General features: G+C 41.5%; 1 protein-coding gene across 1 annotated transcript; it reads left to right on the top strand.

Annotated features, from left to right (window-relative positions):
* The first annotated feature begins 19,834 nt into the window (after positions 1-19,834).
* Positions 19,835-70,534, top strand: CHST15 (carbohydrate sulfotransferase 15). The gene is made up of 8 exons (XM_075155251.1): positions 19,835-20,042; positions 49,467-50,535; positions 51,291-51,630; positions 55,494-55,640; positions 60,101-60,257; positions 65,882-66,038; positions 68,561-68,708; positions 69,904-70,534. Exons 2-8 carry the CDS (start codon positions 49,993-49,995, stop codon positions 70,092-70,094), a joined length of 1,683 nt encoding a protein of 560 aa, XP_075011352.1. The 5' UTR covers positions 19,835-20,042; positions 49,467-49,992; the 3' UTR covers positions 70,095-70,534.
* The last annotated feature ends 1,555 nt before the right edge of the window (positions 70,535-72,089 follow it).

Raw genomic sequence — 72,089 nt, 5'->3', positions numbered from 1 at the left:
GTGACGTCTGCTGATAACTTGGAGCGAAGGCCTTGCCCACACTTAAAGCTTGTCAGCATGGCTTTCTCACTAAAATTATACTAGGTTTTCCTGGTAAATGCTTTCGATGGCAAAGAGGTACGTAGAACATATAGTAGCACAGTGAACCATTTGGGTGAACAGAACTACTATCTCAGTGTTGGGGGTTTTGCAGAGGAAGGTGCAGTCATAAATGAAGTTCTGCAAAGGGCCCTAAAAGTAATGCATAATCCAAGGAGCCACGTCTTTCACTAGATCGGGTTGTCTCCATTGCCAGAATAAACTTCTCAGTGTGAAACGTCTGTATTTTGTGTCACCTCAGTCCACAATGAGTGTTAATCTTCACTGGTCAGTGATGGAGAAGGTGTCCACAGAGGATGGTGAGGGGCAAGTCTAAATAATGACGCCACTGATGAGACACAGAAATGCTTAGATTAGACAGATGATTCAGATCTCACACTGGTTTTTTTAATTTGTATATATGCAGTACTTGTCCTAGTCTATTGAACACGGGTATGAACTTTTTAATTCATAGGAAGACATCCCCTACACTTTGCTTTAACTTGAGAAAAATTAACTTATTTAACCTGACAATTTTAGTTCTCTCATTTCCCTGAACTACAGTCGACATGAGAAAATTATACACGTGAATTATGGAAGTGATTGTGGGATGGAGACCTGTGTTTGCTCTCTTGCTTCTGCAGAAAAAGACAACTATGGAAAATCAGTTAAAGGACAATAGCAATGAAATCTTCTGTCTTATTGGCATTTGGGAAGTTATTCTTTGGGATATCACAGCACTCATGAGTGAGACTGGGTTGCATATGAAAACAAAGAAATAATTGGGCATTTTTACTACCATACCTTGTCTTTTAAGATAAGACTTTTTTCTTTTAAGTTCAGATTTTCTGTGGGTTTCCATTATAAATAAAATCTCCCTCTCCCTCTGCCTCTCTTTCTCTGTCTGTTGTAGTTCTGACTACCAGAATTTGTAAATAACTCAGGAATTTTACATCTAGTGTTACAGTGAACCATAACTAGATTTTTTCCTGTTCCTGGACGACAATAGAGATTTGGGAAAAAAAACCCCACATCATTATATATCTTTTTTATGCAGGAAGATGCTGTAATGCCATCTCTGCTCATTAAAATGTCTACTGATTTATTTAACATATATACTAAAAGCATTGGCTATAAGACAGCAACTAAAAATTCCTTGGCAGACAGTGCTCCCCAGCATTTACCTTCCTTGGCACCAGAAAGCATGTTCAGAAACTTTCTATGTTCAAGATTTTATGATCACAAAATCATCTGCATATATTTATAAGAGTAATGAACCACTTGTATGTATCTGCTGCACAAAGGCATCTTTTTTAAAGCAGTGATGAGCTGGAGAATGGTCCAAGTCATACTTTCAGTGCAGACTCAGGAGCACAATTTAGAAGATTTTTATGCTTTATTGGAAGTTTCTCCTTAGCCTGCTTATGTGTAAGAGGAGGTGATTCTCCTACCCAGGAAAATAGTAGGTAGTTCTTCAGCAGTTCACCCTATGTGTGGCTTTCTGAATTTTAGATCCGAATGTAACTAAGCACTATCTTGGAATGAAAAGTCTAATCTGGGTCAACACCTCATCAAAATCAAGGAGCTAGTCCTATGGGATTTTTAAACTCAATTCCATCTGTAATTTTCTCTCCAAATCTGCAAGCTCACGGGTTATGAAACGGCAGAATCATAAAATGCCTGCAGGTTTTCAAGCTTCAGCATGTTTTTCTAAACCATGTAATTTCTGTTTATTCTCACATCGTTTTTCATGCAGGTTAATTGAACCCTCACTTGAAAAGTTTCCAAAGGCACTGGGAAAAGCCTAGTGCCTAACAGTTAGGGTTTGCTGTCAAATGAGACACAGGAGCTAGAGATTCAACGGAAACTTCAGAGCTGAGACACATCCTACAGATACCACCTCCGAATGGATTTTGCCTGGAGTTTTTCTCCCTTCCCCACTTGAATGCAGGCTGCAACCAACTGGAGAAGCTGAAATAAGGAATATAGCCAGATTATGCAATAGAGCTACTACATTTCTGTTCATTCTGTATAAAGTTATCCCTCCTTAGTTAAACAGATTCCCTTCTTCTTGTCTCTGTCATCATCTTTGTAGTTAGCCACGGTATTTTAACGATGATGGTCCAAGGTTTAAGAGAGGTAATGGCTTTTAGGGGGAGAGAGTTTATCTTTTATTGGATTACTGTAAAAGAACAGATAAGCACCCAGGCACACAAGTCCAAATGTTCAGAAAGGAATTGTTTATTTGAAAGCTTGCCCTTTCTCTCCAGCTTTGTCGGTTTGTCTAACAAAAGTATTTTTCCTTGCAAAACTTGCCATGGCCACCCCTGAAATGCTACACAGAAGTCAGAGAACAGCAGTCTGGATTCCCAGGAGGTGCTTATAGACAATTTTTGAAGAGCTGGAATACCAGCCCTTCAAAATACATGAATTATACGTAGGTCTCATAGACTTGGATGGGAGCAGGTCAGGTTTTTTGGCTGCAGACGCTCAAGGCCATTCCTTGGCAGTGTTACAGGAGCAATATTTATACAAGGATGAAGCACAACTCTGTCAAAGCGTTTGCACAAATTAAAAACTTTGTTTTTCCTTGCTATTATTTATAATAGCAGTCTGAAAAAAAAACAACCCAAAGTTGGTTTCCCTATGAAAGAATTTTAATTGGTTTTCATGGCAGGACTGAGTGACACTGTGGGTCCTTTCTCATGCACATGGGTCCTGGGTTTCTTCCTCAGACACAAGGAAAGTAGCTTGTTACAATTTTTATCAGAGGAAAGGCAACGCTAAATAGAGGTAAATTCTGAGACCTGGCATACTTTACTGTCTTGCCCTAACTAGTTAAACAGTATCCCTGCCATCTCCAGGTCAGTGCAGTCCCTCATACAATTTTTCAGACCCACGACTGAAGACACTCCTTGGATAGATATATGATAAGCTGCTCGGTATCACCCTTCTCGGTGGGTACATCAACTCCCTGAAGATCTTAAATATATATGCAGCTTTCTCATGGGCGGGATGGACTTGGAGCTGACTGTGAATTTGCCCCAATATCCCAATATAATTGCGTAGAGTGGTTCCAGTCCAGCCCTTTTCACAACTACAGGAGCCTGCTGCAATATCTATCCACTTAAGCTTTGCTTTTTGAATATTAAAATAGAAATGCTTTTAAATGCATAGGCTACACCTCATGTGAACTGTGAGAATGAGCAGGAAAAGGAAAGTATGTTTTCTTCTTATTGGGAATTCTGTACTGGTAGCAAGAATAAGGGGCTTTAATAGGAGGGATTTATGCTGAGTGATCTGTCTTTGCTGAGCTGGAGAATAAGCCATTTTTCACCCATCATATGAAAAAAAATTATTTTGGCTTTAGGCTGATCCTTGAATACATGGTAATGTAGATAAAGATTTCTTGAATTTAACTTCAGCCTTAAAAGAAAAAGGAAATGTCTGTATTTAAAATTTGTGGTCACATATAGAGCCTGGTAAGGTCTGTTGATGTTGAACACTTTGCTGGCAGCTGCTCAGTACATGGGAGATGATAGACTCTATACACCAAAGAACAGAAAAATAACAATCGACTACTAAGTTAACTCTTCTGATTGCTCTAGAAATGAACACGAGGGAGAGTCATTACATAGCTTTCTGAAATGAATGATCCCATAGACCTCTCACTCTGAGAAATAAATTTGTACACCTGCACAGGCTCATAATGGATGAAAATAGGATATTATTTTCAGATGTCTTGGTAGCTGGTTAGAACTATTTAGAAAATAGCAGTTTCATTTTGTAAACAAATGCTGGAATTTCTTCATTTCTTCTCATTCCAAACTGGAATAAAATGTTAACATTTGCTGATACAATAATCATCAAGAAACAGTATTGTAGTGCTATAGTTTAAAAAACCCGAATAAACAAAGAAACAGTGAAGCTCACGTTTTATTGAAACAAAATATTGACAGTTTCATTAGGAAACTAGAAAATGCAGTCAAAATTGATATGTCACCTCAAGCACTCTGCTGCTGCAAAACTGCACTTCTCCAGGTCCCGCTCCGTGTCCGTCACAGCAAGGGCTGTGATGGCCACAGTACGCACGGTCGTGGCTGTGCCCTGCAGCTTGCTTTTCTCATGCATTAACAGCGTTTTCAGAGAATTTTCCAGGAATACTGTTGAAGGTGCTGGTGTCTAAAGCCCTTGTGTCATGATATCCTGTGCAAGAACAGGCTGTCTGATACAGCAGGCACATGTTCCTTGGTTTTGCCTCAACGGCATCTGGGGGGTATGATACACGGTGAGCTTCATGCTGACATGTTCTGGGGGTGAAAAAGCACATTTTTGGGAACCTACAATGTCTATCTGTCTAATCCCAGCCTCACTCCCTCTGTTCAAAAGGCAACTCGGTCTGGATTTGATCTTGGCACTTAAATTCTGCCTCACCCTTGCAATGAAGCAGTGGTAGAAATGGTGGGAAACGTTAGGGCATACAGTCTGGTGTAGACAAGGGTGAAGCAGGTCCCAGAAAGCCCATTTTGCTCCAGAGCTCTTTAAAGTGAAAAGCTTCACACATTTATTCTTGCTGACAGAGTTAGAAATGTATGAGGCTGTCAAAAACAAACTCAGATGCAATGTTGTGTCTGTCACCATGTTGGTGGAGTTGAGATACGATTGAGAAAAAGAATTTGTTTCCTTGGTAGCAGAAAATTGCTTATTTTACAAGGTGCCATGGAGAGTGTTATCTACTTGGGATTTATAGGGTAGAGGCTTTAATATGCATTTCAGCAGGAAAGGAATATTTGTTTTATGACATACTTCCCAGGGTGGTGGTTGGCTTTTAGATGCACTGTGTCTGGAAAATTAATAATGCATCTATCAGAGAGCTGTGATACCACTTGCCCCAAGGACAGGTAGGATCCGCAAAGGAGTTGGAGCTCAAACTGTTAGAATCATAGAATCATAGAATCATTAAGGTTGGAAAAGACCTCTAAGATCATCGAGTCCAACCATCAACCCAACACCACCACGCCCACTAAACCACGTCCCTAAACACCTCATCTGCACGTCTTTTAAATCCCTCCAGGGATGGTGACTCCACCACTTCCCTGGGCAGCCTGTTCCAAGGCTTGACCACTCTTTCAGTCTTGTTCCCAAGACGTGGGGCAGCTGGGCTGTAGAGGCATCCCAGCTGCCGGGCGTCCTGGTGGGACAGTGTCAGGAACAAAGCATCGATGCATTAAATGCAGTTTATTATTTTGGACAGCACCTCTTTGTGTGGAAATGCCATTAGCAACAGCAATGGCGTCGAAGCTGTAAAAAGCTATTCCTGTAGGATAGTATTGGGATCTGGTCCTGTGAAATACTGCTGGCTGACATCTGATAGCAACGGTGAGATAGCATGAGCCTTTGAACTAAACTCAGCGAGGATAAAACCGCTGCTGTTGCTTTTATATTAAAGTCAAAGGATCAGAAAACTTAATATAATGTGCAGTTATTTGGCAAGCAGCAGCTCTGCCTGCTGAGTGGAACCGACAGAGCAGGCTGGGTGGGGAGGAAAGCACGTTGCGTGACAAACAGCTAACAGGAGGCTAATACCAAGTAGGTGCAGAGAGTTATTTGTTGCTTAATGAAGAGCCTCTCGAGGTTGAAAATTTACAGTCCTTTCACAGTTCAATTTTGTCGGAGTACGGAATAAAAATAATCGTTGAGTAGAGTGCAGCGACGTTGGGATGCACGGAGGAAGTAGCACAGACCTTGCAGACCTACTACACAAAATTATATTGACAAGGGAAGGCAGACTGGGAACACGAGCCAGCAAAGGTCAGCTAGGGCATAGTATGGGGGTGGTAATTAGGCCACTAATTAGATTCTTAAGGGTAGGCCAGGGAAGGAAGAATGCTTTACAGTAGAAAAAGGAAGAAAAAATTCCCAGCACAGTGTCAGACAGGCATCGCCGTTTCCCTTCAGACCAATCTAACTCATGATTGCTACGACGAGCCAAGTCCTAGTTGAGATGAGGAGAGGTCTGAGCAGCTGGCGGTGAGACACAAGGACCTTGTGCCAGAAATAGGCACATTTTCTTCACCGCAGAAAAACTGAAGTTCAGAGAAGAACCTGCTGCGAGTCCTTCTCCACCCTCCCCGGGGGAAAGCCCTTGGTCAAAGAGAGGGATCAAAGCTGGATTTTGGTGAATGAGGGGCAGGAATGGAGGTGTTCAAGACAGGAATCATCCCTTGCAAGCCAGAATGCGCTGCCGTCTCTCCGCAGCGTGTAGGTAGCGTGAGTAAGGTAAATTAAAAAGGCTGGAAATGTTCCCTGGAGAAAACCAGGTCCCCAGTGAGTTCAAGAAGCTGAATTTATGTCCTACAAACACTGATTTTCTGAGGTGGTTGGAGTCCCTGCAGAATCACACACCACACTGACCTGTGCTTGGCTTCATCCTGACACCCTCCTCTCGGTCAAATTTAAAAATCACACTCATTTAATCTTATTTTTAATTTCCTGGGCTGTGAGATCAATAGTCTAAGTCACACACAAATATAATCCAAATCTTCTTTCAGTTCTGTTTTAGTTGTTACCACAAAAAGGGCTCAAACTGAAAAGAACTTTTACAAAAGATGGATCAAAGCAAAATCTCTAATATGGAGAGAAGAGAGAATTCAAATAGTAAGGGAAAAGTGAAGGCATCTGGACATAAAATAAGTGTGTTGCTTTAGATGTGGTTCTTTCACCTCTATGTTTTATTGCGTTCATGTTCTTATTATTCGAAGTAACATCTCCGATATAAATTAAGCATAGTACCTGAAGTAGGAAAAAGCTGCTCAGAACCTTAAAAGTGAAGTTAGTATACTTTAGAAAATATTTAGTGGAGCAATATTTCCAAGGTACATATGAGAATGGCATTGACCGCGGTGCTGTAACTGATGGAAGTTATGAATTAAGAGGGCAGAGTCCCTCCCCTTGGGCTGACTGTCCCTGCATCCGACGGCGCCCGCGTCGTGTCCCCTCTAAGTGCAGCCTGAGGAGTGTTTGCTGTCCCTTCTCCTCCCAGCTCCACATCCCAACCAGCCTGTGAATGCCAGGATACCCGACCCTCTCTTCGTCTTCCAGAGCAGAAGTATGAGTGAGCACGGGCGTTATATCTCTCTGCAAGCACAGGGCAGCACCCGGGGAGGAGGGTGTGAAATGCGGCACCCGATGCCCATCTCCAGAAGCTTCCATGAGCCCACGCTTTATTTATATTTTTTTGCAAGCCCAGGCATCAAAACGGCCTTTGTGATCTGAAAGAGCTGGAACGGAGGGTCTCTTTGCTGAAAAGGTGAAGTGAAATTTCAGCAGCTTCTGCAGGGGTTGACTCAGGCAGGGCGAAGAGAGCTGGGGACAGCAGCAAACCCCGAGAGAGCGTGGGAGTGGCTCCGGGCAATAACACACCTCTGGAAAAGAGCAGCTGGGGACATTAGGTTTCCTCCTGTGATGAGAGCATTACAAAAATTACTGAAAATAAAGATTTACGGGTATGTGAGATGAGCAGGTATTCAAGTCAGTACTTGAACATTGGTCCAATCTATCCACAAATAAAATCAGTGAACTGTGCTGGGCCAACCAGACAGGAGGAAAACTGAACCTAATTAACATTACACTCTATTTTAATGGTATTTTATATCTCTGCGCACCTTGAAAATAAAGCTCGGAGTCCAGGTACATACCATCTTACTGTACAGCCCACATACATCATGGAAAATCTTACCCCAGAGTCGATTATCCTCAACATCCAAAGCTGATGGGGAACAATCTTTTTATGGAGGACCATCGGAAAGAGCACAATGCCTTCAACTCCACTGAAAAGAATTCCCTACAGAAAAATCACACTCCAAAAAAGAAAAAGACTTGGCAGTGGAACTTCTCTGGTTGTATCTTCCTGAGAATTCAGTTACTTTGGTCAGAGATTGCATCCAATTCGATTAAGACTGTAAATGTCACTAACACTTGTCCTCACACTGTTTTTTCGGGCGAGCACTGGGACAAAAAAGGGGAGACTTTGCGTAAGGGAGAGGACCTCTGGAGCAGCTAATAACCGAACGGCAGTCCTCGGCTACAGTGCACAGTGGCAGTGAGCATAAGAGGTTGCTGGCCCAGAAAGTTTATCAGAGGTCAGCTTTTCAGTTCTCCAGCAGCAGAAAGTACCAGGAGCCATTGCTCAGCTGGTGACCGGTTTAAAAGAAAAAAATAGATTGTCATTTTTCACGCAGCAACACTTGCCAGGCTCAGCTGCAGCCCGGCGGTGAGACTTCTTGTTGCCTAAGGAAGTCTCCAGCCGAGCTGCAGGGAACACAGCGTACGGGCGGAAAGGACGGCGCTTTGTTTTCCTGTGCTTTGGGACCGCTCTACCTTCGTGTAGCTGCTGGCCCTAGAGCCTGGGTAAATAGCTGAGCATAAGGCTAACCACTTTTTCTCTGAAAAAAAAAAAAAAAAAAGCCGGAATAAAACATTGATTACAGAATTGGAAACAGAGGGACGTGCCAGCAGCGAGAGGAGCACCCGATTTGGCCGGGGCAGTGCTCCAGGGGGCTGGGTGGGAGCCACCGGCCGGGCTGCCCGCAGAGGAGCGGAGCGGAGCGGGCAGCATCCTGCTGCGGCCCCCCGGGAGGAAGCCCTCGCCGGGACAACAGGAAAGGCTCGACAAACGCAAAGCGTTTAGGACTAAAAGCAAATATGGCAACTCGGGATGGAAATGCTGATGTTTTAATCAGTCGTCCAATTATGGACCATTTTTATTTCCTTGAAGGAAGGGAGAAACGGACAGAAATGGGGAATTTTATCTCGCAGCAGACCTCCCACCTTCCATAAATGTGCAGGGAGTGCAAAGGGAGTTCACAACGCCCTGGAACTGCCCAGTGCCTTCCGAAGTTCACCATTCAATAGTTTTATGTTATTTGCAGGTAGTAATTGACAGCGGCAGTCTAATTAAACAAAACCAGCAAGACAGTTTCTTGCTAAAAGGGCAGACAATAATCATCTTCAAGACATGGATCCCTCCAGCTTTCACTGAGGATAAATGCTCAGAGCACTTGCAAATTCTGATAAGCGACTTCAAGCCTGCATTGTTATCTTGCTTTTTTAATACTGTGAAGTTGTTGGGAGGAATAAAAAGGGCCAGCAATCTTTATTATTTTTCCTAAGGGATTCATTGCATTCTACTTTGCAATGCTTCATCATATTACCAATTTTCACTGTACATGCTTTTAATAAATACTTATTGTTATAAAGATAATAACACTTATCACATTGATGACTTTGCAGTAGTGTAAATGAAAATGAATATTAATAAAGCTAAGAGTAACCTTGATACAGTAAAACACCGGTAATGGGGAAATTTTCTCAGTGTTTTATATTACAGGAAAGCTTTCTTTTCTGTTTTTTCCCTGCCAGCATTGGAAGGGAAAGTATATGCGATAGAAATTTAGATATTTGTGAAAAAGGCTCAGTGATTATTTCTTATTATAGATCACTGCAGTCTGTTTTATTAAAAATATCTTCTCAGCCCCAATTCTTCCCTGAGGTATTTCTGCTGCCTACCAGCTCTGCAATGAATGAATGAAGACGCCATATGGGCACTTGTCTTCCAGCGTGTATATAGGTCTTTTGGGGTTCTGCATGCATCCCAGCATATGGGTCACACTGACATTTCTTTTTTGATCCAGAAGAAAAGAAAGCAATGGTGTTGCAGCAGCCTTTCTAGGCAGTTCTGCCTTTTCTCATCTGAACAGCTTTCCTTTTCCATCATTTTTCCCTATGGTTTGTACGCCAGCTGAGCTTGTAGCAGCCTTAGCTGCAGCCAGGACGTGCCAGACCAGCTTCACCGCTGATTTGACAGGGCTGCCTGTGCTAGCACAGGATTTTGTTCCTGCATCATAAAATGAAGCAAAGCCAGAGGTCATGTCCCAGGACAGTCCCACGCCCGGGGAGTTGAGAGCTTCCAGGAAGGAGCAGATGTCCTGTCCGCGGGTGACCTGCAAGTACAAAGTCGGCTGAGGCAGCTGAAGGCACATCAGACCTCCTGCACGTCTCCAGCCCATCTGTGCAAAGCAAGAGCATTTGGCCTGGCACGGCCCAGAAACACTGGACTGGCCGTGAACGAGCTCTACGTTTGATCTCCACTACTGTGGGAGACACATCAAACATTACCAGAGGTTTCGCTGCTTGGTATGAACCACTGGAAATCCTGGACAAGGGGACAAAATCCTGAAACTGCAGCCCACCAGAGAAGAAAAGTTTGTGGAAGCAAATGCATTGTAGAGCTCATTTAATAAAGGAGTCAACCACACAGAAGTTTGCTCCCTCTTATATTGCATCACTTTACATTTTCAAAAAATCATTTAGAAGTACCACCAATCCAATGAGGGGATTTTTACATTCCTGTATATTTTCCAAGCATTTTTCTTTGTTCATATGTAGGCTGAATTTGAGATTGGGAGCACAGGAAACTAAGCCCCAAAGCTTTTTGCATGATTTTATACAGCATGCACTGCGCTGACCTAAAAACTCCTATAGGAGCAATTGATACCAGTAGTCGTATGTTCTACAAAAGAGAGAATAATCTATTCCGAATAAAGAGCTCTCAAACCTATAGTACTTTGCTAGTCTAACATGAGAGGTATGCCAATTTGCTGCAAGTGCAGTCAGAGGGAATAAGGATATCGCAAGATTTCGAATACTAAGCACAGAGATTTTTAATTTAAAAACCAAGGGTTTACGTCAGGTTAAGCCTTGAGATTTTTAAATCTACAAAATCTGATAATTTTAAAGCTATCGTCTTTACTGTGCTGAACCCTGTCACATTGCTCATTTTGCTTTTATAGTTTGTAGACCTTTTTACACACTAAGGCATGAATTTAACAGAATAAACAGCAATGTAAACAACTACCGATGGCAACTGCAGTGCGGCCAAGCATTGGTTCTGATAGTGAGTTTAACTTTAAGGTTTCCTGGTTTAGCAGATGGCAGGTCTCAAGCCTGACATTGCATTAACGTAACTTTCTTGAGTGCAACCTTTCGGTGGAGGGAAGCATGTGGTCAAATACACAGAGAATCTGCATTAGCTGATGCTGGTATGTTATTCAAAACATTCACTGATAATAACGTCTCGACAAAAAGTATATACGTGCGGATATGTAACTCATCTCATCTCAGACATTTGGGTTTGGCTTTCCAGTTTGGGGAAGGTAGCTGGTTTTTACAATGGAGAGTATCAGCAAACACCTGGAGACAGAAATTACGAGACATTTGAAATGAAGAAGAATTTATTGTACATGATAGCCTAGAATAATGTATTTCTCTATTTCTGACGGGGTGATGTAAAGAGGGTAGATGTAAATAAGAAAATGTGGCTGTATCCCTGTGGGAACCTGTACTAACTCAGTCAATGACCCCTGCAAGAGCTTGACCTCGCCATCAACGTAGCCTTTTTTTTCCACACCGTTATGACAGTGTTACTAGCATTGGGTATAAATGAAATGTAGATGCATTTTCCATGTAGATTCCAGCATGCACATTCACCTCTCTCCATTGGCATTGCTAATCTGTCTTTCTCCACCACTGATTTACAACAGTCCTTAAAATGCAGACTAAGACCTCGCAGTAGTGTTTATGTCACTGCCATTTTTTCATTTTGTCTTGCTATTATGCTTTCAAGCAGTCAGAAGCTGGCAGCCACTGTCTTAAGCATAAAAGGGAATTGAATAAATTCATAATGGCCAAAGGGTATCATGGCAACCAGAGGTGTGAAGGAAGGTGGCCAGGTTTCCAAACAGTGTGATTAAATATGGCAATATAACCTTGGCGAGTTAATACAGCATCAATTGCCCACAACTAACACGATAATTTTACCATCCAGAAATACTCCAGGGAAATAAACGTTTCTCATCATTGCCAGGAAAGCCGAATCATTAACAAACAGAATGATGATAAAATGCAGAAAGTCTTGGTTCTTGAGCAAAGCACATTAGTTTCTGGGACATGAGGCTCATTTGTAATAGGGATCTAATTCATATAATCAACACAAAGACTAAACACCGAAGAGGAGATTTTCTGAAATAAAGATTGATTTCTGTGCCAGTCCTTCTATGTGAAACACACTCACAGATTGTATTTTTGTGTCCAGGAGCGGATATTTAGATGCCTAAATATCCACTTGTGTATACCAATGGGCAGTTTGCCTCTGCAACTAGACGAAAAGCAGTAGAGAGATGGGTTTTCCAAATCTGAATGCCCCGGTGGTGCTTCTTGGCTCTCACTTTGAGGAGAACTGGCTCGGTGTGCTTCTCTGTCCGCAGTATTTCTGGGTAGAATTCACAAGCCATTGAAGTGCTCCATGGCACCAGTCCGAACTCTTTGAATAGGGGTGAGACTATCGCTCTGTCTCATCTGCTGGATAGTAATGTTTGACATTAATATTTCACTTTTCACCAGAAGTTCTCAAAGCTCTTTTCAAGCCTAATTAAAGTTCACATCACACTTAAGAATGAGGCAGATATCCTAATGACAGGAAAAATGAGAACAAGAGAAGCGAAGGGACTTGCTCAATATCACACTGTTGCAGTGCTGAGACTGAAATGCAAAGATCTTGAGTCTCGGCAGTTTGCTCTAACCACTAATGAATAATAATGACTGACCATATTGATAATTAATAGCACTTTCACTGAGCTTAATACATGTAAAGTGCTGTTGAAATACTAATTCATTAACCCTCGCTGATCACTGAGGGTATGCATGGTCTTCATCTTGCAACCCACTCCACTTTGCATATGTGGAAAACCACTGAGTTAATCAGATACTGCTCCACAGTGGAAAGCTGAGCATGGAAATGGTTGCGGGATGAGGTATGAAAGAGGATGCTCACGGTGCCTGGCTTTCAGCATGTAACCGAAGTGCCTGATGTAGGGGTGCTTGAGCTGAGAACTTGGTCTCCCTTACTGCCAGCAGAGAGAAGCAGGCTCCATTAGAAGCCCATTCAAAGCATCTGAATTGGAAGCTATTTCCCTCTGCTGAGCCTCTGGAGTGCCTAACGTTAGAGGTCTCAAGCTAGACATGTGAATACTCTCCCTTAAGTGCTTATTATTATTCCCATTTTGCAGGTGGCTGAACTGGAAAAGACAGGACTGTGCTAAATTAAGTGAGCTGCCTGCAATGGTTAGGCTCCCTCTTTGCTTCCCCATAAAACCCCTGGAAATGTGGATGAGAAAAAGAATGCAAAGCCGAATAAATCTTCAGGGAATATGTTTAGGTTGTAAAAATACAGAGACAGTATCGAAATATCTCAAAGTGCTCTTAGAATATATGGTGAGTCATGAGCACCTTATATTAAATGGTCAACGCTTATTCAACAAAAGTAATTTCTCAGGCGAGACCACAGGAGTCACAGGAATTGGCTTTGCACCAAACTGCCTGATTCAGCAAGATATTACCAGTGTGCGGAAGCTCTGCTCTTATATTTCAGCTTTTAGGCACCGGGAGAGAGGAAGTAACCAGCACGAGGAGAAACGAAGAGATTTCTTGCAGATTCAAGTATGGCAGTGTTTTAACTATGTGAGTAGAAACTTATCAGAAAAAAATATGCAGTAAGAATAGATAATATATGTATGAAATTCATCCCTCCCATGCTATTTCTTCAGCTTGTATGATGGAGACTGAATTTTATCTCTCTCTTTTCTGCCATCTCCGGTGTTCTTCCTAAAGCCAAAATTCTGTTGCAGCTATGGTAGTCATTAAAAATTATAATATAAGAAAGTGTTTATCAGTTCTGTCATTTCAGGTGGACTGGAAGAATGATTGCAAATTGAAATGACTTTGTAACGAACCCTGAGTTAGCGAAAAAAAAAAAGCAGAAAAAAGGAATATTCATTTTTTCTGAAATTAGCAGAAAGACTAACACTTGGAGAAAACATTTATCATTATGTCAGCAAGGAGGTATGTGATTTATGTTTGTAATAATGGTTTTCATAACTTTGAAGGTAAAGACAGTTGATCTATCTTGGTATTGATACAACATCTAGCAAGTTAAATGACTTTATTTGTATATCTAAAATGAAGGCTAATCTAGCATAAGCGTGCTTGGAAATTCATCTCTGTGTGGCTGTACAGGGTCAGGGCCCGTTCTCTGGTCCCGCGGGAAAGAAGCATGGCAGGGGCCATCTCCGCACAAGTGAACCCTCTTCTTTTAAAAGCAGGCTGACCTCATGCATTGACCTCATCGGTGACTTCATACCTACGGGAACAGTTGCTGACCATGCTGTTCCCTGAACCAGGTACTGCCTGGGCTAAAATGGAGCATGCAAAAGCATGGCAGAGTGGGGACCTCATAACTGGGCTCCAGATTTTGTCCCTCCCTACCCTAATAGGGGCCAGGTAGCAACTTCTCATCAGGAGTGAGGGACGCCCGTGTGCCCCTTGGATCCCCACTCGTACAGGTACAGGGTTTGCTCTTCATACATGAATTTCTATTGCAACAAATGGCAAGTCCATACGGTAAGCACTCATCCCACAAACTCAATATTAACAAATCAGCCTTGGTACTTGAAATATTTATACATTGTGGCTAAAAGAAACAGTCATTTTTTTCATCCAGCAATATGAGGTGTTTATCCAGAATGTAAATAAATAAGGAAAGATTCATAGGTGCATGCACATCCATGCACACGTAATATATATATATTTGCTTCATGCCACGATCTGGTTTTTTTCAACTTTGAAGCCCCTGCTGAAGGCTGGGGTTTGCAAGGAACTTCAGGTTTAGGCATGAATGAGAAGCAACAGATGGGAAAGGGGAAAGACTAGAGCATGTGGGGAAAAGAGCTTGTAGAATACAGTTAATCTGTTTTTTCTTGAGGTAACTGGAATGGTCAAAATTAGTTAAGGAAATAAGGCACACGTATAACGCAAGCGCCCGTTGAAACACATCCCTGATCAAATTTTAAACGCTTCATTTTGAATTCAGGAGCTGGAGGAGGAGTAATAAATGACAAAGTGAAAACTCCGGCCAGTGGAGTGCACACAAAATGGCCCAGTGACCTACAATTCCCTACCAGTGGCTCAGAGACGGAATATATTAACATACATAATAGATCTGGAGAGTGGCAGTTTAAATATATGACACAGAGGGGAAGATTATTCTGTAACAGAAACTAAACGCCTCCAAGAGTAACACTCTTCCCTCCTTATTCACAAGAGCAATAGGAAACAGGGTTGTTCGTACGGGAAAGGAGAAGCCAGGAGCAGAGCTCCCGTTGGCTTCAGCGGAGCGACGTGTGCCTTGAATCGGGAACCACACGCAGTGGTGACAGAGAAGCCACCCGAGCATTTTAGCAGAGATCTGAGAGGTCTTAGAGCATCTTTCCCCATTTAGCTATCTCAAGCTCTTCTTTAATCAAAGCTCATGATGTGTCACAGATTTCTAATGACCTTTTTTTTTTTTTATTAAAGCAAACAATTTAAATAAGAGCCTGAACCAACCTAATGTCAAGCTCCTTGGCTCCTTGGCTGCTCCTTGGCTACCATTGCTGTGATAAGCCCTTGGTTGGTGTCACATATCTAAGAGTTATAGGAGGAGCAGTGTGAAACCCTCAGGCCATCAGCACGCGTGAGCTATTTCTGGTGCCAATTTGAATCCGTCTCCATTTGTCTTCTAAATCGTAACTCCTCGTTCGTGTTCCCTTAACGAATCACAGAGCTGTGCACGCCGCGGGTTTAAAAGCTTTGCCTGCCCTAGAAGTCACACACGTGTATTTCCAAAAGCAGCAGGCTTCAACCGGCTTCAAGCCTTCCCATTGTGTGCGGCGCCACAAAAGCATTATGGTAATTCCGAGCGCTGAACCATTTAAAATCTATTTTAATTGATTCCCGGCTACTTCATGATTCCAGCATATTGTTAAATCAGTGGTAGATAAAAGTAGCAGGAGGTAACATCTTTTGTATTGCTGCAGGGAGATTACACCTAAAATAAGGTATTAAATTCTGGGGACCTCATTGCCAGAGAGATGCAGACAAATTGGAAGAAATTCATAGAAGCGCAATAAAAATGATTAACAGTCTGGAGAGACTGAGTTATGAGTGAAGATTAAAGGAACTTAATATGTATCGCTTGGCTAAATGATGACAGTGGGAAGCGATACCCTTCAACAAGTACTTCGAGGGCATAAATATCACAAATAAAAAGGAATTCTTTAGGGTGCTGAAGGACATACAACGTGGGATAAGAGGATGGCGTCAGGCAAAAGGAAACTGGCTCTCGACATATATCATTAAAATCTACCAGACCATTTGTGGGAAACCAAATTCTGACATGTTTATCTAATCATGTTTCAGCATTAATTTTTGCCTATTCTAGGAAAAAAAGCATTGTCTTCAATTAAAGACTGAGCAAGAACTCCCAGGTGCACTCCAGGGATGTGCATGCCAAGAAGAATAATTCCCAATCCAAGTTGGGAAAACACCAAAAAAGCATTCCCAGTATTTGAAGGTTGATATACCCTTTACTGAGAGCCGAAGGATGTATAGGATATGAAATTAATGATTTGTATTTTAGGAATGTTCTGTTGCCAGGATACCATGGGGAAAATAAAAGTAATAATGCATTTCTTTAAAACATACACATTCCATTAATTCCAGTGAGAATTATACCAATATTTTAATGGGAGAACAGACCACTAAGAAGAATAAATCTTTCTGCAATTTTCTTATAGCACCAACTTACAGCTCTGAGCCCAGCCTCAGAGTTGGAAGAAGAGCCGAAATAGTCTCCACGGGTGTCGGGGTGCCGTGGCTGCACGTCCCAACCCCAGCCTGTGTTAGAAAGCAACCGTGCATTCAACAGGATTGAATGGCTGCGTGAAATTGGCTTTGCTGTGCCTCTGCTCGGCAGAGCGGCTCAGCGGCATAGCAGCGTTAACTCCTAAAACTGCTAAGTACAACATATGTATCACCTTGTGGTTTTTCAGACTTACTGCATGGAAACTCCCCGGCTGAATTTAGAGGTCCCCACCCAGTAAATCATTTGCTTCCAGCTCCATCTCCCCTTTGCTTTTCTGGGCAAAGGGGGAATCCTGAACCTGCTCCCTTGGGGAACCCGGGATGCCCGTTCGCGCCTCGCAGCTGACAGCAGATGGGGGACAGAGACATTTTGGGGAAGTTTTTTGTCTTTCCTGTCACAACCCACATCCGTTTCTGGTGATACTACAATCTGACGTAAGGGTATCAGTTTATGTCGGTACCCTGCAGCAACATCCCTTGAGAAAAGCTTTGGAAAGCAGTGCCGGGTGGAGGGAGGTCATGGGAAAACGGCTCCCCAAAAGCAGCAGGAGTGGGAAGCAAAAGTCTCCCGGGTGCTTGCGAGCAATGAACTTCGGGTTTTCGAGGTCGGGAGAGAGGAATCATAAAGCAGAAACATCTGCATCTCTAACCCCTCTTTGTGAGAATAACCTACAGATGCTGATGCTGTAATAGGCACGCGGAGGAAGAGCAGTCCATTTCCCCGGATTAGCATCCCATTACAGCGGTGCTCTGAGGACACAGTCTGATTTGTTTAACCCAGAGGTAAATCTGGCTCTAAATGCACAGTTCTGCTGCTGTCAAACCCAGCCACTGGACCTCTTCGCCAGATTTCTGCCCCAAACCGCCACCAGCAGCAATAAGGAAGGACTCTCCTGTGTAAAAAACATCACCTTTAAAATTCACACACTTGCCCTACTAGTTGCGTGCCTGCTTTTCAACACTACTAAAGGGCTCTCCCATCTTTTTTACCAGATAAACCTGCTCAGAGCTAAGAAATATGTACAAACTTGTTTTAAAAATGAGAGGATCCTTTTTATATTGCAGAGTAAGCATGGCAACCAGCAGAAATCATATTTAAGAGGTGGAGGTCAGGAGCTTTTGTTTTATGAAAACCAATCTAGTTCGAGACAGTTTTACTATAACTTCTGTATTGAAATCTCTTCGTTTCCTCCCTCTTTGAACATCTTGAATATGACAATTGAAGTCCAGTCTTAGCTTTTAGATTTTTTTAGACTATTAATTCTGACCGTTCTTCTTCTGACTATCATTGTTCATGGTAACACAGTTAGTTCCTGGACAGTGATTTATTATGCCACAAAATGTTGTATTTCCCTCCCCATCTCACCAGGTAATGTTGAAGATGATAGTTTGGAAGTGTCCATGAGATGGGTAGACACAACCTTTATGGAGTGCCTGGAAGTTTGAGCTACCGCACTCAGATACCATCATCAAGATATTTATTCCAGCTGATGGTTGGTGAGCAATAGTGTGCACAGAGACTTTCCCAGGGAATGAAGATCTTGTTTTCATGACAGCTTCTTTAAATTAAAAAAAAAAATACACGAAAGGGAAGGGAGTATAATTATGCAGAAATCTGGCAAAGCATAATTGCTATTCAGAGCATCCCAGGAGGCCTAAAAAGGCCTTGAAGGGCAGCATATTTAACCCAGACCAGAAACACTGACTATGCGTGAATATTCTATAAATCACAGGTTTCACCTAGTCAGGTGTTTTATTCTGTGAGGTTTTTTTAGCTAAGAATTAGGTGACAATCAGATGTGACCTGAACAGAGATACATACACTGTAGGAAACTTGTGCATGTGTGATTTTTAAGTCAGTCCCTCAGTTATTTATATATGGTCTTACAGGTATATAATCACCCGTTTGAAAACCTTAAACTGTTTGGCTTCCAATCATAGCTGTGTAATTTGGAAGCTTCTGTTTTGCATTTTACTATTAGGTTACATACGGTTTCACTTCAAAACAGATTCCCAGAAATTTGTGTCAGTTTTAGATGCTTCTGAAAGTTATAACCAAAGATGGACTTGATCACAAAAAGAAATACTAAAATACAGTATTCACTGTTCTTTTATATTTAGCTCATGCTTCATCACCTCAACTTCTTAGAAATAATGTTGCTGAATATTAAAAATGTGGTTTTAAGCCCAACAGTGGGTTCACTTAGTGTTAGGGGGGAAATAGGAAGAGCTTTCCTCCTCCAGTATGCTCACACAAACCTTGGCCAGCCGCAGACAGCCGTAGCCGCACGACAACTTCTGATACCAACAGCTTTGCAAGCGTTGCGTTAAACCTTCATGTGAAACTGTCTGCACTACATCACAGAAGGTATGTGCATATATCACATGGAGGACTTAATAAACAGACTATACCTTTACATATATATATATTTATATGTGGCAGGATCCTTTTGGTTGAGAATGAACCCTGCACTTACTGAATAGAAGATTTTGGCTTCTTAGCCGATGTTTGTGCTGTTGCCATTTCAAAATTGGACTGTGGCAGTATGTGCTGCATGAGGTCTGCAAGGTACGCAGCATGAAAGCCTGACCTGCTCAAGCGATGGAGACCTGGCAGCGTGCGAGCAACATGCCTCCTCGGGTTGACCTCCGACTGCCCCACTACGATTTGGGATGCTGGTTCCACCTAAACGCCGTTTGCTTGGGACAGCTAGAATCTCCTAGAGGATCGCTCAGGAGAGGCCCATCTCCTTCCAAAACCTTTCGAGCAAGCCCAGCCGGCAGCTGGTGCTGCTGCCGGGACCGGCGAGCCGCGGGGGCGATGCCCGGCGGGACCCCCGCTGCCGCCCCCCGCCGGGGACCGGGGGACTCCGCGCCCCTTCCTCCGCGGAGCCGCCGGCAGCCGGGCGGCTCTGCCCCCTCCCTCCCGGGGGCACCGCTGGGGACCACCCCCCCTGCCCGGGGCCGAGCCGAGCGGCAGCACGCCGCCTCCCGGGCTGCGCAGCGCGGCCGGGGAGCGGCGCGGGGCTGCTCCCTCCCTCCTTCCCCTTCCTCCTCCTCCTCCTCCTCCTCCTCCTCCTCCTCCGCCCCCCCCGCAGGGCAGAGCCGGCGGAGGCGGCGGGCGCGGATGGGAGGACGAGCGAGCGCGGCGCGGGGCAGAGCGGGCGGAGGTAGGTGCGGCGGGCGGGCGGCCGTCGCGGGGACGGAGGTGGTGGTGGGGGGTGTCCCCGGATCCCCAAGTTTGGAGGCGGTGGGACTTTGCGGGAAGTTGGGCGGCCAGCCGGCACCAGCGGGCTGCTCGGCTGGGCTCGGCACGGCTCGGCTCGGTACAGCACGGTACGGTGCTCCCGCCGCGGCAGCCGGCTCTGGAGGTGCGGAGACACCTCCGGCTGCCCCCCGCTTTACTCCAGGGTGAAGCCCGGCGGTACCTCCCCAGCAAACGGGGGGACGGGGAATGTTCCACCCCCCTCTCCGCGGGCGGGTCCCTGGGGTACGGGCTGGGGCACCTCGGGGCGTCCCCCGGGTGCAGCATCCCCCGGTGCTTCGCGGTAGGGTGAGCGGGGAACGGCGGCGGGGGGGGGGGGCACTTCTTTTAAAACGGGCCCCTGAGCAGGTTAGTGCTCCGGGGAGGACGGAATGATGACAAAGATAATGCGATTTGCTGTCAGCTCGCCGGGCTGCCTGTGTTGGGCAGATGCCTGCTGCCTGCCGGAGAACCGCTCATTGGCTAATTGCGCTGCTTTTACGGTGGTTTGGGAGAGAAGACACTTGGAAAGCAGCTTTCTCTGAAAGAGTCATTTAATTCCGGCAGCACATCCTACCTAGAATTAAGCCGTGGATGGATGTTGCCGTTCACTGATGCATATTTTTAGGTGAAGAGGGATACTTCTTAAATGCAAGCTGTCGGCTGTTAAAAATAGCTTCATAGCATGCTTTTGCTGAGAATGCAGTCAAGGTTCAGTGACGGGTTATTATGGTTAGAGTCTGTTAAGCAACAATTCACCAGCTGAACTTTGGTGGTGTCATATATGGTTTTGCTTTTTTTTTTTTCTGTGCTGCTTCATTGTAATACTACAGCCGTACTCTGCAGTGAATTGACTTTCTTAGACCCAGCTAGATTTGTAGGTTAATAGGATAGATGATAGTATTTCTAGGATGGTGCATCTAAACACCTGCCAAACTTTCAGATATAGAAATGTATTTGTATTTTTTTTTAATTATATGGTTCTATGGCCTAAAGTTCTCTTCATATTGATTTGCTTGCATATGACGTAAGAATGGTTTCACTTCTTGAATTGTTAGCCAGACAAAAACCCATTATCATCTCCTGTAGAACAAACACGTATCTTTTGTATTTTGTGACTAAAAAAAACAGAGTAGTCAGCTGAGCAGATTACAGATTAAAGCTCAAAGTTTGCTGGAACTGTTCCTGAAGAGTAAGTATTTTCAAGGTTTAACTGAAAATCATATAGAATAGAATAATAGAATAGTTTGGATTGGAAGGGACCTTTAAAGGTCATCTTGTCCAATCCCCCTGCAATGACATCTTCAACCAGATCAGATGGGGCTCAGAGCCCCATCCAACCTGACCTTTGTGAAAACAAACGCCTAATTGAACAGCCTGCACTTGATACTGACTGGGGACTACTTGATCTCTGGCAAAAAGGGAAATTTCCATCAATAAGAGGTCACAACATATGTATGAGCTATACATATATATTTATATCTATGCTATTTAAATACATTGATATATATGTTTTATATACAGACAGACAGACACACATGTATATATACACTCACTTATAAACAGTAAATACTAATGGAATAGTTGTCTTGAAGCTTTTTTTTGTCAGCGATTAAAACCTTGTCAACGTCTCTTGCCCTGAGAGCTTCTCTGCTGCTGGTGCCATTTCACTCTTGGGCATTGAGTCAAAGGATTCATCTGGCTCTTCACATGCCAAAAGAAAGAAAATCAATTTGAATGCAGAAAAGAGGAAACTACTTGTATGAAGAGTTAGTAGTGAAACCACCTTCTTTTTTTAAATGGCACTTAGATCCTGTGTCTATAAGTGCAGACACCATGCAGTTCTGAAATCAAAACAGAATAGTTTTATGGTTCAGATTTTGTAATAGGAGGACTAATCTCAAATTCAGAGTGTTTTATTTGGTGGACTGTAAGAGGAACATGATGAAACAGTGGGGATTTACATGACAAAACACTTAATTCCACTAATGCAATGGAAGACAGTAATGGATTTTATCTTCTTTGCTAAACTAAAAGTAGGTATCTGAAAACTGTATAAATGAGAAGGTTGAAGCAGACTCTCGTATTTGAATTATTTCATGTGGTTGAAGTGGAAGGATGAAGTTATGTAATTGTTGTGATTTAATCCCAGCCGGCAACTCAGCCCCACCCAGCCGCTCGCTCGGTCCCCCCCGGTGGTAAAAGTGAGAAAACTCATGGGTTGAGATAAAGGCAGTTTAATAGGAAAAGCAAAAGCCGCACATAAGCAAAGCAAACCAAGGAATTCATTCACTGCTTCCCATGGGCAGGCAGGTGTTCAGCCATCGCCAGGAAAGCAGGGCTCCATCACCCATAATGGGAAAAAACCCCGTCATTCCAAACGTCGCCCCCTTCCTTCTTCTTCCCCCAGCTTCACACTCTGAGCATGGCGCCACATGGTATGGAATATCCCTTTGGTCCGTTGGGGTCAGCTGTCCCAGCCGTGTCCCCTCCCAACTCCTTGTGCCCCCCCAGCCTCCTCACTGGTGGGGTGGGGTGAGGAGCAGAAAAAGCCCTGACTGTGTGTAAGCCCTGCTCAGCAGGAACGAAAACAGCCCTGTGCTATCAACACTGTTTCCAGCACAAATCCAAAACACAGCCCCATACAGGCTGCTGTGAAGAAAATTAACTCCACCCCAGCCAAAACCAGCAGAGCAATCCACTAGCAGCATTAGCAGGCATAATCATAGAGATGCAAATAAGATACTGCTTATATTTTAACACTATTTTAAGCAACCTGCGGCAGGAGCTGTATGAGAACCAGGAGTTTCAGTGGGCAAAGATTATGTTGGTAGCCCAGGTGACTTCAGTGTTATCGCACATGTTTTTAGAGGTGGACTGTGTCCCAATACTAAAGCATCTCTCAAAGCATTTGTTTATATTTAAGATCAAGTTGTTATATGGATGACAGCAAACTCTTCCAAACTTCGTGAGTATTGCTAACCGGGATACTACAATCCCTGCACCCCCCAATAAGGATTTCTCATCAAATTTCTCTGCTGACTAGGAAGGGAATCCTTCTTCTTATTAACTACTTTTCCTATGCTGAGTGCTTCCTCATACGTTCATGGGAGCAAAATTTTAAGAAGTTGTAACTCAGCGTTGTGTTACCATTACATTCCGATATACTTTCTCTAGAGATAAGCTAGCAGCAGCGGTCTGATCTTCCCTAAATGACATATTGACTTAGGAAGTTAGAACATCCAACTGTGTTTCTCTTTCGGTACAGATACATCACTCAGGTGAAGAAAGCCATGACCTAAACAGGTGCCAATATGCTTCCTCTCCCTCCTAACTCTTAATTACTCTTACAGTTACTGTATCCTTGAAGGCTGTATATCCCACAATCAGAAACTCCAAAGAAATGTGCTGTTAAATCGTTCAGTGCTACTCTGGATATTTGGGTAATGTAAATCACCCTGTTTCCAACATCATATAGAGTTTGCAGGAGCTGTACCCTGGTTTGAACTGGGCTCCTTCATTGCTGTTTTCAGGCTTCAATTCCTCCCTTAACTCACCTATTTTCCTCCGTACCTTGCACAGTGAGGGATAACTCTGAATTCCCACCATGCTCCTTGGCTGGAGTTATATTGCTCAGCTGGAAGAATCCAAAGTGCTGTGGAAAAACAAGGTAGATTTCCAATAAGAGAGCATTTTTTTTCGCTGCTTTCCCCCACAAATTAGTATTTCTTATTTATTTATGTTTTTTAGTGAAGTGCACTCTTTTTCTTACTGACAAAGTGCGGTGCCAGATTTGGAGTCTAAATACAGCTATTCACACGAGGGAAGGGATCTGTAAGCTTCTACAAGTTCTTATCTCAAAGCAGCCTGAATTACACTGATCTCTCCACCTATACTGCAGTTTCACTAAAATTAACTAATTATGTATAGCATTGTTGACCCATTCCCTTACAAATATGTAGGACTGTCCATGTATCTATCAGAAAGTGTGTTGTACAGTCACACTGGCTGTTTCTCCCTACGACCTTTTCATTTGTGTTTCTCGGGCTGAAAGACATGATTACAATTCTGTCCCGGTTACTCGATTTGGTTTTTACATGCGAGGGAGACAGGAAAGCTACCGAGGAGCTGGATTGCGGCAGGCGTGTTGCAAAGGGAGCACTGTAATCCTTTGATTACACAGCTGTGCCTGACATGCCACTAAACAGCACTTTAGGGGCAAGCAGTTAATGTAGCTTTGCCATGGAATATTTATTAATTTATGTTACACCTGGTTGCCAGCAGCTGTTGAACGTGGCTTGTAAGCACTAGTTTTAAGGAGCGTGGCATCCTCTGGAAGAAGGGATAACCAGGTGATGTGCCTGATACCTAGCGAGAAGAAACAGAAAGAAAAATCGATGTCCAGTTGGGTACCGGTGGCTGGTGGCAATGACAAGGCAGCTGTGGTGGTGGTGAGAGACCAGATGTGATGATGAATGTGAATAGGAGTGAGTGGTCTGTGGCAGGCTCTGTCCCAATGCTCTACCTCTGTCCCTATGACCAGCACGCCAGAGGTCATGGACTCACCAACCCCAACCCATTGCCCTGCCTCTTCCCATTCCCAGATCCAGCTTCTTAAAATACTCACAATAACTGGATGAAATGCATGTTTTCCAAATCTCTAAAGTGGCAAGCCTGCTGGTTTCCTTATGAACTTGCCAGAAATGAGGTAGTACGCATAAGCTAACCCAGCTCCAGAAACGTTTTTGGAGCTCCTGGTGCAGCCAGCCTTCCTCCCTTGGTTTGCAGAAAGCTAAAGCCCTGCAGCACTGGGGATGGCGAAAGGCACTTGGCTGCCAAGGTGCCAAGGTTCTGTGTAAAGGGTTTCCTTTGAAATGAACAGAGTCTCGTGAAGAAATGTGGTGATGGAGAGGTAGGGAAGTGACACGGCCTTTTTTCTTTTATGTACCAAGCACTGCTAAATACACACTTTTTATTCTAAAACTTAATGTGCCGTCATTTGGACTTATCAAATGTGCACACTGTTTTATAAATAAGTGTGGTTTTTTAATGCCAACTCTGTATCTACGGTAGGTCATTCCTCTGTACAAGGTGCAGATCTGTACCTAAAGAGCAAAATACTAAAACTGACATTTTTCATTTGCTTCACGCCTTCCAGTAGGGAAAAATATGTTTCACAAGGAGATTTTTTTCCTGTAAAAAACCTTGATGTTCAGTGTGGGTGAATGTACCCTGCTATCATAAAATTAGAAAAACTGATGAGATTGAAAAAGACTTTTTGTATTATTATTTTTTTGCATATATTGGTGCATGGCTTAAATCTGCCAAGTTTAAGTTAGACCTGGTAACGTGTCAGGATTGCATGGAATATAGGGAAGGACATTTTGAGAGATACCTCGAGGGAGGTGGTTCTGCCCCTCTGCCCTGCACTGGTGAGACCCCACCTGCAGTGCTGCATCCAGCTTTGGGGTCCTCAGCACAGGACAGACATGGACCTGTTGGAGCTAGTCCAGAGGAGGCCACGAAAATGATCAGGGGGGTGGAACACCTCTCCTATGAGGAAAGGCTGAGAGAGTTGGGGTTGTTCAGCCTGGAGAAGAGAAGGCTTCGGGGAGACCTTATTGCGGCCTTTCAGTACTTAAAGGGGGCTTAGAAGAAAGATGGGGACAGACTTCTTAACAGGGCCTGTTGCGACAGGACAAGGGGGAATGTTTTAAACTAAAAGAGGGTAGATTCAGACTAGATATAAGGAAGAAATTTTTTACAATGAGGGTGGTGAGACACTGGCACAGGTTGCCCAGAGAGGTGGCAGATGCCCCATCCCTGGGACCATTCAAGGTCAGGTTGGACGGGGCTCTGAGCAACCTGATCTGGTTGAAGATGTCCCTGCCCATGGCAGGGAGGTTGGACTAGATGGCCTTTAAAGGTCCCTTCCAACCCAAACTATTCTATTCTATTCTATGATTTCTTTCAAATAATGGCAGTCCTTGTGTTGCAGGTGACTTTTAACTGGTAAGAACTGTGAGATCAAACAAAAAGAGTGAAGACAAAATGTAAAGTTCAAAGATATGCAGAGAAAACAAGATAAGACTGCTCTGAAAATATGCGAACTTCTGTAAGATACATAGGAAAAATAATAAAGATCTATCTGCAACCTGTGTACCTAGGGGATGGAAGAAGCCTGGTAGATGGTAGTGTTGAAAGAGTGCTGTGAAAGTGGGCAGCACGTTAGATGTGAGTTTGCAATATTGGATGATATGAGATGATTGAAGATGATAATGTCCTTATATGCTCTACACGCCTAGTTAAAGTTCAAGCCTTGGAGCAGTATGGGGAAAAAAGCACTTAATTAAAGTACTTTAAATCTGGCACAAAATTAGTCGTGAGATACCAACAAACACGAGAGACCTCAAGAAAAAAGTAATAGAAATCAGGATTCTGGAAGGTTTTGCGCATGATTTGAAGAAAATGTAAGAGCCCAGTGTTAACCTTGCTGTGCTTAAGCTGGGATATAATGGTCTATGAGTGCCAGAATTTATTCACCCAAAAAAGGGGAAGGACTCTGACCAGTGTAGCCAGGAGGTTCAACTGTGTAAAGCTAGAAATGGGAGGAAATGGAGAAGGATAGTTTAATAGATTATTAGGCGTGTATATCATGTAACGAGATGGGTTTGCCTGCAGGGCCAGCTCTTCACAGGGAGCTTCATCTCCTGAAAATTCTTTAACAGGTCTTAAAACCAACACTTTTTTGCAATTCCATCAAATGCCTTACCTAATATTCCTTTCCAGCCTCTTCGAACTTTTGAGAAATTTGTCTTCCGACTGAGCTATGTAGATATTAAATAGATAATGTTAAGTAGATATTGTTAATGTTAAATAAGTTAAATGGATAATGAATCTGAGATTTCTAGGATTTTCAAGGAACACTCTGAAAGCTCAGCTTTCCATAGATCTATTCCACCATGTTAGGCTAGCAGTCGTGCTCCTCTTCTGCCTTCAGTCACCAGTTAGTGGATTTGTGGGGCTGCTGCTGTGCAGTTCATCCTTCTGGCTTGAGTGCTGAAGCCTGAGGAAATTTCCTGGAGCCATTTCTGGAAGGGATTTTCGATGCTGCTTTGTTGAAGTGGAGGAGGAGCAGGTTGCATGGGTAACATCAGGTTTTGAGCCCATGCAGAGCTGATGCCAGTTCAGCTCCCCGAAGGAATATGGGTTCACACCGTGAGGCTGTGCTTCAGGATCAGGGCCTTTTTGCTTGTTTTGTGGCTCCCTGGTTTTGTGTTAACCTGGGATAACACTGTGATATCTGGGTTGTAACTGCATCTATTGCAAGTGCAGCGGTCAGATAAAAAGACTGGGTAAAAACACTGCTGCGCATTAAAGGCTACCAACAGAAATTGCAACAGGAGATGCAGTGGTGGTCTCTTCATTTAGAAAGACAAAAGCCTGTTCTTGAGCACTTCAGCATGGAGTATTACAGCTTTACGCCCTGAGCAACTCATCCGAGCCATTCATAAAGTAAATAATTTAGATGAAAAATTTCATAAATTATAGAGCTATGAAAACAGTATCTCAGGTTGAGGATTAACTTGCCTGAGAAACAGATAAGGATAAATCAGAATGAAACCACTATTGCTCTTGACATTTAGTATTAGAATTACTTTGCAAAGCTATTTATACCAGCTTTAAAACAGTTTCAACACGAAAAGAGATGTGAGAGGTGAACAGAAGGGAACAGGGGAACCTAAGCTCATCCCTCTCGTTATAGGAAAGAGGAAAAATTCATTTGTCTAACATCAGGCTATTTTAAATACTGAAGTGTTTAACTCTTCAGGGAAGATTTTTGAACATTGCTAAGGAGATCAGCAAAATTAACAATACAAAACATAGTAAAATGGAATGTATATCGGTATCCATGGAAATCCCACATGGATTGCTCTTGCATTAGGGTAGATCAAGAGTATTCAGCTCCTGGTTTTCGCTGGTGTAAGGGGGACCAGAATCTGACTCCTCCAAATGTTTTCTGGTTGTTTTGGAGAAGTTCAGAGTCCTCTGCTCGACGAAGTGTGTGGCAGTAGTGGTGAGGCTGGGAAACCTAAGCAGCGGTCTGCTGTAACACTCTAGTACTTGACTTAAAAGCCAGTAGCTTTTAGCTTAAGTCCCCACTACTTTTTTTTTTTTAAAAAATAAACCAGACTTCAGTAACTCTTTGGTTAAAATATCCTTCTTAGATGGCTTCAAATCACCTGCTGCTTATTTATAGAATCATAATATCATAGAATAGTTTGGATTGGAAGGGACCTTTAAAGGTTAGCTAGTCCAAACCCCTGCCATGGGCAGGGACATCTTCAGCTAGATCCAGTTACTTATTTCTGCGTACAGCTTTAAAAATTGAGATTCTTGTTGTTTGTTATCAGAGTTACAATGTTGCAATAACTCATTTTGGTGTAATACAGGGGAATGCATAAAAAGCTTCTGCTGAGTTTTGATAGCTTTTTCTTTTAATGGTACCCATTAAGTGGGTGTAGTAATCTATCCAGTTTTCCAGTTTTTCATCTCGCTGTACTAGTACATTGGATAATAAATGAAAAAAAAGGCGCTAAAAATGTACTGTGAAAATACAGGTAAGCATTTAAATATCAACAGTGATTTTTGTTGGACTATTACAATTCCTAGAGTCTAAGGCTTTTCAGTATTAGAAAATGAACCGAAACTTTATGACAATGTATATTTGTGCATTAAAAATGTTTGCATGTTACTGAAATAAGAATATCCCAACTGTAATCGCTAAAAATTTTATACTGCAGTATTTTAATAACCACCTCTGTGTATTTTTAAAGGTAAGAAATAATTCTGAAATAGCAAATATCATTAAGTTGGATTTAACAAAAAAATTGAGGATTTCAAATGAGATAATATAAATGCTGTGTTCATTCCGAACAGCAATTCTCAGGATGAACCTCTGGCTTCATTAAAGTCAATGAAATGTCTTCCTGCTGACTTCAGCATGCCAGGATTTAAAAAAATAAATTGAAATGGGATCTTAAAAAGTTTGCTTCTTGATGAGTGACTGGAGCTAAAGTCATTCAGCCGTACTTTTCTGTGCATGTGTTCTTTAGTTCAGCCAGGAAGTCTTAAGGTGAAGATAATGTCTGGTGGGGATGAGGGTATGGGAAAAGGAAATAATATTTCTCTTTGAAATAATATATCAGTAGTTGTGTTATCCCAGAGGTCCCCTTTCATTGAGATACTGCAGACCTGTGCCCGTTTCAGTGCTAAGGGAAGCTGACCGTGCAGGTGGACATTCCTGTTCAGGATATTTAGGCCTTAAAAGTGATGGAAAGACCCAAAGTCTAACTCTTTATTTAAAGTATTGCATTACTGCATTGTGTGGATAGGAGCTTGGGCAGCCTTTTGCATCAAGAGCAGCATTCAGGCATGGTTTTAGGGACATTTTTAGCTTTGTCCTTTTGGCATCAAGGATTTTTATGTAGCCATTGAATAGGAGGAAGGAATTAATTTGATTTAGCGATGTCAGACTGAAAATGAAGTTCCTCCTAGCACATCCTTCGAAGAACACTCAATGGCTCTGGATTTAGCCTGCCATCCGCTTTATTTTTGCAGGGATATTTTTGAACTTCCTCTGCTGATAAATATTTAGAGTCTGTTTATATTTCATCTGATTTCTGTTAGATAGTGCTTACAGACTTTTTTCCCATAAATACTTATTACTGAAGAAATTGGTGTTACAAATCTTAAAATTGCAGTGCTAGCAATTTTGTAATTTTAACTATAGCTGACTGACAATATATTTATTAATTATCCAAGAGAGGCTTATAGCTTTCTAAAAGAGAACTTTATTTCTGTGCTGTAGGAGTTAGAAGGGGAGCTGTAATTGCTTTATGGCTGGAGTGCAGGTTTAGGTGCAGAAGGCTTGGATGGATTAGATGTGACCATTGCTGAGGATCAATAAGGTATGAAAAGTGGAAAGGCTGTTGCACGTTTGCAAAAGGATGCTGCTAAGCTCAGAATGGAAATCACAGCTATTTCTTTTTTGTTTAATTAAAATCTAATGAAAAACAATTCAGAGAAACCTGAGTTGATATTAATTATTTTGAGCACTTGAAGGATTTCCTTTACAAAATTCTGTGCAGCCTTTTCTTACAGCCTGGCTCTGGATGATTCTCACTGGTGTTGCCCAGCTAAATCTTAGTGCTGTTTTGCTATGCCTTGCTAATTCCTTTTTGGAGTCGTGTTTTTCCTGATGTGAATATGACAATCCCACTTTAATTAGATAACAGCAGTTGTCACCATGCAGACGGATGCCTAGGAGTCTCAGAAGTATCTGTGTCAAAAAAAATAAATAAAACATCTAAAAAGCTTTACTAAGAAGCAGTAAACTTAAAAATTGAATTGGTTAACAGCATTGAAATGAGTTGCCTTATTATATTACAGCATATAGCCACCAGATGTCACTTATTTTGTGCACCACTGTGCTGGGAAGAAATATGCCCTTGGTATGTACAAGATAAAAAAAAAATAGCAACTTGCTATAAGCGGCTTTGTTTGTTTGTATTCATAATTGGCAACTGTCTTCCTTGATAAATATTTTCACCTTAAAATAGATTGTATGGACTCGTTTCTCACAGATAAGATAGACTTGCATTTTTTATGAGCCTTAAATGTCAGCAGTGACATTTTGAAATTCAGTCTTTAAGAAATTAATTAATAGGCTTACTAAATTTTCAAAGGGATGAAAGTACATTTTATGGAAAGGACAGTTTTATTATTATGAACTGAACCATCATTAATGACACATTAACCAGTGGCTTAAATATATATTCATCTTCAGCCAAGTTAAAAGCAGTGAGATGAGTCTTAAAGTCATGCAGGACTGAAAGCAAGGTGGAAGTACGTGTAGACAGGGGGAGGACCATTTCTAACATCAGAGAACAGCATCCACTTATAGAACGATGCAATTCATCCTCAGGTTTTAAAGGCTTCAAAGAAAAATGTAAATAAAGATAGCTAGATGGGGATATATCTCTAAAGAGGAAAAGGAAGAGCTGCTGCCCAAAACAAAGCTGTTTTTCCCGACCCCAATGAGCATGAACAGTATCAGTGAGCAGGATGAGACGACTAATTGCTCACCAGTGAGAGGGAGCAAAGGGCTGGTGATTTGGGTCATGGTGTTCAGTGGGGGTTTTCCCTCCCATTACCAGAGATGCTAAATTGACAGGTGCAGACCCTCTTCCTGCTCCATCGGCACATAAGCCTCGTGCTCATTTATTTTTCGGTCTGTATCCAAAGGCAGCACTGTTAGAAAGGGGAAATTTAATTTTCTGGACTTGAAGCAGAAAGATTGAAAATTGAGTGATTTCCTGAAGTTTCCTGAAGGATAATGATTAGTGCTTTCTTTTTTTTTCCTTTTTTTTTCCCAGTGGTAATACGGTTGTTTGTTTTTACGTTTTAAATGTCTTCTACCTCAGATTTCAGTTTGGGATAGAGTCATAGTTGCTCTGTGGATCTCATGCAGGTTGGAGGATGTAAGTCCATCGTTCCAAGTGAATGATGTGAGGGTTGCTCTCCAAATTATTTTCCTTTTGAGTCCTCAGGAGCAGCTGTTTTGAAAGACTACCTACCTTCGTTTTTCATCTGTGGTGAAAAATGTACTCTAGCATGGCATTCACTAACTGCAGGCAGAGTACATGACTTTTTTCCTCCCTTTTCTTCCATGCTTGAGCAAAAATAGAGGCGAGCAAAGCACTCCTTAACTAATAGAAATGGAGCGAATTAGTGTTTTAGCAGCTAGTATGAAACCAATTATATTAATGAGGGCTTCAGTGTCTTAACTGAGAGTTGATTATGAGACTGAGGGTTTCATTTCTAGCTGCAGGTCTTGCACCCGTCCTCCCGAAAATGCCACCTGCCAGCTTTGGCCCCGGCAAGCGCTCCCTGCTGCTGCTGTGCCGTGGGGTCCCGGTGTGGCTCTGGGATGGGAAGTGCGATGGCAGCTTAGGAGAGCTTGGAAAAATTACCTTCTCTGTCTTTTGAGCTTATGGAAGGACTGAAATTTGCCCCGTTTAATATGGTTACTGGGGGAAATTCAGATTCAATGTTGTTTGCCTTAGATGGTTTATTTAGAAAATTGGATTGTCAGTGACTTTCTACCTTGTACAATACATATACCTGAATTTTGTTCAAAGTCCTTCGATCCCCATGTAATGGGATTCTGGATGGTGAGTTAGGAGATCTAGATTTTTCTTGGATTTCTACCATTTTATGCCATATGGTAGTATAGGTAATGCATGTCAGTACTCTGTCATTTTGTCATCCACAAATTGAAAAGCGCCTTTGAAAAGCACTCTGACATCTGCCGTTGGGAGTTATTCCAAGAAAGTGAGTACTGTCCATGCCCCAAGGGTCTGATGCACATGGACATTAACCAAACTTGAGATACACTTGAGTGCACTCTAGCATCCCCCCGAGTCTGCTGCGTATGGCATGAATGTTTGCAAAGAAAATACTGCCTTTACTCATTTAATTAGTTTTTCAGGTTGGACAGAAGCTTCTATATAAAAAGATTAATGAAATAATATATATGTTGTATTTAAATGTTCATGTTTGGAGAATACATTTTGTCTGTTCCAGATCAGTTTTGTTGGTGTAGCTTAGCCCTGTACAAGTAAACTGTAGGGGGAAAAGTAAGAATAACTTCAAAGTCAAATTTTCACGTGTAAAGGAAGAAAAAGCATATAATTATAAGGTTTTATTCTGATTTGCTATCATTATCAAAGTCTAATTTATAACACTGAACCATGCAATGAAGAAACTGAGGTATATTATCAGCATATAATTTATTTTTTCACTTAATGAGAACAGTGACATTTTCTGAGTTTATAGATTATTCTGAACTTCTGAAGTTACTTTGATTATAAACTTTTTGGATACTGAAGGCATTTTTCAGGATTTAAACACGCAAGAAAGTTGTAAATTAAATCAAATGGTCAGTGGTGAGGCTATCATTACTCATACACGCCTAGGATGAATGGTTTTCTAGCATGTCTAATTTCTCCACATACTGGTGAAGTAACTGCTATAAAAGCAGCAGGACTGACTCAGTTATTCACATAGTAGGTTTCATTTTTATCCACTAGAAAAAGTTTGTCCATCAGGGCCAAAGAGCCGATCCCTGGGCGCCGTCCCTTGTCGGCTCTGTCTGGTTCGAAGCTCTGCTCCAGCTGTGCAAAGCAGGACCTGCTCCATGGAAGCACGTTGGAGATGCAGAAGGGGATTGTCACAGTCGAGTGGAAACTCTCCCTTGAAAGCATAAGCAAAGAGAGGAACTCATAGAACAACTACGTTGCCAAGGGTTGGATGTTTTTCATGGAGAGAGCACCACAGCAATTCATGATTAAAAAAACCAAAGAAAACAACCAATTTGGCTGACAACCTCATTGCCCAGACTCATGGAGGCTCTCACATCTGGGTGACAAGGCTGCTGAATTGGTGTGGGAGCTGCTTCTGTTGAAGCCAGGGACAAGCCAGGGCTGGTGGGGTGGGGGCAGCTTTGGTCTTCTGGGACCTCCACTGCAGAGGACATAACGCAGAGTGGAGGGGTTGCAGTGTCCGAAACTGCTCCTGCCGGCTGCTGAGTCACATTCCTGAAGCTTTGATGGATGACGTGGTATTTTGTGGCACTTTATTGCATGTTGCTGTCTTTAGATGTGGGCGTGGAGTGATCTTTGTAGAAGACAATGATTGATATGGCTTTTTGTGGGAAATGCCGTGTTTTGTTAACAGCATTCTTGAGGGTGGAAAGCATTAAAGGAAACCGAGCACGGGCCAACTTCTACAATACCCTATTTCTGAAACCATACTGCTCCTTTTGGTGATCATTAAAAAAGTAGACGTAACTCAATAGCATTATTGATAGAACAGGTCAATATGGACCCATTTTTCACATTTCTCTGAATTTGAGGCAGTAAAAGAACCATCGTCTCTGGAGCTGCCGTTTGATGCATCAGCTGCACCGCACTCTTCCACTGACAAATACAGCGTATTTCTATACCATTATCTGCATATAATGTACGTATTTTATTTATCATTGTTTTGTAGTGGCTGGGTGTCACTTTTGAGAGATGAACACTGATTTCCTAGAATGCTTGTGTTGTCTCTTATTGACAGTGCTGCAGAGGTTTTCTTTGGTGTTATTATTTGTATTATATAGTAGTGCTTAGAAACCATAAATAGGCTTGGAAGCCATCTCTTTCAGCCCTAAGACACTCTAGTAAGCTTTTATTTCGGTGTAGTCCCTGCAGACATATATTAAGGAATTTCGGGTTTATGTCACATAAAAAACATCCCGTCCAAATGCATCTGTTTACTCTTGATGCCATCTTAGTCTCCCGTGTGTCTGAAGGCTTTGAATGCATTAACAGCCTAAACCAAGTTATTACATTAGTCTCGTGAAATCAAAGATTCATGTCTTTGACTCAAGGTAGAGTAAACACTATTGGCAACAGAGAAATTTAAGAGATGGAAATGCATTTCAATACTTGGAGGCATTTTTTCTGAAGACATTTTTTGGTTAGATATGTTAATTCTGCTAAGGTTGGAGTTTATAGGTCTTTGCAAAGTATTTTATGGGGCATATTCTGGAGATGCTTCTAGTTCTCTGCAGAGTTTTATAATGCTAATGATGTATTTCAATTTTTCTGCATTAGAAACTAAGCTTTTTGGGTTATCATTAAAGTCATGCATCTGTTCTTGCAAAGCTGGCTGCCAACTGCAGTTGATGGAGTTTGTGTCACTTTAGATTTCTTCTGTGAATTGCTTCAGTAAATGGTTTATTTCAAGAAGTGGAACCGGAGCTCCAGAACTAGTGTCGGTCTGATTTCAGCTGCAAAGTCCTAAAGCGACTCCATGTCCTCCTCTATTTATCTAGAACCAAATATATCAATAAGCACTGCTGTTTAAAAATAAAACCTCATTTTACCTCCCGCTGTTCACTTTTGAGTTGTGCCCTGCTACCCCAGAGACATGAGGATTTTTCAGCAGAGTGGAGCAGAGCATTTGAGAACAGTTGCTCGCGCTTTCTCCTTAAAACTGTGTCCTCTGGGCCATCTCAGGAGATGGTCTGTCCCACAGAGCAGGCAAGAGCATCCCGGCCCTAGGCATCCCTGCATAGCACCCAAGTGGTGTTCAGGTAGGGGTCAATAAGGACCACCGTGTGAACTAGGCACTTGTGCCATCTGGGAGCTCCATTAAGGGTGGGATTTTTTTTCAATTTCTCAATGGAAGGCCTTAAAAACATGAATTTTGAACCCGCTGCCGTTTAAGCAGAGGAAGAGTGGAAGGTTAGTTTGAGTCTCCCTACAACAGTCTCCTTACAACAGAAGGCAAGTAACTAACATCTCCATTGGGAAAAAAGTCTTGTAGAAAGCTTGCCTCGGATTGCCTCTGTGCCACAAATGAAGACCATCTACTAGGCTAAATGTTGCCCTTTTGTTGCAGAAGATGTTGCAGAAGAGGCAGGGTGTGAGGGAGTGCATGCCAAATTTTTCTTGGTGCATTCATCATTATGCAGAGTTGGGGTTTTAGTTTGGTTTTTTTGTCCCTGGTTTCTTTTCATGGAAATTCAGTAAAGAAAGTTCTCAGATTTTTATCTTGTTTGTTTGCAATCTGCAGTCCAGCTAAGTGCAACATAAAGCATGAAAAGGTATTTGTGGCTATGTTCTTTCCAAATGGAAAACAAGTATATTGAAGCCAAACACGGGTGAAACCTGCAGGAAAACAGAGTCAAGTCAAGGGAGTCAGCGACTCAGTGGCTGAGGAACAGATTTATCTTATTATTTTTCTGGATATTACAGTATTTACTTACTGGGTGCCATACATAGCATGGCTTTTTTTCTTTTTGTTATTACTGTTGTAAATGGCAGTCTTTGTGCAGGTGCAAGATTACTGGGCTAGAGTTTACCATCTTACGAAAATTGTCTCGAGAGCTGTGGTTTTTTTGAGAGGCTGGTGAAAGAATGCAACGCGTTCTCTTTCTTGTAATAGTGGAAATCAGTAAATGAAGATATTTGAATTTCTCTGAAGTTTGTGATAGAAGTGTTGTTCTTTAGCTGTGATGATCTAAAGATATGAGAGGACAATAATGAGTCTTTAATCCATTATCAAATGGCATTAGGTTCTACATCAAGTATGTGCTCTGCCTGTAAAGATATATGTTGTTAGCAACAGAAAACAGAGTATAGCCACGCAGAAACCTCTTCAGAATGATGGTATCTTGTAAGCTGGTTAGTAAAAATTCATTGCACTTTTGTGTGGTTAAAGAGCACATGATACAGATGAGTGATGAAGTCTAAGCCTTTGATGAAACACTTATGAATAGTGGTAGGAGACTTTGGAAGTAAATGTTGCTTGACTTATGCAGAATAAACACTTTCCTAAGATGCTGAAAGCAATATAATATATTCCATCAGAAAGGTTTTGCTTAATTAACTGTAGCCAGAAGTTACCTGCAGGAATTTTATCTGGTGATACTGTGTTACTCTTACGGAGATAACTAATTAGCAATTTCTTGAGAATACTTAGACCTTTTGGGGTATCTCCACTTGGATTTTGGAACTACTTCACTTTGGAACAAGTGTGTCGTTTCTTGGTACTTTAATGGGCTGAGATTTATCTGCTGTGTTGTTGCCTAAAGAATTAAAGTTGTTGATCATTTATAAAAGTTACTACTAAGCTTGGAACACAATTTTTTTTTTTTTGAAGTATTGAAGCAAAGCCACAGTTGTGACTTGGCATCAACGAATAGTTTTTGTTGACTAATTTTTGTTTGAATTTACAAGAAACTTTAATGACAGACTCTAATACTGAGTTTGTCTTTTCAGGATGCAGCTGTGTACGTTTCCTTTCACCCACTCAGCACTAGATGAAAGATGAAATGCCCTATTCATGAAAAGTACTTACGCGGTACTTATGTACAGATGAGATATGTTTTTCCATCCATTTTAATGTATGTCTCATGGAGAAGGTACCATATATGAGTCATAACAAAAAATTTCGGATCGCTGTGTTAAGATAGTGAAGTTTATGGAGAAAATACAGCTTGGAGGTGGAGGAAAACCCCTTCTCAGTCACTAAAAATCAAATGAGCAGCTGTTAGCATATACGTTGCTCTAGAATTGTCACATTTGTTTAAAGCAATGTTAAGTATCATATGACTGATCCCCTTCAGAAAGACTGCTTATTTATGAGGCGCGAAGGTATATCGAATGAATTCTAGAAGATACCATTTGGTTGCATTATTGCATGCAAAAACATTTTACCACACTATGAGATAAACAGGCACTGAAGGCATTACGTTATGCATATTCTATTTATTCCATATAATGTAATTCATCCCTCAAAAGCAGCCTTAAATTAGCAGCTGATCTCTCACAACCCACAAGATTTAGCAATTCATCCTGTATACCATTTGCAAAGTGGCAGTAAGTATTAGATTTTAGACGGTGGAAAGAATATGTTTCTCACTTTAAATCAACTTGAGGTAGCAGCTGCTAAAATCAAGTAAAATCAAATGTGTAAAAAGAACAAGATGGTAATCAGAGTAACATAACTGTGAATGCCCACTATTTTGCAGCATGCCGAGGCTGAAAATGCTTGGCAGGACCATTGGAAATATTCTCAGAATATTTTTCTCCCACGTGCTGGTTCTGGACCAGTAATCAATGCAAGAGACAAAGACCCGTGCTTAAAATAAATCTTCAGCACTGAAAGATCTCTTCCTGCAAATTCAACTGTGCTACACTAGCTCTCCATCTCGTCCTCGAATAAGAGTCGGCTGGCACTCTGATGTGAAGATTTATTTTTCTTTAGCACAACGAGGCTTTGGTGTTCATCTTACCTAACCTTAAAGGTGTGGAGGGCAGATGCCTAAATCTGAGGCAGTCACTCGACCCCCACATTGTAGCCGACACAGAGAAATTGGCTGTCCAGAGCAATTTCCCCGTGCTCAGATAAGGTGATGAAAACGAGCGTGCTGTCCTCCCCAAACCGAGCTTTGCATGAAGGGAGACCCCATATCTCTACTGAGCAAGTTGCTCCAGAAGAGCTATTTGAGTAAATTACAGCAATATCTGTCCAGAGACCCAAACAATGAAGCAGACTTGGAAGCCTGAAAATAAAGCCGGACGGGCAGCTGTCAGAAAGAAATGCATAACAAAAAATAGCCTGCATTTGATAAGTGAACTCCGTCAATACTAGGCCAATTCTTTGCCTCTGGAGTTTTCTGGAGAGAAGTACTTATTTATTTTTGATTACAGCCTGACTGCAGGGCGTACGGGAGCTGTATTTAGATATGATATTTTTTCCCACCTGCCAACCCCGAACCCCCCCCGGATTTGTTTGATAAAAATATCTGGAGTGGAAGAGCTTCATAACAGATTCAGCCTTCATGCTTCGTGTTTCCCTGTTGCATTAGTACTTATAACAGGAATTTGGCTGATTTGTGGGATGGTAGTGTGATTTATTCCTTGAAAGAGCATGTAGGTAAGAATTTCTATTATTGTAAAGTAATGTGATCTCCTGTGTTGGGAATGAAACTTCAACAGCTGTTTGATCTTATTAAAAATGTAATAAAAACAGTTGTGGCAAGACCAGCCTTAGCACTTTCAGTCTGTGCACCTGAAGTTGTATTTGAGGTGATCCCCTTACCTTTACTGTGAGCGCTTTGGTTCTTTTTCTTTTGCTGCATAACAAAAGAAAATAAATATGGCAAATTCAGCCATAAAAAAAAAAGAAGAAAAAAAGAAGAATTCCCACTGATATTAAATCTCTGAATAAGTGATTTAACCTTCTATGTCTGTCTTCATCTTATTTTTGACATTGGGTGTCCTTCTGGACATTTAAGAAAATACGCTTTTTCTTAGCAAGGGGTAAAAGTTAACTCCCATTAGCATCAGTATTTTATATCTGTTCTGGCTCTTAGTGAGTCAATCATTTTAATGAGGGACTGACTGCTTTTTTGTTAAATAGATGTGATTTCTGGTTATATTCTGAATACCAGCATCTAGTTCCAGATTTTGGGAGAGGAATCTGTGAGCCCACAGGATGGATGCATTGGTTTCTCTCTGTTTTCATGGGATGACCTCAAGGACTGTGTAGGATATATTGGGAGGTTGCTTGCCGTTACTATGAGAATTAAAAAAAGACATTAATAAACTTTGACCATGCATAATGCTTTTTGAAACAGGCTTAAAATGGCTTTTCTGTGAGAAGACATGCACAGGAGTAATTTATGTAAAGACAAAGTTTTTCTACAGTGTGCAATTTTTTCATATTCAATAGAAATCTCTCACTGGTTCTGTAGCAAGACACTACGTGAGATGAATAGAAACTAAATGAAGTGAAAAGATGAATTGCTGGAGACGTTGCACATCATAGGCAGCAAGTTTTGATCAAGAGTTGAGAAGCCAGTGTGTACCGTAGGCAAAATTCTGCTCCGAGCATCCTTAAAAATGCATGAGAACAGAATTTTGCTCCATGTTTGTACAAGAGGAAGGACTTAAATACATTGGTGTGAGCTCTACGCGGACGCTGGGTGAGGGATTCATGGTGCTTGGGACATGTGGTGCCTGGTTGGGCGGCTGGAGCGGTGCTTTTTTCTTCCAGGGCTTTTGAACCTGCGTTTCTGGAGAAGTCATTACAGGCCTGATGCCCCAAATCCCTACACTTCTCTTCAGCTCTCATAAAACCTTCAGTATAAATCTTGCATGGGAATAGCTTTTGGAAAATGACCTTGTGTGGATCTGAGGCAGGTGTTACTGCGGAGGAATTGTTGGCGAGATTTCATCCCTGCCTTAAATGTGGAGGAAGCAGTCCGTTATCTTCTAAACCTGTATGCTAGTTTAGATCTAATTGGGAGACCACAATGTAGTTTGGAGTTTATCAGTAGGCCAGAGGTTGGCTGGCTTTGGTTCTGTTTTGTTTTCCTGTCTGGACTTTTTATTCTGCAAGTAGCCCAAAAATAAATGATGGGTCTGATTCTAGACTGATTTAAATCAGGTGAATTAGAAAGAAAAAACAACACAGAAGTTAAATTTTTTAGGGATTTTTTTTCCGCTGAAAAATAGTTTAAATTAAAAATAGGTAATATCAAGCTTAATTATTGTTTTCACATTTTCAAGGCAAATCAAACAATAACACATCAGAACAGGCGGCTGTGGCATGTTTGGAGCACAAGAAGCTGGACTTCAGTAATTTCTGGGAACCTGCACAAGACTTCAGATGTAATAACAGGTTTCTGGGGGAAGGCATGACCATGCTGTAGCTGATCCAGGACAACCTCCTGCTCCCCTTCCCGCCCCCCCTTTTTCCTTGCTTCCAATAATCTGTTTATTCAGGCAGTGTTTATGCCCTAATTGAGTGGTGATTCAAGCTCAGTAATTATTCCCTGAGCATTGCAGCACAAATAATAAGAGTGGGTCCTTATTTGATTGAAACGAGTACCGTGAAGCTGATTGTAGGGGAGTTTGCTGATTTTTTTGCAAATGGTGGATGTCATTTGTTCCATTCTCACATTTTCTTTGGAAGTATATTGATGAGGAAGGAGCAGAACGTGTTTGGATTAGATCTTGAGAAAGAAACCAGCTGGGTTATGGAATAAGCCACAGTTGTTATTTAGGTGAGATTGCTGATTCAGTGGTGATTCAGGAGGTTTTCTTTGGCTTTAAAAGGCTTCAGAACCGGGTTTAAAGAATATCTTACTCTTGAACAAGTGTGCAGCAGTTGTTCAGTAGGTTGAATGTATAATCATGGGTTATGACCACATATCTAGCTTTTAAAATGTGACTGTTTTTAAAGTGGTTGCCTTAAAAATGTTTGTAGTGGGTTTATATAATTTTTGGGAGTTGCATTTATTGATTTTGTTTTTAAAATTTTTTTTTTTAAGCAAATAGTGGAGCTTTACATAACTTCAGTCTGCAGGAGGTTGCTGAGCTTTCTAACAAGTCCTGCTGCTTTTCTAAACCACTGCAATAGCTTTTTTTCCCTTTTTTTTTTCTTTTTTTTGCAAGGAGGTTGCAGAGGTCAGTGATTCATGATTCTCATTTTATTGACATATCTTTTTTCTGGCAGCTTGTTGATTTCTCTGAGGTAAATACATGTGAGTTCAGGCAAAGTTTATTTCCAAAAATGTTAACTTGAGGAGCCAAATGTGTACAATAAGCAGGATAGAGAAAATCTACAATTATTCCTCTCCTTTCCTGAGCTCATTTTCTTTTTTTTTTTTTAGGTCAGGTTTTTATTACTTGTACTGTTTATTTATTAAAATGGTATGACCTGTCCACTAACAGGATGAACTTCCTCATGCTGTAAAAATACTTCCCTACACTTGTACAAGTACTTTGTCTTGTTCTGAAGAGACTATTCCTGAGAGCAAAATCATTGTGTGGCTCAATCCTTATCCCTTCCAGTAAGCTCAATAGCTAAAAAGTATCCGTAATCGTAAAGTTTTGCAGGTTTTTTATGTGTCCGGAGGTCATAAATATATCTTGCACAGGCTGAAGAATTGCTGTTGTCCGGGGAGAAAGCCGGTCCCCGCTGCTGTGGGCCATGTTGCAATGGGTGATGGAGGAATGGAAGAGGAATTACGTGGTTGTGTTGCACTGCTACTAAATATTGCTTTTTTTTTTTTCATATGAAAATTTTTTGAAGGTTTTACTCTACCAGCCTCACTCTGCCCTTTCATGTTTCCATTCCTCTTCATGTGAGTCATGGAAAGTTTATGATGGTACGGTTGTGGGCAGCGTTTCGCTTGGAGACCTACATCTTTTTGTGACTAATGACAGCCCCGTCTTCACAGGAGCTTTTGAGAGTGAAATATTACCAAAGGGAAGTTCTTTTCTGGACTGTTCATGGAGGGTGTGGGGTCAGCTTTGCTCTGAGATTTCAAAAAACATTAGCAGCGCAAACTGAGAATTTGAATTAAACAAATCTTCCTGATTTGGCAGGGAAGACACTTAGGCGGTAAGAATATTTATCCAGATTAGTGAAAACAATTAGGAGACTATGGATAAAACAAGATAGCTGTTACTCAAAGAACGGCGTTAGATATTATTAGATTAGAGGCCATGTGCTCCTTCAGAAGTTACTGACCAGATGAGATCCAGCAGTGTTATCTTTTGCCTAATCCTTTTTTTGATTTTTTGCTGAAGGTGCCTATCCTTATTTTATAGCATCTGTAGCTTTCATTTAAAAAAGAAGAAGGGGGGCAAGGGCTACCTGCTGCAGAGGACATGTTCCACATGTCTGCTTTGGGTGATGCTTCAGCTGAAGTATCTTCTCGTGGTGCAACTGCTGCTTACCACATGGAGAAATAACAGACATCACAGCAGCTGAAGGTCTTCCCATAACAAGGAAGCAACAGAGCAAGAACATGAAGTGCTCTTGTGTTTCCACATGTTAATAGTTCTAGTTTTTTACTCTTGCTGAGAAGTAATAAGATTCCTTGGGAAAAAGAGACCATTTTTCTCAACTCTAGTAAGTACATCAGCATACAAATCTTTGACGTGATGCCTGACATGAGTGGGAATAGGAAAATGGGCAGAAAGAAAAAAGAAAATGTGTTTTGTGAGACTGCAGAGCCTATCTGTGGAAGCTGTAGCTGAGGGGCATGCTTTGGCTGGGCTTCATCCCGTCTAACCTGAGAGCTGGTGGATTATTCTCTAACTTGTCTTACACATCCATATTTTCAGGCTGTGACCTGCCCAACAAGACAATTGTAGCTCAAATCTTCAACTGGCACAGATACCTCTGTCCCTCTCTCCTGCCTCTGGCCATGGCCAGTAATAAATGCTCAGTGAAAGAGTGTAAGAACAGGTATTAATAGATTTCTCCCATCCCCATCCCTTTCTAGCTTCTGGGAATTGAGGATAGCAGGCGTTGATAGATTTATTCTCCATTGATTGTCTAATGTCTTTCAAATGCATTCATACTTTTGGCCTCAATGAGTTCCACGTTTTAATTATATTGTGTGAAGAGAGGAAGCAAAGTGCTGTAGCTCCACTGACATCAAACAGAGAAACAGTTATACATCAAGCTGAGAAATGTGTTACTGGTGTACTGGAAGTGTCTTTATAACAGGTTAACAGCATGCCACTCTTTCATGTGGTAGTAGGAAAGGCTGAATATGATTAAAAGTAAAAAGGCTAGTATAAAATTTAGCCTTAAGAGTACTAGCTAAAATTTGTTTTATCTTTATTTTAAAGAATTATGAACAAAGGAAAGCACATTAAATATTAAGGTTGGTGACCTGAAAAATAGGTCGTACACTTATATGTCCAGGAGATGTGTGTGCGTGTAAAATCTATTCCATCTGTTTTATCTTATTCATAGAGGAGGAGAGTTTTAGTTATATGACTGAGCATATGAAAGTAATTTCTTTTTATAGCCATTTTGATTACAGTCTTCCCTTACAATCCTTTAAGAGAAAGGGGAGGAATTTTATGAAATGTTTATTTAAAAGAAATAAAACAGAATTTCAAATATTTTCTATATAGTGAACAAAAACATGTGAATGATGAAAAATCTTGCATGTTTTATTTTTGGTGAAATTTATCTTTTTACCCTGTTTAGCTTCCCGTACGGCAATGAGTAGGACATGATGGATACTGCATTTTTAGTAGTTTATTGTAAGGCCCCAGCAGGTGGCTCTGCCTTGTGCTGTTTGCTTTTGTGGTACCTGCAAGTGTTACCTGCCAGCCTTCTCTCTGGCATCCTGCAGCCTGTGCACCCAACGGGTCCCCCTCTTATATACAGAAGGAAGTGCACAGGGAAACTTGCAAGGAAAAGGTCTCTCTTGTTTGCTATTAAGTTCTCTGTTGCATATAAATGTATTTGTAAGCTTGAGTCTGCTTCAATTTGACACAGTGGTGCAGGTCTCCTTGGCTTCGGCAGAAGTATATTGAAATCTAAGAGAGCTATTCTTTTTTTTCCCCATTCCACTGTTTTTCATCTCTTACATCCATGTTTCCTACTTCCCAAAAGATTCCCAAAGATCCTCATTTTTACAAGGAGGATTGCTTTTGGCCAAGGAGCTTGAAAAGGTTGATGTTGATTTCTGCTTTGTGGTTAGAGCGGGTATACATTTATGTACAACAGACAAATACCGTATAGACATGATCATAAATAATTCACCATTCATTTCAACAAGAGGAAATTACATGCTACATTATTCAACAATATACAAAGACATTGCTTGTTGGGTAAAGAAAGTAATATTCTGCCAGTGAACTGACAGCAGTTTTGCAACTAAAATATAAAAAGACATGAATGGTTTATTACCAACTCGAACCTGATAACCTTTATTCTGTCTGTAGTTCACATCCTTCTGCTTTCTATACTGAAATACAAAAAAGGTGAAGTGTATCTGTGCTTATGACTACTGGAAATGTTGAATGGAAGGAACAAAAAAAAGGGATATTGTAGATGACTTGATTTTGTGGGGTGAATGAGGAAAACGAGGGCTGCTTACGCTGGGGAGAAATTCTGGCCTTCTGGTGGGCATCCATCATTGCATGGTAAAAGGTTGGGGAATGAACTTTTATTAAAAACTTCTTGGTAAAAAGAAGGGAGCGGCAGTAGGGAATTATATCCTGACTTTTCTGTGTTTATTACAGTTGGGTTTTTTTATTACATGAACGTGACAGTGGAAAATCATGTAAAATGGTATGTCTGCAGCTAGCAGTTATTAAAAAAAAAAAATCAACTTCTCTATTCTATTAGTTGAGTAATATGTCATATTGCCCTGTGGTAGGTCGTCAAACTGATCATCTAATTAAGCAGTCTGTTGTAGTGCGTATGCGTAAGTTGGCAGAGTTATGGTTGCTGGTGGAACTTTAAATTTTCCCTCATGACTGGTGTGATTAAGATCTCAGCTTTACTGTAGCGTAAGCATATTTCTCCCTCCCCCCCCCCCCCGTATCAGCTTCCTGATAAAGCATTTTCCTCAGCTGTCAAAGATGTAGTTAACATGGTTTTTCCTTGAGTTTGTAATATTTGTAATGGAGTTTCATGAGAAATGTCTGCACCTGGGAGGGGTTCAATAAATTCCAGTTCATTTTATTAGCATACGAATGGACATAAAATAGGACTGAGAAGCTTATGTGGTTTTTCTAAGATCCTGCACCTTGTTCCCATTAATATATCTCTGATGGCTCTGTGTAAAAATTTGAGAATTAATGTCAAATACATAAGTCTGGAATTGATTCTGTAAGACTATCTCGGATAAATCTGTTCAATCAGTATCACTGAGCAAGTTTCAGATCCCCGGTAGAAGGGGACTGGAAAATAAAATTATTTATTTTTTCTCTAAATAGACAGTGCATAATAACTAGTCCCTCTGAAAATAAACAGCAAGGAGCTGGAGAGCAGAGGTCTGGCAGAATATTGAGATACTCACTGGGTGTCAAAGTGGAGGAGTTCAGGGTGGAAGGATTATATGAAAACAAATGTGTACCACATGATTAAGTTAATTGAAGTGATGCTGTAGGCTACCTTCTGGTTACGAGATCTTTTTATAGCTACCACTGTAACCTGTAGCCTCTTCTTTGTGCATCTTTTTTAAGAGGTGCTGTTTTCACCTCCCTTTTCTTATCTTTTCTTACCAGGGCCCTCACCACCATCCTCTCTTTTTATACAGTCTTTTTTGGGGAACTCTCTCTGTTTTCCTGATTTCCTCTATTACCTCCGTGGATGATGTCCGAATCTGCCCTGACAGATTACTTCAGCCTTCTCCTGCCTCCTTTGGTTCCTCTTTGAAAATCTTTGCCCAGATGTCTTATTGCTGCCTGAAATGTTGACTTGCAAAGAGGAAACTTTCCATTTGTTATCAGGACCTCCCTTTCTCATCCTCCTTCTCTCCAGCAATTAGGACCGTCAGTGATGTTTGGCCAACCATTGAGCTCTTTCCTGCTTTAAATCTTGGATCCTTCTCTCCTTTTGCCTTTCCATAGCTTCTCTTTTTCTTTTGGACATTCATTTGGGGGAGGGATATTTTATGTATAAGAAAGCATAAACTTTCTGGTTTTAATATTACACATATGAATCTGATTTAGTCTCTGTAGTCATTCAGACTTCTGTCAAAATCATCACAGGCCCGTTTCTTTAGAGAAGTTTTGAAGACTAGTTTCTTTGAGAAGTCTTACACTGATTTCTTTTCCTTTGGTTTAAATACAGTCAGTAATGATTATGCTACAATTTCTGTCTGCCTCATCCGACTTGTAGAATAAACTCATTAAGGAAATGAACTTTTTTTTGTAGGAAGGTATTTTGCAAATGCTTTTGTTCAGTATTTATCGAAATAATTATTCTTGAGCCCTTGAGATACAGCCTGCTGGTTCTGATTGCGCAAGTTCTCCAATATGTGACAGTATTAGGTGGGAGAAACATCAAGAATACAAATAATTTTACTTTGTCTCATACAAAAATACAGCTAGAAGAATGATGAGTAATGCAGGATCTGAAGTGACTGCTCCATTTGACCTAGACACTTTTGTAGGAATGAGCCAGGAGTTATTATCTGGAGTTATATCAATGTTTCTTAAGAATTCAAAAGAAGAGTTGAAAGGGCTAAAGGCAAAATAGCCAAATTCTGGGACTTATAATTAGTAATGATAATACTTCTATCATTTGGTGTGTTGTAGGAGTAATCAGAAGACCCTTTGTGTTTCCATTGTATCGTCATGAGAAATTATTTTCATTATTGGTGTCTTGGACATTATACAAATGTGCTCTTCAAAAATGTGTAGGTCTGTCTTGTTTCTCAGGAGCTAAGGGATAAAGTCAGACAGGAAGATTTTTGCTGAAGACAGAAGTCTGAAAAAGGATGAGTTGAGTTACATGTTTTTGGGTGGAACGAAGGGCACTGGAGGATAGGGAGGAAAGAAAGATATTTGGAAACAATGCAGAGAAAAAAGCATTTCAGAGCCCTAAAAGGAAAGATGGATTTTTGTAGAGAAGGAGTAACTAGTGTGGGTCCAGAGGAGGGAGCCACTGGCAAAGAGTAATGAGAAAAAAATTTGTGTGTGGTTACTGAGGTGTATTTTAATGAGGAGAATTGTACCTATATGAGAATTATAGTCGTGCTGATTTTTTTGTGTTACTCTGATAGTACACTAATTTTTCATAAGTGTGAATTGTCAAACATCCCTCATATTTCATATTTTGATTAAGGTGACTTGGAATATGTATTTTCATTTAAGTAGTAAAAGTGAATGTTGGACCTTCAGATATCCCATAAAGCAATGAGCTGGTTCTCTGGTCTAGTGAAGTTAATTGTAACACAGATTAACTTAATGTGAAAAATAATTTAATTCATTAGCATTTCATCATCCATAGTCCTCTGGGCAAAAGCTATTGTTCCTTTCAGGTAAAGCTGTCGTGCTCCTGAATTCTTCCACCTTGTTTTGTCATCAATAAAGTGTTATATGTTATCTGTGGAGTCCGTATGCCCTTCACTGTCCACGCACAGAAGGGGCAGTCCTTTTTCTGTTCTTCAGAGGCAATATTGAGCCTCTTCGTCACAATATGGCTAAAACTGTTTGTTATTGAACCTTCAGGGTAACTACTCAGGTTAATACTGGGGTTGTCTGCGGAAGGGCTGAAAAGTGGGTTGTAGCAGACCAAGTTCTGGGTGATGCTGAGAAATTGAGGTGTTGGGGGGGAACTAGGTTGCTTCTTTCATGGGTATCCACATCGGGATGGACAAGGAGCATTACAGCACTGGTGCCTTAAGGTATCTTCATTTCCAGGGACTAAAGGGAAGTTCTGTCTTTATCAGGTGACAAAAACCAAAATAGAAGTTGCCTGTCAGAGCCATACATTACTACTGTCCCTTAGGTTTTCCTCATCTTTTTCTTTGTTTTTTTCATCCTATGCCAGTTTTATTGTTTTGCTTCTGACTTTTCAAGATTGTTTTAAAATATTTCCTGTCTTTCGTTCCCCCAGAAAAATAATTCTAAAAAATAAAAATATTTTCTAGTATATAGAAGAAGGTATATTATCTGTGAACTTTTGTATTTGATAATCTGGCTTCTCAAAATAGAGATTTGATTTTGACCTTAAAATGTGGGTGGTATTTAATAAACCATGAAAACAGAAATTCTAAAGGATGTATGCATAAATATGCTTTAATTAAGACCATCCTTAAGCTGATGAATTGTTTGTGACTTTAAGTGTCTCTACTCTGAATGCTCCTGGAAAGCCAAGCATGGACACGCTCAAACCAAGACCAAAGCTTGACATAAATACTTTAAACAGCTCTGGTTACTTTTTGGCTGTAGGCAGCCATGGTGTTGAAGTGTTTAAAGGAGGATGGCACGTACCCTGTGCAGCAGGGTGCTTCAGCCTCTGGTCTGTGTGGACGTGGAGACCTTCTTGGGACCCATGAGCGCTCAAGTCCCTGCCCGTGGTGGCTGCCTTGTACGTGGGAGATCCTTGCAAGGGAACATCCACTCCTGCGGTTTCTGCATGACCTCTCCCATACCAAAGTGCACACCATTTAGAGGATTTGCTGGATCCAGCGTCTTGCCTTGAAGCTGCAGTACTGATTGTACACATTTAAGTAACACGTCTTGCCATTTTTAGTGAGTACGTTTTCAAAACCTGTTTGGCTACTAGTGCTGAAAGTATCTTGGTGGCTTTGCAGTGCGTCGCGGGGGGCTATTGTCATCCCAGAATCATTTGGTCCAGAAACCAGAGATCCTGCCATGACCCTTTGCTCGTGTCTATTATTTAATCCTTTCAATTTGCTGAATGTTTCTCTTGTAGCTTTTGGGGTTTTTGTTTGGCTTTTTATCTCATATGCTTGAAAGGAGACTGTTATCTTATCCCTGCCTTGCTCCTCTTAACTAGATGCCTACCCCACTTCAGGACAGTTAATTTAAGGTCCCCATGCACAGATAGAGGGTGAATATTTAAACCTGTGTTACTGGACACTGTCCAAAAATGCTTCCATATTTGAAGAGCAGATTAAAATCTGTTAGATTGGTTAGTGAGCAGCTGAGGGAAGTCGTGTAATGTTACCTGTGGTAGCAACTGTTTGTTGATGTGAGCAGATGGGTGACTGAAAAGGGCAACTCACTTCGAACTTGAAGCCAAGCGTTTCCTGGGTTTAATATCGTGAGTGCTGTAATTAATATACTTGGCAAATAGAAGACATCTTTCAAATAGAGTTGTGAAATTACTTGTGGTAGATTGTACTTTGCTATGGCTTTGAATGAAAGTGAATATAGATATAATGTCTGCTGGTCTGTGTGTATCTATATATATGTTTTTATTTCTTTAGGTTGTACAATGCAAATCTTCGAAACTGTCTCTGGGAAGATGAAGCTTCCACTAGCAGCGGTTTGGTTTGGAACCTGCTTGTTTTAAGAATACCTGGGAATTTCTGCCCATATTTGCCTATTCCAGCATAAATCAGAGTACAATGAGTTATTTTTATTTTTTGCATATTTTCACACTACGTAACAATTTTTCTTCCTTCTCATTTTGTTCAATGGGAAAAACTTGAGCCAGCTGTGTAGCTGATTCTTACTTCGCCACATTCCTCTTACTGAGCCCAATTCTTGAAACGACGTCCACAATACATTTATTTTTGTGTGTTGTTGTTTTTTTTTCTTTATATGACATATGTCACTTTTTGAGTGCTTTTAACTGTTCTGGTTTGAACCTGTCCTTTTGTGTTGCTGAGTAGTTGTAGAATCACTCAAGGAATTAAATAATTTCAGCCTTACAGAAGATGACTCATATGCTTCAGCAACATTTTTGTGGCTGTGCTTGGCTCATTAATACAGGAGTTTAACAGTAGTAATATGAGGTACTGCATTAATTGTTGCATACATTTATTACCAAATGACTTGCACAGACAGTGTTTCAGATGCTGCGAACCTAATCATAATAACCAGAAGTGTCCTGTTTGCAAAGGAGAAAATAACATCCCTTTGTACACCGATAGCAAGCAGATGAAGTTGCTTGCAGTTCTGGAAGTAAGGACTGATCACAGTGAAAGCTGGAATGGATTTTTCTGCTTGAGGAAGGGGAAGCTATGCAGCTTAATATTTGGGTTGATTATAATGACTCTAGTGATGGCATCCTACATACTGACTGGAGCCAAGCATGGCCTGTTGTTAATACCATCTCCCTTCCATTACGGAGCTTTTACTAGCAATCCAAGCTTAATGGACAATGAAAGCCTTAGTGACATGAAAGACCATTACCAGCCTTCTAAAATGAATATTTCATACGTAAAGGATTATCCAAGCATTAAATTAATTATTGACACTATTACTTCAAAGATAGAGTTTATAACGAGACAGCGTCCTGATTTAGAAGAGCTGAGGAAACAAGAGCCACATGTAAGTATGAATTAAAGTGTGTCTGAAACTGCTGTATACTTGCTTATTTCAAGACTTTCGGGTGAATCTTTTACTGAGATAAAAAAAGTGCAACTGCTCAGATGTTCATATAGTGATTTACACCATCTAGATCCTCCTGATTTACACCAGCTGAACAGTTGATATTGTAGATCATGCCCTTCTGAGTCATGGGCGAAATAGATGAGTTATATAAATGGTCTTGACACCCGAAAGAAAAAATCAGGCAGTCGTCCAATAGCTGTACAAGCTCACTAAATTTTTACCTTGTCTCATGCAAAATCATTCTGACTTATATTTGCAAGTCACCTTAAATGATAAATAAGAAAGAAGCCTTTCTAATAACTGATTACCAGTGTGCCTCCCTGAAAATTCAGTCATTGCAAACCTTGTATTTCAGAGTTAAACCTGGAAGTTAATTTGATTTGAGTATTATGTGTTTGACTTTAAAAAATAATTCTTGAGGTTGCAGGGGAGTGGGGGGATTACTGAGGTCCTTTCTGGCCTTAAAATCGAAGGATTTCTAAATGTACTCCTCTCCCAGTCCAACTGTTTGTACAGGATTTGGTTCCAGGGTCATCAGCAGAAATGTTAGGTTGACTGTGTAGTTAAAAAAAAAAAGGGTTAAAAATGTCCGGATAGTGTTTCTATTGCGTTCTCTGACTGTGCTAAGTTAGAAAAGTATAACTGTCAATTTTTTGCTGCCTTGACTGAAACTGTTGTTCTTTATGTTGCAGATGTTTTCAGTAATTCCTAATAAATTCCTTCCAAATAGCAAGAACCCTTGTTGGTATGAAGAGTACAGAGGAAACACAACCACAGATCCTTATGCAACTAACTCCTATGCACTGTATTCAAAGCGCTTTCGAACCATATTTGATTACCTCAGGAAGGTATTTTGGAACCACTTGTATCATTATAAGGACAAACACTACCGCCTGCGCTGTCTCCCCCATTTCTACATCATTGGCCAGCCCAAGTGTGGGACAACGGACCTGTACGACCGGCTCAGGCTGCATCCCGACGTTCGGTTCTCAGCAATCAAAGAGCCACACTGGTGGACAAGAAAACGGTTTGGTGAGTAAACATGTCCTCTGGTATTCAGGCGAGTTGTCTCTATTAAACTTTGACATTTCTTGTATATATTTGGGATGAAGTTTGTGGGTTTGCTCCATATTGGCTTACCTTGAAACCACTGGAGTTAATAGTTTTGAAAAATCCAGGTGATGGATGCTCATTAGGTTCTAGTCTGCTTTTGTTTAATGATGTTTTGGGTTAAACCTTGAGATGATGCACATTTCATTTGGTTTATTTGCGGCAGTTTGGAAAATCTAGGAAAAAAACCCAACCCACTAGATAAAACCAACCCTGTGAATTTGTAAAAGCAGGAAGAGGAACTATTAGGTTGTGATGGGAGATTTAAAGAATAGCAGTGATAGTTTTGTATTGCAAAATTCTGTAAAGCCTTTCTTACATGAATAAATGATGGGTCAGTATTTGAAATGTGCGTTGCTTCAGTCCTTACGGTTCAATAAATACAACTGTGCTTTGCGATAGGAGATTTGTTAGCGTTGCAGCTCTAGTTGAGCTGAACAGTAGAGATGCTCTGCATGAGAAAACTCTCTCATACTGAGGAACCTGCACATATTTTTGATGCTCTTTTCCTGGGTGACATCAATATTTCATGAAGTGACCCTTCGTCTCTGAAGGCAGGCTTGAATAGTTGACGTTACGGCCTGCTGGAGCAAGACGGGTCCACCCCTCGTGATTGCACCTTTAAAGGGTGTCTGAGGGCCGTGAGGCTGAGCATATCGTTTTATCCATCTGAAGTGTTTATGTCCTTCTTGTTCTCTCTTCCCCGGGCGCCAAGGAAGGTCGATCTTGTAGTTAGAGGCTGGATGAGATGCAGAAAACCCACTTTCAGTTCCTGACCCTGCTGTGTGCTTAGTGCATTCCTCTAAATGTGGATGCATATAATGCTGTATTCCACCAAATTCTGGATTTTCCCACTTTTGGGTCTAGCTGTTAAGTGCTGGTATGCCCTCACTTTATATAACTTTGGTATCAAAGGTCACAGGCTTTTCAGTGATATTACTATCTCCAAGAGGAAGGTACTGGTTATTTTATGGTGCCATCTTCACTTTGGTTTCCGATTTGCTGTTGCTTTACTGCAGACACTGCCTTTGGAACAAGGAAAAACCTAGCACTGTGGGGTAGATCATTTGGTGAGGACTTTGCATCACCTCTTTCCTTTGGTGCTTTTCTAAGCTTCCTTGAAATGGGAAGCTGTCTCTTCCAATGAACTGCCGTGGCTGACAGCAAGGAAGGGCACTTTCTGAAGGACCGGGACACCTGCAGTGCTGCTTCTGTTCTTTATTTCAGGGTTGTACCTTCAATTCTTTATTTCTCCTGCACGTGGTGTTGCCGTTTCTATCTCCCTTCCCCGTGCCTAGAGCCCAGAAGAACCTCTGAGCTCCTGCAGAAGGGGGCTTTGATCCTTGCTGCTCAGTGAGGAGGAGGGCTCAGCCACAGAGCCGGGATTTCATATTTCTCATAGAGAAATAATTTTGCTGTGTCCTTAGAGTTCATATTTTCTTCCTTTGCAAATGCCATAAGAAAGTGGCTAAAATACTTTTTCAGACATTTTCTAAATGCTCGTTATAAACTAAGAGTTAAAGCAATATGATGAAAATAGAGCTGGTCCAGTTTAGGAGACACTCCTAGGAGGCACCAGTGTGAACGGGGGAGCTGGGCTAGTTACAAAGTCAAACAAGAGAAGCATCGTGGTGCCCCCTGAAGTCCCACAAGAAGGCAACCGTTCATCACCGTCAGCAGCTGACTGAAGACGAATGATAGGAATTACCTCCTGGCCCGAAGGTGAAAAGTCAGATCAGTGAAGAAAGGGGGTTTTAGACTTGGACGCCTTCCAGTGCGAATGCCGTGCTGCTTGTCTCTGGGTGTGTAGCAAAACCATCTGTGGAAAATCGGGTCTTCCATGAGAATGCTGGCAGGAAAGGCTGAACCGAACTGATACATTAGGCTAAAATCCTTTATACTAAACAGTTCTCTACATCTGCATTATCCTCAACATAAATGTTTGGAATTAATATTGGAGGAAGTGGTGCATCCAACCTCACTAAAGCAAGACTGGACTCACTAAAGCAAGACTGGACTCACTAAAGCTCACAACTGGAATGTACCAAACAGGCAGAAGAGTGTAAGAAATCAGGCTGGAGTGGGTATAATTTGAGAACAAGGATGCCTTCCTATCTCTGGGCCGGCATTCACAAACTCTCTGCTTGCACGATCTTGTGGTCAGCCACTGGGGACCAAGTCCAGATCCTTGAAGAGAACTTTCTTTGCATAATTAAATTTTTTTGAAGTTATTTTTTGAAGCTGAAGAATGAGGAAAGACTGCAGAGCTTAGAATGTCATGGGTGGGAGATCTGTTGAGATGACCTTCCCATCATCATCTCAGGCTGTCTGCCATCGAGAATGGAAGATTAAGTTTTGCTCCTAGTGGCTCAGTCCTTTCTCTTTGCCTGAACAGTACATTAGCTAATGGTTACTATTAAAAAAAAAAAAAGAAAAAAAAAAAGAAAAAAAAGAGAATATGACAAATAGACTAACAAGTGAAACTGAGACAGCCCTGTGGGTATGACTCCTGTGCTCCTGGCTATTAACTTGGTTTAGTTTGTAACATTTATCTGGAGAAGAAAGTCTCTTTGTTCTATGGCATTCTCTGGTTCAGTGGATTTTTATGAGACTGACTAATTTCAGCTGAAGCTAAACAGCCCTCCTGGGGAGGCCCCATTTCGCAAATCACCGCTTTCCCGTTCTGCTGGGATGGTTGATGCTCTACAGGACTTTGTCCCAGCTTGACTGTCTCCCTTTTCTGGCTCTTAGCCACAATTTCTATTCCCATGAGTGGGGTGGCAACAAACCAAGGCAGTCTGTAGCACCATGCATGTACCTTTTTTTCCCCCTCAAAGCAAGTCAAAATACACTGCTGAGTTTTCTTCTACCCTCATTAAATCCCACTTTCCTAAAGGGGAAAATCAGAGGGAATGGACAAAAAAACTCCCTTGCTGAGCTTTCCTCTCACATAATGGATAATTATTGGCCTTGCGGGAAAGGGAGATCTGAGAAGTCCTGCTCTATACTCTTAGCTTTGCTCCTACTCCGTTGCCTTCCCACTGCTGTCCTTGACCTCTGCCCGCTTGAGGAACTCTCTTGTGGTATGGTAAGAAGCAAGAATGCAAAGACAAGCATGGGCAGGATGTACAGGAAGTGGAGAAGTGAGACTAGAGTTGGAAAGAAGAGTGGGAAAAGGAGTATAAAAATCCCAGATGTGGCTCAGGATGCTGAGAAATGCAGGGAGAAGGTGACACTGAACACACCCTGGAGCGTAGGGAACAAGAGGAGAAAAATAAGACGCTGTCATGGAGCTCTGTTGTCATACTTGTGAAAGATAAAAACATGAATGATTTCCCACTTTTCCGATTTTGATAAGTGCATGTTGATTTGCATATTTGGCATCAGAGCGTGTTCTCAATCTCCATACAGTAAATCTAGTGGGAGTCCAATATTACTTCAATTTATATTGGTGCAAGTGAAAGCAGGATCTGGTCTTTTATATTCATTCCAAAAGCTAAATTTAGAAGAAAATAAATGCAAGCTATTTGTGCAGGAACTACACAACAGAACACTTAAGATATTTCCTATCACTTGAATTTATGGCTTAATCGTATAATATCTCGAATCTCAGCTACTTCATTATTGGCACTTTTATCCGAGTGTTACACTTCGTCGGTCTAATTTTGTGCTGACATTAGCTAGCTCAGTGCCAGCCATGTCAATGAAGCCATTTTGGTTTACACCAGCGGATAGTTTTGCCCTGCTATTATTTTTTTTAACTTCTCTCTTTTCACTGTTTTTAGGAATCATTCGTCTGAGGGATGGATTTCACGATCGCTACCCAGTGGAAGATTACCTTGATCTGTTTGACTTAGCAGCACATCAGATTCAGGGTGTGCTGCAGAGCGAAGCGGCAAAAGAGCGCGGCAAGATGAACAACATCATAATTGGTAGGGCAAATACAGCCTCTGAAATACGTCTCTGTAGCTCCAGGTTGGCTGCGGTCGTAGCTGAGGCATGAGAGAGGCATTTTCCCAGATGTGAATGGTTCACAGCACAGAGCCCCTGACGTTGTTCTCTGGTGTGCGTGGATAGTGCAGAAGTTCTTGCCTTTTCCTGGAGGGTGGTTACTTGCTTTGTTAAAAAGTTGTGATTATCTTCAAAAAATGCCTGAGCAAGCAATAAATGTCTGATGAATATCAGCATTTAATTAAATCTTTAAAAAAAAAAAAGAGTGAGAATGACCTTGGTGACTCCTGCAAACATTGTTTTCATTTTGTTTTCATTATGAGGGGTTTGCCTGTAGCCACAGAATTGTAGCTTCAGGTTCAAATGCTGTAGCAATGTGTAGCAATCACACAGTAATTGTGATATTACAATATACAATGGGTGCTGTAGAAATCCTGTAGCTGACTGGAGACGGTTTCCATGATAGCAACACAGCTCCAAGCAGCTCATCTCAAGCTCCAACATAAGATACATGTAGGAAGAAGGACCACCATTTTTGGTGTTATCGTTCCTATGTAGCCTATGGTGGACTGAAATAAAAATGATTAAACCCCTGAGCGACTTTGTTAACAGCTTAGATGATGCAAGTTTCAAGGGCAGGAATGTACAGAGTCAAGTTGAAGCTATCTTGTGCAGTATTTTTTTTCAGGTGTGGAACCTAGAGGCACGGTAGAGGGTACTATTTGAAGATAATCTTACAGTTTCAGTTGATATTAAATTACCTGACTAACATTAAAAATGGTTTAGAAATGCTGTTGTGTTGTATCTGATGGAAGTCCATGGTTAGGACTGGGCTCTCAGGAGGGATCCCTGGATTGCCTTCCATGACACACAGTGGTCGATTCACCGTGCTCATCCACTGTGGTCCATGTGGTTTACAGTGGTCCATTGGTTTACAGTGCCCACGAGGAACGTCAGCAGAAATTTCTAAATTCTGCTTTTGCTGTCTGCTAAAACCAGAAAACTGAGGGGAAGAGAGTTTTACCAGTCTTACTCTGTCACCTCAAGTTTTCCCAGGGAAACCAGACACATTCCATGAAAATACTAGTTGTGCAAGAGACAGTTCCCTGTTGAAAAGAAACTTCTCAAGTAGGCCTGAAGTCATTAGTCTATGGAAATTAGAGACAAGATTTTTGCTGCCTGCCCTCAGAGGGAATACCCTCAGAATCTTTTTTTTTTTTGTCTCATTCTAACTGAACAAATTTAACCTGTTGTTGGCTTGATGAGATGATGACGAAACCAGAGACTTAGCTATAGTCGCATTTGTTCAATACTTTCTCAGCCTCCATTTAAGTCTATTATTCGCTTTATTCAACATTGAGCAAAATTTGCAAGATGGGGTCTTAAGAAATGTTGCCATCAAGGACATCTGTGGATTTTCCTCCTACTTACAAAAACATCTCCTGTCCTTTCATGAGTGAAGTGCTCATACTAATTAAATTCACTAATCTAATTGGCAACGTATATCTTTGATTACTTACCTCCCGTTACAGCTTTTTTCTAGAGTTCACTTTGTGTTTCTCTTTCCTGTAGTCTCATTTCTTGTTTCATTAAGGTTCTGTTCGCTTTTCTTATTAAGTTTACAGGAAAAGTCCTGAATGATTATACTCATTAAGTCAGTCTTTTATGACCTTGGTAAAAAACAAAACAAAGCTAGCTAGTCTAAAATGAATCTGTATGAATATCAGGTTTGCTTTGAATCCGCCATTTTCTTATTTCAGATGACTAGAAAGAAAAATCGAATTAAGCTATAAACATTTCAGTAGCTCATCATGTTACATTATTTTGAAAAGTTAAGCTTCTTTGGATGTTATACTTGGCGGGTAATAATTGCATTTTCCCAAAAAAACCAACATCTGCTTAGAGATGAACCAAAGATCTAGCCTGAGGCATTCTGAGCAGGACTTGTTTATTTGTGATCATTAATAGGATAAATTCAGAGGAATGTCTTGTGAAAACACGGTATGATTTTAATCCATTAATGACTGAATGAAGAGGTTATACATCTATTCTTTAGGCAGTTTAGTAATTCATATATTCTTTAAGTCCATAAGAAAACTAATGTATTTTTAGTTGCACTGCAGTAATTTGACATAATTACTATAGCAGTGGTTAATTTATCTCATGTTTAGTATGGCTTGCTCTCTTTGCAGATATTAAATCTGTATTATAAAATGGAAAGGAACACTGTCAAATTGTCAGGAGTATTTTTGGCTGCTTCAGAAAATTAAAATTGTAAGAGTCAGCAGAGACCAGAATGATTTTTTTTTTTTAATTTCCCACCCCTCCCACTTAGTTCTTGACTGGGTTTGGGAAGATTTGCCTTCTTGAACCCAGGCTATCCTGGACCAACTGCATTAGAGCAGCACCTTGAGTCCCTGTAATGGTTTAGCATGATTTGGTCGCGTGCCTGTGATCTTCCCTTGCTCGAGCGCTGCCTGCAGAGTTTTGGTGGTGGCAGCTCATCCAGCTGAAGCAATTTCTGTGGAGTGTTCTGGTCTGTGATGTTAAGAGAATCTGGCCATTTATGTGTAAATGCACTGATTTTATTTAGTTACAAAAACACGTGTAAGCAGATGTTCTTAGGTTTGGTCACTATATATGAGCTAATTGAAATAAATCCAATAGAGCGTCAAGTATGATCGGAGGTCTACAGAGCAGAGAAGTATGAAGGAAGATCATAAAAGCTGTTCTAGAGGGGAATAGGTGGCTTGATGAGGTCATAGGCTTTAATCTTTGGCATGATTTAGGCAAACATTTCTGAGGGAGCAGTTTAAGCCTAGCCATTCCTGTCACGGAGATGTAGCGGTGACTTTCCAAGGACGCTCTCATCCCTGGAGTGCACTATTCTGTAAATCCGCGTATGCAAGTGCTCGTACCCATTTGCATGATACCAACTTCTGATAGCACAGAAATAGCTGCATGATGCTTTTATGCTATGGCTATCTCAGCTCTTGTCCTATAGTTAGTCTTTTGTGTTTCTGCTTCACCCAGCGTGGGAGCTGGGCTAATTGAGTTTTAATTGACAAGTCATAGCCCACCGATGATTAGTCAGTACTTTGGCTAATTAATTTAGAACAGAAAAGCAGAGCTGTTGTGGACACCCTGCTTTAACCAATGGACCTGATCTCCTCCTTTTGAAAAGAGGCAAAATGAACATGACAGAAGATTAATGTGTTTTCTAACAACTCCCAGACTTTATTAATGAATCACATTATGTTAAGCTGGAGTTTGGAGCCAGTACCTATTTCATGTTGTGTTTTGGCCATCTTTTAAAATGTTTATTGGACTTTCCCAGGAGAGAAGAGAAAAAAAAAAAGGGAAATCACGTGCAAGTCTATAAACCTACAACATTATTATTTTTGCATCTCATTCCTTTTGATTCAAAAAACCTCATTAACAAGAATTAGCTCTCATTAGACTGTCAAGGAGTGGAGGTTTCCAAAAAGCTTCTGTATATGTTTTATTAAACGGTGGTGTGCCACATATATGCCAGTATTATGTAAAAAGACAGGGAAGATTAAACAATTCAAAACATTGTATCAGATCATTTATTTAGCAGCTGAAGCATCATATACCTTGTTCTGGCAGAGACGTTACTGATTGTCTTTCTCCCTGAATCATTACTTTCAGAGTAAGCATCTTCAGAAACTAAGGATATCAGAATCTGGCATTTAACCAAATGTGTTATTTATTCTATAGACTTTTTATTTTGTCTAATATTTAGTAAATACTTATATTTGACTTAATCTACGTGAATAATTGTAGTTATATAAAAAAGCTCTGATAATGGCTAATTCTCAGAAAGGGATATTTCAAACAGCAGTGACACAATTCAGCTCGTTGGTGCATTTTTTTTTTAATATTTCTCATGTGCTCACCGACCCTCCTGTTTATGTTCTAAACACTGTTTACCCGCTGGAGTGGTGCTTTCCACTTTTTTTCTTTAGTTTGTGTCAAATTGTACAATTTGTTAGCAACTTACTTCTCTGAAATCAGGAGCATTAAAACCAACCCTTGGGGTGCTACGGAGAGCACGGCAGGTCTTCGGCAGCGAGGAGCTGGAGGGTGGGCCAAAATTCTGAGCAGGCTGTTCCAGCCCAGATCAAATATATTTGCATGTCTTAACCACTAACAGGAAGCAGTGTGCTTAGTGGACAGTAATATTTCAGGTGGAATTACATAAAACCTGCCTCAACCATCACTACGTTCACAAAGGTACGAGGCAGTGTGATTGCTCTGGCTCGGGGGAGCATTAGCCAGATCAATTTGCAAGAACCAAGGTATGTTGAAATTAATTGAGTCAATTTTAAACAGTCTACACCAGTTTAAAATTCATCCGATTTCCACTCCAATTCAAGGAATGAAATGAGTTACTAGTAGAGATGCTTTTAATTTTTAGGGGAGGCCAGTGCCTCGACGATGTGGGACAACAACGCTTGGATTTTCTTTTATGACAACAGTACTGAAGGAGAGCCTCCCTTCCTAATCCAGGATTTTATCCATGCCTTCCAACCGAACGCCAAACTTATCATCATGCTGAGAGACCCCGTTGAAAGGTGAGCAAGGATCACGTTGCTGAAGTACGCAAGAAAATTTTCTTACTGTAATAATTATATTCACTCTTGCTCTCTTGGATGCAAATAAGTGTTCACATGGTATTTGAGAGAGTTACTTGGTATATGATGAGAGCTGCCAAAGGGTTTTGTTCTGTGTATTTTGGCATATGTAATTGTGATAGAGTATTAAAAAGGGGCATGTGAGTGTAAATGCCACAGTGAGTACCATGCATGGACACCTGAGCTACTCTGAAAAAAATAATTTATATGTTGCCAAATGCAATGTAACTCCATTACTGAGCTAATATGCCCTGGTTCTCAGCAGGGCTCACTAGACTGAGTATGGCGCTGCATTTACATGGCTTGGCATAAGTGGTCCTGTGAAGTGCTTCGATTCATGTTAAATAATAAGGTTTATGTCTTCAAGGGACGTACTGTTCAAAATGATTAAAAGATTGCAAATAGCTCCAGAGTCAGCAAATGATACAAACTTCTTTTAATCTTAAAAATGCTTGGTGCTACACTCATATAAAGCTTCCCTAGACAATTTTAGCTTGCACTAAAGCTACCAACTGCTTAGGAGTTCATCCTTGGTCTTCCTGACTTTGTCTGCAGTGGAAGGACTGTACTTTTGCAGAGGTGTGGGCTGTTCTTGAATGGTTCTCCATTGTGTTGGCCATGAACGTCCTTCTTTTCACTTGCATTTCACTTTTTCTCCCCGCTCTTCCTCCAGATTTCTAGGGCATTTCTTTCCACTGTGTCCTCTGGAGGAGAATGATAATGATGAGGGTAATGAGGAGGGTGGAGGGGGTGGAGGCAGAGTCCAAAAAGATCAGACCGAGGGGGTGTGAATTGCTTCTCTCTGTAGCTCCCTAGGGATATTCAAGATACTTAGGGCTAGTTCAGTGCTCAAGGGCAAAGCCCCAGAAACAGCCAGCGAAGAGAAGGGGATGCCGATGATGATGGGGACCAGGCTCTGGTGAGAGCTGGGGCACTGGGAGAAGGGCAGGCACGGGCGCCTGCGCAGGCAGCCCGTACCCCGCTGCCCGGCAGCGGGAAGGGACGGGTGCTCCTTGACGAGCTTCCCCTTCTCACCATGCCTACTGGTAAGAGGAGAGCTGTGCTTCCCATCTCCTATGTCAGCAAATACAGTTCTCAACTTTGAACAGCATCTCCTGACCTCAGGATTTAACAGATGGTAATTTTATGCGAGAGAGCTGGCTGAAGTGGCTTCCTCATGTAAGTTACCAACAAATCCCCTGATTGCTTTAACCACTCTCTGTAATGTGGGTGTAGGTTTTTGCCAGCTTTAATAAGGGTGAATCTCAGCTTCATCTCCCTTGCTATATTTATGATAAATTGGTTTCTTTTTGTTTACAATTCCCTATGCCTTTGTTGCTGATAGCTCATCGGAACTGCAGGAGCAAAAGCAGCGGTGGCAGAAGGGGCAACCTGGGCAGCTCCATGGGCGATGCAGGGCAACGGGGCAGTTGCCTCGCGGTAGCCAGGAGGACGTGGGTGCTGCACAGGGTCTGGGACAGGGTCTGGTCTAACCTGCACAGGGTCTAGTCTATCCCCCAACAGGGGATATTTGGAGGACATCAAGGTTTGTGATGGTGGGTGTCAATGGCGTCATTATTTCATTGTAATGGATGGTGGTTGAGGGTAATGACTTCAAGTAGCTGGAACAGCTGAAATCCTAATCAGCAAAGGTTTTATTTCCAGGCAGATGTCCCTAGAATTAAAAACAGATGGAAAGAAATATAGAAAAATCTCGGCTGCCTTGCGGAGATAGAACTTGTCCTCGAGAACGTAGTTTTCCATAAGATGTCAGCAAGTCTTTGAAATGATGCATTTATTTTAATGGACGATTAGAAATACTAAGCAGACATATTAAACCTTTTTAAATAAAATTGCAGCCAGGCCTGCTGGCTGATTTCCCCCAGCAAGAAGCTTTTTACCTGCTCTGCCAGGAGCAGTTGGTCCTGCCATCCGTGGGACAAGCTGGGCAAGCCTGAGGCTTGTTGATGAAGACACTTTTCTGCAAGCAGGAGATATTGCTGCGTGCCTAATTTAGTTGAAGTCAGCTGGCTTTGTCGCCTAGCTTCTCCCCAGCTCGTACCTTGCGCTGGTATGGTGGTTCTTTTGTGGGTAGAGTGTGAGGGAGCCAAGGTCTGCCATTGCAGAGGGAGAAGACACACGTGGTGGCATGGTTGTGGTCCTCAAGCATTGGTGGGCATCACTTTGAAATAGGCTGCCCAACCCATCTGGTCCAAGCACGGTACCCTCCCTCTGCTCTGAGATGGAGTTTTTTTCATTTAAAGAAAACTGTCTCAACTGCGTTTACCAGACTGGGAAGAGCTGGACAAAAATCAGAGTGTTTGTCTGTCTTAGTTGGTGACTCCTACAGATAGTACTGGGTGCCTCTGCCTCATCTTCTTCACAGTTTTCTGTGATTTTTCTTCTAAAAAGTATGTAAAAATTGAGTTAAAAGCATCCTGCAACACCCTTTTCTTCCTTTTTAAATGAACAGAGAGTCTTCATTGTTTCATATGGGAATTAAAATCCTGTTCTCGCAAAACACTAACATAAATAATGAGTGCAGAGGGGCTATTCCTGTGCTTAAGTGCTTTGCTGGATTAAGGCCTAAACTTTCTAAATTAAATGATGAATTTTTAAGTACCTATGGAAATCTAGGGAAGTTAAAAAATAAATAAAGTGCAATACAAAAGATTACTGCAGCAATAAAATGAGACCTAAATAAATCGGGTTTTTTAGGTCATTTTTTAGAAGCCTGTCTTTTTTGAAAGAGGCTGAAAGATATCTAGGATTTCTGGAGTTGTGTTGAGAGGTGGGTGCTATGGAGGCGTAATATTTGTGCTGCAAACACACTCGGGGAAGTGACTCCTCCAGTGTTACAAAGCTGTCTCCAAAATCCTGTAGTATGGCTGGGGTTCTGGTTTCTAAATACAAAAGAAAATTAAAATATCATGTTCAGTGGATTATTCACAATCTAATATTTATGCCATGTTAGAGCATTTCCTTTGTCTCTTCGAACCATGTTTATCTTGGAAAAGTGTAATCAATGTTTCAGGGATTAATGCTAAAGTAGATATTTTATTGCCTGTAGGTTTTGGGTTGTTTCCCCACCACCACCCCCCCAAAGGGATTTGAATTTAGATAAAATTTTTAAAGTGTTATTAAGCAATTGTAAAACTTGTGCTAAAAATGTGCAATGAAGGGCTACTCCTCTGCTGTAACCTAGAGAAATTCCTGTTGCTGGTGGCTCTTGCTCACAGCAGCAGCTGATGCAGGGGCTCTGCTTGCCTTGCAAGCTGCAAACATGCAGGGGCCCATGTCCTGCTGTCCTCAAAGTGGAGGTGGGACTGCTTGGGGAACGCAGCACTACAGACTGCAGCACAAATGGGAACCATAGAATCATAGAATCATTAAGGTTGGAAAAGACCTCTAAGATCATCGAGTCCAACCGTCAACCCAACACCACCATGACCACTAAGCCATGTCCCTAAGCACCACATCTGCATGTCTTTTAAATACTTCCAGGGATGATGACTCCACCACTTCCCTGGGCAGCCTGTTCCAAGGCCTGACCGCTCTTTCAGTAAAGAAATTTCTCCTAATGTCCAGCCTAAACCTCCCCTGGCGCAACTTGAGGCCATTTCCTCTCATCCTATCGCTTGTTACTTGGGAGAAGAGACCAACCCCCACCTCGCTACAACCTCCTTCCAGGTAGTTGTAGAGCGCGATGAGGTCTCCCCTCAGCCTCCTCTTCTCCAGGCTAAACAACCCCAGGTCCCTCAGCCGCTCCCCATCAGACTTGTGCTCCAGGCCCTTCACCAGCTTCGTTGCCCTCCTCTGGACACGCTCCAGCACCTCCATGTCCTTCTTGTAGTGAGGGGCCCAAAACTGAACACAGGATTCGAGGTGCGGCCTCACCAGTGCCGAGTACAGGGGCACGATCACCTCCCTGCTCCTGCTAGCCACACTATTGCTGACACAGGCCAGGATGCCGTTGGCCTTCTTGGCCACCTGGGCACACTGCCGGCTCATGTTCAGCCGGCTGTCAACCAGCACCCCCAGGTCCTTTTCCTCTGGGCAGCTTTCCAGCCACTCTGCCCCCAGCCTTTAGCGTTGCCTGGGGTTGTTGTGGCTGAAGTGCAGGACCCGGCACTTGGCCTTGTTGAACCTCATACATTGGCCTCAGCCCATCGATCCAGCCTGTCCAGGTCCCTCTGCAGAGCCTTCCCACCCTCCAGCAGATCAACACTCCCGCCCAGCTTGGTGTCATCTGCAAACTCACTGAGGGAGCACTCGATCCCCTCATCCAGATCGTTGATAAAGATATTGAACAGGACCGGCCCCAGTACTGAGCCCTGGGGAACACCGCTCGTGACCGGCCGCCAACTGGATTTAACTCCGTTGACCACAACTCTCTGGGCTCGGCCGTCCAGCCAGTTTTTTACCCAGCGAAGAGTGCACCTGTCTAGGCCGTGAGCCGCCAGCTTCTCTAGGAGAATGCTGTGGGAGACAGTGTCAAAGGCTTTACTGAAGTCCAGGTAGACCCCATCCACAGCCTGTCCCTCATCCACTAGGTGGGTCACCTGGTCATAGAAGGAGATCAGGTTGGTCAAGGAGGAACTGCCTTCCATGAACCCGTGCTGGCTGGGCCTGATCCCCTGGTTGTCCCGGACACGGCTCGTGAGCGCCCTCAAAACGAACTGCTCCATAATCTTCCCCGGCACCGAGGTCAGGCTGACCGGCCTGTAGTTCCCCGGATCCTCCTTCCGGCCCTTCTTGTAGATGGGCATCACATTGGCGAGCCTCCAGTCGTCTGGGACCTCCTCAATTAACCAGGACTGCTGGTAAATGATGGAGAGCGGCTTGGCAAGCTCCTCCACCAGCTCCCTCAGTACCCTCGGGTGGATCCCATCCAGCCCCATGGACTTGTAGGTGTCATTCACCTAGCTGTAGTATTTCAGCTTAAAAAAACCCCAAGAGGTGGAATGCTGTAAATTGGAAGTTTTTGATGGAAGGTCAATATAGGATTGGAGGTGGAGCTTTCTTCAAAAAACTAGGAAATCTGGACTCTTTCCTACTCTTGATGGTAGCCGGCTTGGTAATCATATAAAAATCGCTCTTTCTAACCCATCTCATTCCTCTGTTGGTTTTGAAATCAGTTTTAAGCTTTTGAGATGAGGACTGTTTCTATCCGTGGCAGTGTGGAGCACCAAATATAGAGGGGTACCAATGTCACCTGAGACCAGTTCTACTGTTCATAGATAACACAAATGTAAAGTATATACATTTGAAAAATTTGCCTTCAGGAGAAGATATTGGCTCGCACAGTTACTAGGGTCAGGTTCTCAAGGGATGCTGACCTTGAAAGCAGGGATAATGTTTAGCAACTCCCTGGAGTGGATGTTACTCTGAGCAAACCCCATCAAAATGAATAGAAAATGTGTCACTGGCTGAAGAGGCTGTCGGTGGGGCAACGTTACACACAGGTACCCTTTCCCTCGATTCATGTAACTGATTGCCATTGTCATGTAAATAAATCTTCTTTCATTTCCTCTGCCATTTACTTACACATATCTCATTTGCAGATTGTACTCCGATTATCTGTACTTTGCAAGTGCTAATAAATCTGCGGAAGATTTTCACGAAAAAGTGGCAGAATCGCTGCAGCTGTTTGAAAATTGCATGCTGGATTACTCACTGAGAGCCTGTGTCTACAACAACACCCTGAACAATGCCATGCCCGTACGTATTTCCAAGAACATTTTATTCCTTGCTTGTTTAATGCTACGTTGTCTCAAGGTTATTCAAATACCAAAATGCTGTGCAAATAAGCATCAAGAAATAAAACTTTCTCCTTTTTCATTTCTGAAGCGGATGACATAAATATATATGTAAGCATGTAGAAGCTGATGTACTGGCTCAGCTGTCTCCCCAGTCTGTTCCCTGATGAATGCCAACAGTAATAATACAGTCTTTCTATTGTGCAAGCGTATGGAGAGCACATTTAGTGAAGATTACAGTTTAATGTGTAAGCTTTTTGCAGATCTCTCCAAAAAGTAGCTCTGGCAAGGATCTTTGTGGTACGAAATTGCCTCAAAATCAGAATAAATTATGTATTCTTTCACAAGAAAAGGCTACCAGTAACTAGATAAAACCTTTCTGTTTTTTAAAATTGTGCGCATCAGAAAATGATAAAAGGAAATACAGAAACTGCTGGCAGGGGAATGGATAAGTCTTACAGGCTCAGTACTCCAAATTTCACATTTTTAGTGTAGAACTGACTTCAAATTTTGCTTGAGGGGGGAGAATAATATGGAAGAGATGGACTTGAAGTATCACATCTGGCCAGTTTGCCATTCAATCCTATTTTATTTGCTCAGGCTGTAAAGGACTCAGAGGGATTACTTCCCTCCTTTGCCTCCGGGGTGAAGTTATTGCCTCCTCCACTTGAAAAAATAACCATAAAAGAGTGTATTGCACAGGCTTGAGCCCCACAGCACTTAATGTCTGCTGCTGGTGGACATTCCTCTTACTTACCTTGGTGGGTAGACTGGAGCTGCTAGTCTTTGATGATAGCCTCCAGGACCTCCACAGACACAAGCTGCTGCCGGGCAGTATCACAGTATTTTTTAGCTATCTGCTTGCACAAATGCATTTCTTCCAGTGTGGGGAGAAAAAGGCAGAGAGAGAACCAGAAGGAAAGATTTTCCTCTTATCTTCGTCCTCAGGGTGCAGAACCAATCTTCATTTGTTGTCTTAGGCAGCCTTCTGAAGAAGATACTTTTGAAAATGAACAGAGGAGGCCTCTTTCCAGAGAGCCACAAGCAGGTGTTTGTAATAAACCACAAATGCTAACTGTGCTCCTCAATGGGCTTTTTTAGCTGCTTCTTCAGCCAAGTTGCTAAAGTCTGTTATGTGCATGGTTTGCTATATATTGAAAAAGTAGGGATTATTTTCCCCAGTGAGCTCATTAGATTGCTAATTGTGCGACTGCACCAGAAGAATTTTGTTTTGCTATTTGTTAATATATTCCTGAAACAAGGGAGGTGTCATAGACCTCGTCACTGCTGATAGACACTAACCTGTAAAGAAAGAGGCATTTGGTAGCTTATCCTCACTTAGAGTCAGTGATGCCCTGGAGAAAGGCATGCCGAACCAGGGCCATCAAACCAAAGTCCAGATGTGGATATTATGGAGAGGAGAATGGGTTGGGAAACTCTACTGATGCCCTGTGATGTGTAGCACATGTGTAAAGTCTGCTGAACATGGAGGCTTAATGTTATAAGCAGCCAAAACCACACACCAAAATCGTACATGATGATAATAATGACTTAGCAATAATTCAAAATGTGGCTTATTTTACTGGAATTTAGGTATCAGTGTAGGTCACACAAGTCCGTGTAAGAAGCAAAAGAGTCTATTGTTATCTGACTTCATTGGTTCTGCGGTAATGCGACTTGAAGATGTTAAGTCTCTTTTATGAAAGATGTTTATGACTTGGGATTCATGTTTCCCTCTTCTGAGCCTGAAGGGATTTAGAAAAATATTTCTAAGCACAGTTGGAGGTTGGACTTTTAAGAACACCAGACTACTCTTTTTGTGTTTCAACTTGTTATGTAAAATTGAGGAGGGAAGACAAACAGAGATTAGGTCAGGACAAGCTGAAAAACTGCCTTTTCACGTCTCTGGTCTAACATAGTCTGGCACTCTCATTGCATACTCAGACGATGCCCCATTAACGCTGTCTAGCAGCCACTGCTACTGCAGCTTAGATCTAAATCTAATGATTGCAATCAGAAGATAAAGCAAATATACCCAAATCTAATTCCTGACACCGAATCGGACTATTTGTACTACTCATGGCAGCATGATTTGGTGCAGCCGATAATCAAAGTGAAATAAGCAGCCTAAGGGCCTGAAGCAGGACTTAGTGTCTTCCCTTCCACTGCTGTTCGTCCAGGGGCTGAAAGCCCTCAGTGTCTCCGTGAAGGCTGGGTCGTCCCAAGCACGGAGGAACATGGTGCCGAGCCCTTAGTAAAATGACATCTCTAATCAGTAGAAGGGCCATTTGCGAAGATTTCCTTAAGCTGCACTGAAAACAAGAGGAAGATTAAAAAATGTTCAGATAGCGTCTTCTCATAGTTCCTCAAAGGCACATATTTGGGATTTTTGCTCAGAAGACAGAGGTGCGTGTTGGTTTGTTACTGCTAGAAGGTTGTAAGATGAATTAATTTTTATTTGTTTTGGGTTTTTTGTGCTTACAGGTAAGGTTACAGGTTGGGCTCTATGTTGTGTATCTTTTGGACTGGCTAACAGTTTTTGACAAAGATCAGATACTCGTTCTTCGCTTGGAGGACCATGCATCAAGTGTGAAATACACCATGCATATGGTGTTCCAGTTTCTGGATCTGGGTAGGTGTCTTCTGGCTGTTTTGAGATAAGTGCAAAAAATCATTATTATCCTTCCTCTAGGTCATTTTTGCTTTATTAAGAGACAAAACAGAAGCATGGGAATCTGTCTTGAAGGATGCATTAATCTGCTTGCCTGGAGTCAAGCAAAATTAAAATTCCCAAATTCCCATAGAAAGGCTGGTGTTAGAAGATCTTAATAAGACTATATCAAGAAAAAAAATCAAAACCATTCAGAATGTAGGGATATATCTTACCATACGGAAGCCAGTCCTGCTTCTGAAGGCAGTCAGGGCTTGTTTGTCACAGGCTTACATAGGTGCAAGAGCTATCCCACGCAATTTAAACAAATTGAAGTGCTACCGTGGTGTGCCAATCCAGAATCTAAATCTGAGGATGATGAAAGGTTGCGTTTCTAGCCAGGGAGATGGGGGGGAATCGTGTTTTTGCTGTGTTGATTGAGACATCTGTTGCTAATCCTCAGAGAAACACTGGCAGACAAAATGTTGCCCAATGTTGATTTGAGAGTAGCAAGAGGATGAAAATGTGGCTGCAAAATAGTCTGGCTGGTCCAAACACTGGTCTAGATGATGAGAAAGTTTGAATGTAGCAGATTGAACAGATGAAGAGCTTGGCATCTTCTTCCTGAATATGATTTATGCTGGAAAAGTCTGTGGGTTTTTATCTCGCTGAAGTACATTGTCAAGGGCTTACATTTATTCCTGGAATAGGGGCATCGCTGTACCTGTATACCAGTTTGATCCCACTGACAACCTCAAAAACAAACAAAAAAAGGGCTTACATGAGTGAGGCTTGTGGAGTTTCTACCAGGCATTAAACGACTCACATCATAAAATGAAATAACAGTATAAAATAATTGCAACTCCAGAATGGACAGGAACTTGTATTCAATGTCATAGTTGTTTTCTGAAAATAATTTTTTTCCTCCAGAAATTATTTATGCTGCTTGTTGTAGAGATGATTAATTAATGTGGAAGGAAAACATATTATTTCAATATTTACTAACAGTGATTTATTATACTAATCTAAACCTGTATTCAATATTGTGAAACATCATCGCTGCTAACACAAATTCCATTTGTCTTCCCTTGGCAAACCTTCTGAGTTAGTCATTTGTCTTCTTTAGCACGGGCATTTTTGGTGAAATATTTTAAGATAATATTCCACTTTTCCACAGGACCTCTAAGTGAGAAACAAGAAGCTCTGATTACAAAGAGTCCTGCATCAAACACTAGGCGACCTGAAGACAGAAGTCTGGGACCTATGCTACCAACAACGAAGGCAATTTTAAGAGATTTCTATAAGCCTTTTAATACAAAACTGGCACAAGTTCTTTTTGATGATGCTTTTTTATGGAAGAGGACATAATATGTAAATTTAGTGCCACAAATACAGTGCTTAAAGGAGTTTTTATTTTTTTAAATTCTATTTTTGTGCGTGGATATTTACATTTTTCCCATTCCAAAGAGAAGCCGATTGATGAGCTGAGACTCTCACCTTCAGTCAGCACACTTCACGACAGTTATACCACATTTTTCTTGTGAGAATGTAAAGCATCTTGCTTATCAGTTTATTGCAACTTCTTTTACCCCGGCAAAAGAGTAGAGTGGAAAAGCATTAGTACAAAGATGATGTCTTACACTCTCCATGGGGATGTTGAAGTTTAACTTTCTTTAAGATGCTGCAACACAGAATTAGCATCAGTTTCCTACAATTACGCTTATAATCTCATTTTCAATATATGTTATTCATTCATTTTTTCAAACAATCAATGTCATTTAGTCATTAAAATTTTTAATTGAATTCAACCTAAAATTTTGTTTCTTTTTGTCAGCATATTCACAAATGGTCTTCACTCGCACTAAGGATTTTACGTTTCCTTAATTCTGAAACAAAGATAAAGGATAGTTGCATTTACATAGATTTCCAAGTCTAATTTATATCTTCAAGATAAGTGGACTTTCCTAGCCACAATTATTGTAAAAAAAAAAAATTGTATTCCAGGTAAGAATGGATGACTGAAATCTAAACAACAGGCCACATTCAGTGTTTAGCATAACAAATCCATTTTCTTCCATATTTTGTCCATAGAAATACAAATACGTATCACCTATTCATATCACTCACACATTTTCCTAGGATGTAAAGTCCATTGCTGGCCATGGAGAGCTTTTATGGAGTTTCCTGTTTGGTCGTACACAATTACTCTTCTCCATTGCAAAGAAATAAGTATTTTAAAATCATTATGAAATCTTGTTATTAAATGCATAAGTGGACAGGATGAACAGTATCTTGCATCCTCATAGAAAAGATATATTAATTAATGAATCAGTTGCACATTATGTGCTTCCCTCTTCAGGAAAGTTGTCTACATCTAGTTAAAAAAGTTGAGATATACAGACTTGAGAAAAAAACATTTTGAAAGCTATGGAGAAACTTTGGACTGTCTGAAAGCTTTTATTTGACTAAAACGGCCAAATTTTAATATAAATGTGCAATAATGCAATATTTGATTTCAAACACACTTGCTTAGGGTCACTGTCAGCTACAGTCTCCAGTCTTCCTGCAGGTAGAACTGGCCAGCATAGTCTACCTAAGGTAGGGACTGTTTTCAGAAACAAATGAAAATGCTTCCTTTTGATAATTTCCTTTCAAGGGCTAAACTGATTGTTTCTTCCCTGAATGTGTGTTGAGTGGGTCAAATGAAGCTGATATCTAGGTAGGAGGTATCAAAAGCCCGAAGAATCATCTCGAATTGGCTTCATGTGCCCTTTCAACCCCACAATACAGCTTACCGATGGATTCACAAATACATTTACAAATACTAAAGGTAACTGTTCACCATCCTCCTCCATGGGGACATGTTGTTCACCTCCTGTGTTCCTAAATAAGGAGTTAATGCTGAAAACTTCATGAGTCCTGAACATGTTAATGTGGTTGATGACGTGAGATTTTTGTAACAGAAGTCCATTCCTAGGTCCTTTGACAACTGGTAATGCACTGTTTAAAAATGATTCAGTCTGGTGTTTGGAAAGCTTAAAACAAGTAATTTGGGCAAGCAAAACAAGTTCTAGGCAACCAGAATGAATTAGTTCTAGTTCAGAAATGCTTACAGACCAAAAATGGTTAGAGAACTGAGAATGGACTATTTTACCAGTACAAAAAAAAATATCATGGCAACATGAATCAGAAGATCAGAATGAATTCGCCGCTGTTTGCAAATGTAAAAATTACAGTCAACAATTTATTTACACTAAAGATTTCTGCCAGCTGTGCTCTGAATCAGAGTCAACACTGTATGATCAGGATAACTCTATACAGACTGCCAACCTGATCTGCCATGGTCAAATATTTCCATTTAGT

This window comes from Calonectris borealis, chromosome 7 (assembly GCF_964195595.1).
Source record: "Calonectris borealis chromosome 7, bCalBor7.hap1.2, whole genome shotgun sequence".
NCBI classification, from domain to species: Eukaryota; Metazoa; Chordata; class Aves; order Procellariiformes; family Procellariidae; genus Calonectris; species Calonectris borealis.
This window is presented reverse-complemented; position numbering and strand designations above follow the sequence as displayed.

Bases quoted from the DNA above. Each gene is read 5' to 3' on its own strand.
- CHST15 (XM_075155251.1), top strand. From the start codon at position 49,993: ATGAGGTACTGCATTAATTGTTGCATACATTTATTACCAAATGACTTG. The intron at 50,536-51,290 runs GTAAGTATGAAT...TTTATGTTGCAG, and splicing joins TGAGGAAACAAGAGCCACAT to ATGTTTTCAGTAATTCCTAA. The intron at 55,641-60,100 runs GTAGGGCAAATA...TTTAATTTTTAG, and splicing joins GATGAACAACATCATAATTG to GGGAGGCCAGTGCCTCGACG.